Raw genomic sequence first — 60948 nt, 5'->3', positions numbered from 1 at the left:
AGTAAAAATAGCTTATATGAAATACTTTCAAAAAGCAAGGTGTAAAATTCTGCTTTCCAAAGGATAGATTTTAATTTTTTTTATCATTCCTACATAAAACATAATGACTATAAATTAAGTTTTTTTGTTTTGTTTGATTGCATTCATTTCAGTGTCTAGTTGTTAAAATACTGTTACCATAAATTTAGGAGTCCCTGTTGAAATGACAAAAATTACAAATCACACTGTTGAGTATAGACAAGCCCAAATTTAATCGGTCAAATATTGATCAGTACAATTTGTCAGTCCTGTGTAGCTCAAGGACAGACACGGGAAAAAAGTGTACAGCATTTTATAATTTAAAAAGAGTGCGCAAAGAAGTGGTGCTACAAATGCATATGATATTTAGAGCATGGTTTTGTGAAGGAGCAGATGAAAAATGTACAAATTGAAGGAGACAGTTGTAGAAAAAAGGTGCAAATACAGAACTTCTGTCAGTGTAAAAAAGAAAAGTTTGAATGAATTTAGAATATACATATTGTTTGAGTGAATTTGGCTATATTTTTTGACAAATTTTTGTTGGTAGGTTTAGTTTGAATAAACCCCCCCTTATTGAAAAAAGTAAACAAATTGTGTGGTTGTCGCTTAGATCAGGGTTTCCCAAATTGGGGGTCAGGACAAATGTCGCAATGAACCACACGTATAAATCATATTAAACAAGATTTAACTTGTTTTGTCACTTAAAATTGTTACCGATGCCAATTAGATTAATTTTTTTTTCAGTTGTATGGTTAGTTGATGTGAATCGTTACATTCAGCCCTCACTGTTAGCGGTGGCTACATGCTTGCTGCTGGGATTGCACATAGAGGAGTTCAACAGCACTACTCAGAACAAACAAAGCACATCTCTTCATTCAAAATCTCCAAACCATATTGTGCAGGGGAAAAGTCGCCATAATAATTAAAACAATTATGCATTAGAAACTCTGCTACTTTATCTAATCAGTCTTTGCTCTGAAAAGAACAGCTATAGAATTAGTTTTCAAATTGCAGTTCAGTTAAAGGTGCATTCCAAGCTAAGCTGTAACTGTTTAGCCTGCAATGTTCCACAGTATGGCATTAAACCCATCCACCTAATTAATTCTTTTGATCATACGTGTGTTTATTACCAAGAGATTCTGCTCGTCTCTATGGAGATAAATACATTTATGTTCATTTGTGGAACATTGGTGAAACAATATCTCCACTGGGAAAAGTTTCCAGACTCAACATCGGAAAATGTACATAGTGCCCTTTTAATAATTTGGACTCAATAGTGTCAGTTCTTATTTAGTTTTGTTTGGTGAAGACATAGTTCTGATGATATAGTCGGAAAGCATACATTTCTACTGCAATGTCAGTAGAAAACATTATAAATAACTAACATTTGCTTAAATTACAACCACATCCGTTTTCATAAGATCTACATATGCAGAATTAATGGGACATGCAATGTAAAATCACAATATGAAAATGGTTTGGAAGAACTTTAAGGTTCTGGGATTATGAATGTTGTAGTAAATTTTAAATAGAACTGCACTGGCTGAGATGTTCAAGAGCCCATTTTAAAACAACAAGCTTTCTGTCAATACAGCAACAGCCAAATGCAGATACATAGAAATATATAATGCACCAATAATAAGTCAATCTACAGTGCTTTCTATCACAAACAGGTGACATTTCAAAAGAACTTGCTTCACTTTGTGTTATTTTTTACAATTCTTCTAAAACAACTGACCCAATGTCATCTAAACTATACATTAGGGCTGCACAAATTGCAAATGTGAGTTACTGTGACAAAAGAACCTAACTGGTTTTAATAATTAGAGAAATGTTTGTGCCCATTTGTTGTTAATATGGACATTTGAGTCTGAAATTAAGTTGATTAAGCTGATTGATCAAAATAAAATTCAAATTAAAACATATCGGGATGTTGCTTCTTCTAACTAAAAAGAGATTTAAGCCATTTCTTTAAAGATATAAATTAAAAGTGTTGTACATATAATTCAAAAGTTGTTTTAATTTCTTAATTTAGTCCTTATTTTCCAGTGCATTTCAGCTTACTGTGTCAAACTAGTATACTTAAATATTGAACATCGTTATCAAATATATATGTATTGTGCAGCTCTAATCGACTTTTTTTTTTACATGCCTCTAGTTGTCAAAGATCTAAAAGGTTTCTTCAAAATACACAGCATAATTTGGATAATGATAATAATATGGTGAAACTATTATAGAATACGTGAGTAAACTACTTTAGTGGATTAAATGGGCAGAATTGTTCATTCTGCTCAATAGATTAAAATAACATTCACATTCATTGTTGACTTTGAGGAAAAGAACAAACCAAGCCATCATCTACAAAAGTTCCTACCACCTGCCATTTAAAAACAATAGAAATCTTAAAACAAAATACAAAGGAAAAACAAACAAACTTAAACGGGACATTCAAGATGGCCGACCACTGTAGGGGACGTTCACATTAAAACCTATGGACTTCAGTGTATTGTGGTAAATTTGATAAAATGTTCAAAATGGCAAATCAAAGACAAGCAATCACACCGTACACTGTAATAACAAAATATCTAGTAACGTAATTAGTTCAAATGACTTCTATAGACAGTTTTGAGTAGTTTTAACTAGAATTATTAACTTGGTGAAGAAAATTATTTGACTTGTTTCAATATATTGCTTCTCATTTAAAGCAAGACAATTTTTTATTTATTTATTTATTTATTTTTCCGGATATGTAGATTAATGTTGGTGTACTAAGTGACTTTTCGGCCTCTTGCTTGCCTCCATAGAGATATTATTTTGACTGGACTGTTTCACGGTATGGCATTAAACTTATTCATTTTGCTTTTTTAGTTTAATTCCAAATGAAGAAAATTGCCTTGAAAAACATCGTTGTTGTATGTGGGGTTGCCTCTTCTCAGATCTGACCTGTAACTTGGTTTTTGGGCATGCATGTCTCTTGTTTAATGCCATAAAGTACTGTGAAACATTTTAGATAAACTAATAACATCTCAATCCATGTCGCGAAGCAAGTGGCCAAAACCAGAAAAGAAAAGATCCACCTTAAGATGCTGTCCAAGAAAGCCATTTTGAACACAGTAAACCTAAAAATGCAGCTATAATTGGTCTGGTGTTCCCCTTGCAGTCCTGTTGTTATTCTACATATACGAGGGTGACAGAAAATTACATTTAAAATCCCCCCACCCTTCAGTGCAGTAGCAGAGCTTGTCTTCAGAAAAACATCCTTCTTATAGTTGTATATTTTAAAACAAACAAGACGTATTTGGTGGCACAGTCTTTCACAGTGAAGTGGTGATCTTGTCATGTTGCAACCTCTTCTTTTATTTTTCATTAAATTTTTTTCCTACATAAATTAAATAACTTTGTCGAACTTGTGTCCCATAATGTCAGGAAAGTGTGTGGCCCGTTCCCATTCGTCAGTGCAGTGTGAAGATCTAGACAAATCCTATTTCTCAAAACTTGCATCCTCAAAACCTCAACTCCTCAACTTTTAAAATGGTCTGTTATAGCATAATGTTCTATCTGTAGCCTTGTGTTTTTCAAGCAGCTTTTTCTCCCTCTGTTGTCAGCAGAGGGCGTCAAACACTTATCCAAGCATTCAGAAACATACATTGATTAATTTCTAGTGTTGAAGATAAGAAAAAAAAAAAGTCAGCTTTGATGTCAACTTAAATGAGATTTTGTACAAAATAGAATCTTTTTTCTATTCTCAGGAAAATTTAGCTTTTTTCACATCAAATCAGTATTTTTATAATAATATTTTTTGTGTGTGTGTGTGATTATATGACAGTACTCTATGTATGTATGTATGTATGTATGTATGTATGTATGTATGTATGTATATATAGTTTAAAGATGAATTAATTAACTAATGATCATGAACATCCCTGATACTGGATGCACTGTGTACCTTTTATGGTGCAGTGCCAGACACCTGTTTATCTCCATGAGACATTACATTGCCTGAAATGTTACAGTATGGCATTAAACCTATCTATCACATGGAAAGAAACAGCTAGCCCAAACAGACCAAATTAAAGGTCTGGTGGGGCTAGATCTTGCCAAATTGTGGAACATTACAGGCAAAGTAGAGGAGACAAGAAAGTAGTGTTCCCACCAATCACCAACCCACCACAAAAGTGACACAATGCACCTTTAAGCTATATAACAAGCTTAAATCTTCAAAGGCGGAATAATGTAAAATACAACTTCGTAAACGGAGAATGGAGTTGAGGTTTTGACGATCCAAGTTTTGTAGAAAATTTGACTCTCCTGGACTCTCACATGAATGGGGCCTAGGCTGCCACGTGTCCGATCAGGTAGATGTTGTCGTAGAGATGTCCCACGAAGTCATCAGAAACATTGTGTGCGGCGCGACGGGTGTTTCGGATGAACTCGCGCTTGGACATTTTGTTTTTGACGTGAGGACTGGTCAGGTCAATGGACAGCAGGATGAGACTGTAGCACAGCACGTACACCGCATCTGCACAAAGATATAAACGCATACGGTTTACTGAACTGGTCAATAAGCTGCATGAAATGGGCGTGAAGAATTGGGACTAGGGAAAGACATTCAGCTGGAATGTCTCATCAACATTATGATGCTGAGGCACAGAACCTGGGTGATATTTACGAAGGAACACAGTTATAACATGATTGAAAGCTCATTGAAATAAATTTGCACGTCTCATTTATATTGTAAAAATAAATAAATAAAAAATATTAATATATATTATTATTTTGTTTTATACAAGCATGAGAGCATAACATGTGTTCTTTAAAGGTCTTATATTACGCAGAGCATTTCTGTGAGCATTACGTCATGTTAGAATATTGCTCCCTCAAAAACATACCTGAAGTTGTGGTTTGTTTCATTCACATATGTTTGAATAGTCCTTTATTATTAGTCTACTTCAAAACTTAAAATGCTCTGTTCAACCTTGTGGTATCAAGTTAAAAGCTACCTTTTACCTTTTGTTCAGTAAACAATTCCAGGGCTGAAATTTTCCAAATGATTCTAATGAAGGTGTATGGAGCTCAAAAACACAGTGTAGCACTTCTGTTTTTTCTGGTTGAGAGAAGAGCTCTGCCTAAATATGCAGGATTTGTGTGTTAACATGTGAATGAAACAAAACACAACTCCAGGTATTTTTTGATGAAGAAACAACATTATAATAAAGATCAGAAAATTGGTCCCTTAAAGTTAGACTTCTTTTACTTCAGTATTTCCCAGATCTGTGTAACCCAAACATGCACAGTACACTAATCCTCCTGTGTCCCTGGGGTCTGCGCTGTTTTGCTTTGTTATATCTGTCTTAAATTTCACAGTTTGAATATGTGTTTAGCATGACGTCACATTCACCATTAGGGACAAACAGAAGTAGAAACTGAAGTGCAGACCATGGCCTCAGCCTGAGACCCATTACTCTAATCCACTTAATCTACAGAGTTTGTGCTTCTCTGTGGTCTGCTCACAGGACCAGAGATCTGGACAGGACTAGTCTGGGATTACTGAAATAAACCTGGATTAGCCTCTGTATTTGTCTGATCCACAAGTTAATGCACCCTAAACACAGACCTCTACTACCAAATTGGACAGAGCGGACATGTTACAGAGTACGGTCTGGAAGGATGAAATTAAACTTATTTTTGTTGTGTTTGTGTCCCCAATACATGACAGGCAGCTAACAGCATCTGAGGTTAAATAGGGATTGTAGTAAGGTTTTCACAGTCAGTTGAAGCAAATGTACTCAATGTCTAGTTTCATTTTCTACTTTTTATGTAGTTTTTATTTAATACTAATGCTAATATACAACACTTTTCCAGAGGCTCAGTCGGCTTTCAATTTTATGCATTAGGACCCTCAGACCCCACATTCATTCTAGGCAGTGTGGGTGAAGTGATGTAAGTACGTGGACGTAAGGAAGTGCTTAAGGACACAAAAACAGTATGTATTAGAGACGTGGTTCCCAACCTGTGGAGTGGGACCAACTACGTCATCAAAATTCAAATTCAAAAAAGTTTATTGTCAATTCTTCATATGAAACATATGAAGAATCAAAATTGTGTTTCTCGCTCCCAAGCGTATAAATAAATAAATAAATGATAAATGGAAAAGTCCAAGTGTTCTTTGGGGAGATGTAGATTCCTAGCTTCCTGGCACCCTGATGGTTAGAGAGGGGGTAGAGTGCAGCATCCTAATAGTGACAGCATTGTGGATGAGACGGGTGGTGTACATGTCTTGCAGGCAGTGTTGGGAAGTAACAGATTACATGTACCAGAGTTACTTAATCAGAGTACAAATTATGAGTAACTGTATTCGGCTACAGTTACTGTTTAAGTGAGTGGTAATTAGATTACACTTACTAGGTTGAAATAAATGGATTACACAGAGGTATTTTCCTGTTGTCACATTTTGGGCTAAATTCATTTTTCTTTTTTTTCCGGTAATTCCACTCATTGCCGGACACTAAATCAGGTCTAAAACCAGATCTAAACCAGGTCTAAACCCAGGTCCAAACCAGCTCTAAAACCAGCTCTAAACCAGCTCTAAAACCAGGTCTAAACTAGGTCTAAACTAGGACTAAAACCAGAACTAAAACCAGGTCTAAACCAGGTCCAAACTAGGTCTAAACCAGGTCTAAACCAGGTCTAAACCAGGTCCAGGTCTAAAACCAGGTCTAAAACCAGGTTTAAACCAGGTCTAAAACCAGGTCTAAACTATGTCTCAAACAGGACTAAACCATGCAGTGCGGACCATGTCTCCTCGTCTTCTATCAATACTATTTCTAATTTGGTTAAGTAAAGTCTGGGTTTTTTATTGTCTTTTATCAGACAAAATATCTTATGTGAAGATGTCCGAGTCTTTGCTTCTCTACAGCAAATCAAGTAATCCAAAGTATTCAGATTACATTACTCACTTTAAGTAATTTAATAGATTACGTTACAAACTACATTTTGGGGTATGTAATCTGTAATCTGTAGGGGAATACATTTTAAAAGTAACCTTCCCAACACTGCTTGCAGGGAGGGGAGTGGTGCACTAATGATCTTCCTGGCTGTGTTCACTATGCGCTGCAGGGTTCTCCTGTTGTGGTCAGTGCAGAATGTAGTCATGATGGTTGGTGAGGCACTTGCCCACCTGAGTTTTCGCAGGAAGTGGAAGAGCTGCTAGGCTTTCTTCACCAGTGATGCACTGAATTTTATGCTGCTCACTCTTTCCACAGCAGCACCATTGATGGTCAGTGGTGGGTCTTGTTGTCGACTTCCAGAGAGGAAGTAATCTTGCTGACATTCAGCTGGAGGTTCTTGTCTCTGCACCACGTGGTCAGAAGGTCTACCTCTTTCCTGTAGTGAGTCTCATCGCCCTTGGTGATGAGACCCACCAGAGTTGTGTCATCCAGGAACTTCACAAGGTGGTTAGTGCTGTAGGTTGTTGTGCAGTCAAGTGTTAGCAGGGTGAAGAGCAGAGGATAGAGCACGCAGCCTTGGGGAGTTCCTGTGCTCAGAGTGAATGGTGCTTGAGGTATTGTTGCCAGTGTGTATTGCTTGTGGTATTTGGTTGAGGAAGTCTAGCAGTCAGCTGCAGAGGGAGGTGCTGAGACCCAGCTTGTCGAGTTTGCAGATGAGAAGTGATGAAAAGTACTATATGCAATTTAAAATAAAAATAATGGCACATATTTTATTAGAAAAGGGAAGAAATTATCATTAGGAATACTTCTTATCTTTTATGTCCTTTAAAAACAAAAAAAAACAAAAAAACATCATGTACCACTGCACTAGAGCCACAGCCACACTCTCCCATCCCCATACTAACCTTACCTGACCAACCAGAACCACATGCTTTGAGAAAACTTTACAAAGATGAGTGGATCTGGAGCCTTATCCTGTCCCCCTGATTTCAGAGAGCATGATTGACAGGCAGATTAACCAATCAGAGAGACGCATGCTCTGTTCGCATCAAAAACAAACATCTACGTAAAGGACTGAGAAACTGTGCAGATTTTCACAGAATCAGCAATTGAAGCACCAAACTATTACTTATGTCGGGAAATAGAAGTTACATATTTAGATCTGAATGTTACAAGAATTTTTGAAAGGAGATGTCTTCCACATTTGAGGGTCACATGCTCAAATTAGCGGTTATGGTTGGATCATCTAAAATTTGGATGGAGTTTTTTCACGCTTTATTGTCCGATTCCAGTTTTTTCCGGATTCAGACAGAATGTAGAAGTTACTGGCTTGTCAGGCAAGTACTAACCAGGCCCAAGAGATATCAGGCATTCTCAGGTATGTCTGTGTTGAGCTTTTCTGTTTGTTGTGTGCTTATTTCAGCAGATTGTTACAAAGTCCAGTATGTTGTTTGTTTAAGCCCTCACCTGGACTGAGGCCGAGCTCACGCACCAGTCCGGGGTTACAGGTGCAGAAGCGATGACTGAATTTAGTGATGAGGGTCTCCAGGTACTCGCCCCTCTCCTCTGGGGCGTGGATGTGTCTGAAGAAGTCTCTCAGGGCGTTGGGCAGAAACTGATTACTGAAATTATGCAGTGTCACCAGCTCATCCAGGACGTCCCGCCTGTGTACATACCACTATACCAGTACTTTAAATGGTAAAACATGAGGCAATAAGTGATTGACTGATTGACTTGACTGATCATTGGAATATACTGTTACTGATGTACCTGATGTAAATATAGAAAATTTGTTTTCTATATTTACCCAATTATATTTTTTATTAATTGTATTTCTATTTAATCACCAGAGTTAGTTTTACCTCTCGTCAAGGTAAATCCGCAGCATCTTCCAGTTGAGCCTCCTGGTGTAGAAAATGAACTTGGCCAGCTCTGTGGGGTGGTCCACCAGAATGCTTTTAGATAAGAAGTAACCAATACCCTGTACATAGAGAGAGAGGGCCAGATCAAATATTATGCAAAATGTATATATAAATAACATGACTGCCACCAGAATTGAGATCCATGCATTGCAAAAGCAGAATGTTCGGACAAATATTTTAATCTGATTAAATTAAAATAGCAGGCCAAACTGAAAAATCAAACCTTCGTTAAATCCAGTTGAGAGAAAGGCCCAGACATCTTCCCTGTCCACAAATGCACAAAGTACTTCCCTGTGCACGTTTTCAAAAACAAAATGGTCTGTGTTTCAGCTAAAATAGTTTGAAGTATGTCTGTCGGCATCGCCATATTTGTTTTTGGTTTTTTAACACTCAGACATTTATTCAGAGAATTATTCTGGCCAGCTGGTTTATCTTCATAAGATATAACATTTCTTATTCTTAACAATTTTGTGGAAACGTTAATAAATAATACCTCTTGTGGGTTAGCGTTAAACGTAAGACAGCCTTCATCAAGCTGGAGGTAAAGTCTTCTATAGGAGAATCCATCGGGTAGTGTTCTGTTGTAGATAGAGCAGTGTCCCCATGTGGATTTGCACAGTCTGTATGAACAAGAAAAAAATTTTAAAGCAGTATTCTATATTCTGTGTATGTAAATTTAGTTATGGTTGATCAATAGTTAAAAAATTATTTGGTGGAAAAACACAACATTAAACTAATCTATCCCCGTAGAGACAAGCAAGTTACAGATATGTTCAAATCTAACTTTAAAGCCTACTAAAACTGCAGTTATGAGCAACAAATCCACACAGTGTAATCTGCCTCACTAGAGCACGAACAAAAAAATACTTTGCAAAACACATGCAAATCTGAGTTCACTGTTCACACTAAATGTATACAAAATACATGATTTATCCCTTTAGCTACAACCAAGTGTTCCCAACTTTTAAAAGTATGTATATATTACAAAATTAAATATGTATTCTGTAAAATATATGTCTATACATATTTTCTTCATAGTCACAACATAGATTCAATTGCATAATAATTAGTTGCTGATACTTGCTGCTACTACTGGTAACTACAATCCAACTAACTCTTTCTACTATTACACACAGGTGCATGCTATTTTACCTGGCAAATATAGAATGTCTGTATTTTAAAGAGATATGATTTTCTGGATGCCAGGAAAGCTGCTTTTACCAATACTGCATAGTAATTTCAATAAAACCCACCTATTTAATCTAGCAAATTACCATATTGCATTAGCACAGAGAAACATTAAAATCATGCTAAAATCATGGTTACTTGAAAAGCACATCTGTGACCAAAGTAAATAATGTCATTTCTTTGTGCTGATTTTGTGCTGCCTGCCGCCATGCCTATTGTCCTGAATCATTGTGGTTGACTTTTGTTGTTGTTGTCTATGGCTTTTGTGCATTGACCCCATTCAAATAAATAAATAAAAATAAAACATAGCAATATAGCAATATATTGTGCAGCCAAATAGTTACAACAATTATTAGCCTAAGCAAAGCAGTCTCACCCCTGCCACAGATACTCATCGTTGCCCAGGCCGTGCCATACACAGCTGGCCAGGCACAGGTCAGTGGCGTTCAGGTATGATAGGATGGTGATGCCCAGCTCTGGAGGTAGCATCTCCAGGTCGATGAAGCCATGCTGTTCCTTACCTGGTGGAAACACATGAAGACCTAAATCAGGACTTAAGGCAATCATGATAACATCAGACATGAGCACTACTTCATTTAAGCCAATGTAAGAAACCATCAGCCATCTTTGTCAGAACTTGGGTAGTGCAAAATTTTTGTTTTTGCAATATGTTGTTGATTCATTTTGTGTAGCCTTTTGAAAGCTAAAATATTGGGAGCGATGGGAAGCCTTAGAATATGGATAGAAATATCAATGGAAAACGTGAAAATGTATGTTTAATAGAGGCATTCAACAGTATTGTCAACACCATTGGCTGTATGTATTGTTTATACCAGGAGTCATTAACTGGCGGACCGGTGGTCCGAGTCTGGACCCAGACGCCATCCCATATGGACCCAGGCAGGGTCAGCCCGATCTTCTCCATACCACTGTTCCAATTGTGAAAGGTATCGATGCTCCCCGTTAACACCGCGAGCTGTCAAGTTATCACCATGAACTCATAAAACAGCAGCATGTAGCCTATAACTTTGTACACAACTCACCACACATCAGCCCGGATCAGAAGCACTGAGTTCAGGTAACAGCAGCAGGTAACAGCAGCAGCCAACAGCAGTAGAGGCACAGCAGCACTCACTGTAGCGCACAGTTCCTCAGGATGGGATTGAGAGTCCAGCCCTTGGTCTTGTGCAGTCCTCTGAGCGCATTGATCAGATAGGTCTGGAGGCTCTGTCATCCATGTGCTGTTTCCAGACGGGGACGAGCAAGAACAGTGCGCAATGGACTGGGTCCGAGCAGGTCTGTGCCGTCGTCTGCGCGCTGGTTCCGTGTGAGGAAAGTGAGAATGCGCTGTGGACTACAGGTCTGGGTGGGCTGCTCCTGCCCTGCGCGGCTGGTTCCGAGGTAATGCAAAGCATCCAGACAGAAGCATGAATCCCATTTGGCTCATTATATGTTGTTCTGAGCAGCCCGTCCGTAAACTTGGTTCTTCCCGGGGAAGAACCACTTCCCGCTCCAGCTCATCTGAGCCTAGCCTGAACCAGAGCTGCTCCCACTGGTTCAGGACTAGTCTGACTGTAGCATTTCTTGCACTAGGCTAAATGCAGTTCATTTTATAAGCTGAACCAATTGAATAGGGCCTATTCAGTTTACACTCTAAACTTCACACCACTGTATTAAAAAGGACAAACAAACATACAAACCAATCATGATGCTACTTAGCCAAGTCGAGATGTGAAAGCTAAAGAAAAAAGGGAAATTCGAGCTGCTATTTTTTTTATAAATTTTTTTCTGAAATTCAGCACTTTAATGATTAAGATGTACAATTTAGCTATTTTATTTATTTTCTCTAATTGATTTTAAACTGGAGCCCTATATCTAATGTAGGACTACTGTGTGTTTCAGTGTTAACAGTACATTTTGTTGAAATGTTTTTAACTTGTATTTTCATTAATTTGACAGACTATTGTTCATACATTCAGGCATTGAAAAAACTAGGCTACTATCACAATCATAATGCAAGTTAGACATTATGATGTCCCAGACCTCTGCTTGAGGAGATTTTCTTACCCTTGGTTTATACCTTGTTCATAAAGTACATTTATGGTGTGTTTTTACCTCCTCGGCGTGATCTTAGCAGATGGTAGATGTCAGGGCCGTAGCAGTGCTGAGGACCTCTCCTCTGGCCTCCATCTCTCCCTGTACACATAAACACTGTTTACATTTTCATACATGATGACATCCCAGTCACTTGGTAAACAAATAAAAATGACTTACATTGTATTCTTCTAAATTAACAGTATTCTTAATTCATTGTATTCTTCTAAAATAAGAGTGTTAAATTGATAATAATAAATTGAAGTGTAAGCGACATAGTTGTTAATGAAATTGCAAAATATATGTAAAAAAACAACTGCAATATAATTCTGAATCACTTTACAACAACATAGCAGCTGTTACATATTAAACACATTTTATTTTTATTACCGTGGTCGCTTCTTCTTCCTGCTTGCTCAGCCAAGTGGTCTACAAGCTCTTCCTGAAGGTGGTGTTGTTGTCTGGGAGGCAGCCTCCAAAGTGCTTGACCCATCTACATCAGAGAAAAACAGTAAAATGTTACATTCAATGGAATGAAATAGGAATAACATTTTATTTCATTCATGCACACTGGGTCTGAGTAATGATTTTTATTCTTTCAAATTTGACATATAGTGGAATCTAGTGAAGAGATTATTTTTGAAGAAATGTAAATCGTTAATTGTTGATGGTAGTATAAAAATCATCTTTGATCATTCTAGTTAAAGGTCCACAGTGTAACTTTTCTGGTTGACAGTCCACCACCTACTTGTCTACATAGAGATCCTTAGGTATAATGTGAATGATAGGCATTAAAGTTATATCAGTAGAGTAAAGCAGGCAACATTACCAGGCCAACTTACAGGTCAGATCTGTGGAAAGGCAACCCATGCACAAGGCATTTTGTTTTTATTTTTTTATTTGCAATAAAAAACAAAAAAACACTAGTTTTTGAACAAATGCAGACTTTACTGCCATTCTGTGTGGAAAATTTTAAAAGCAAAGTAATAACATCATACTGGAGAAAAGTAGGTGACGGATCTTGCACAGAAAAGTTACATAGAGCACCTTTAAAACATATACAGTGTGCTACTGTCACTTGTAAATAAATTGATTTCACAGGCACCAGAACAGCCCATTGATGACCGAAACTATTCTCGATACTGCCATCAAAGGCGACTATACTGGAGCAAACGTGAATACAGAGCCCTATTATAACGCCTATTGTAAACCTATGGGCACAATGGCATGAAGCGTCTTTTTAGTGACTATTAATAGATGCTACATCCTTTCCCGTTCGCGTTAGCTGGGTTGCATAAACAAATCCATTGCTCTGTTGTAAACATCAACGCTGGAAGTTCCAACATCAAGGTAGATTGACCAAAAGACCCGCCTTTTCGTAAAATACCATTGGTCCACACGCCACTAAAGCAATAAAATGTACGCCTCATTGGTTAACATAGACATCACTCCTTTTAACATCGTTACAAATCCCAGTTATCATTTTCCACAAGTTTTGGGTTTTCTAAAAGATGTAGACAGAAAACACTTCAAATAAAACTTGAAGTATTGCTTATCTAACAAAATGTATGACTTGCAATATCAGTGACAGTAACCTGCTTACCTGAGTGAAGCTATTCCTCGGGATGTGCGCGTAAGGACAACCAAAAGCGACTTATTTCTCACGAAGGATCCCAGAAGGACATTAAGGAAATAGCAGATAAAAATAACTAAAATAAATATGCTGGAGGTTGAGGGAGAGGCTTCATTTCACTGCCTTTACAGAGAGCTCGCCCATTTGTTTTGCCCCAGCGCCCCCTGTCACTACAGACCACGCCCCCTTTCCTTCTTCCTGTCTCACGTCACTTCAAAACTGAAATAATACCATTTAATTAAATATGTAAATATTTTTAGCACATATTTGAAATATGAAAAAGAATACATAAAAAAAACACATAATGTTTACATACTATATAAAGTTTTAAAACGTTTGACGTACTGCTCATGAAACGTCACTACTGGGTTGCCAGATTGGTGGTGATGTCGCCCCATAGACTGTAGTGACATCTATGAATCCGTCAATAAAGGATCCACTCATATTCTGGCAACCCTAGCACAGCGGTACAAACAAAAATCTACACGGAACACGATTGAGGAAAAAGGTAAAAAAAAATAATTAAAAATCAACAATCCTGTCAATTTAGGAACATTTTCCAGTTTAAACTAACTGGGATGTTATATGCGCCTTGCCACCTTTCCTTTCCTGATAATGTTGTTTCACTTTATGTCTATGTTTTAAACTGGTAACCAAGGGCAGCGACTCATTCATGTGTTGTTACCACAGAGTTGATCAGTGTTTGTTTTAGCATTACGTTATTGAAACAGTTTCCTTATTTTATATTACTACCATATTTTAGATAAAGATGCTTCCAACGGGAGATGTTCAAGGTGGCCTTCGTAAACTGGAATCTCTTATTCGTACAATAAAATACACGGGTCCTGTCAACTATAGCAGGTAAATGACTAATTTGTTAGTTCGAAGTCCAGTTGATAAGCACGTTTTATATTATTGAAAACGCATTTCAAAATGTAACTTAGCTTTATCTACTGATACCTCCCTGATTCTTTTTTCAACTTTTGTTACACGTATAAGTGAAGACCCTAAATTGAAGATCATTTATGGGATTATGTAAATGCGTTTTCTTATTGTTTTAAAGGCGTAATCTAGTCATAATCACATAACCCAGCTAATTTAACTAGTTGTGATTATAGACATACTAATAACCATCTATTTATATACAAATTATATATTCACAATTACTTTTTTTACAATTAGAACAGCTGTACACATTTCTTTGCTAATACTTTGGTGAAGAACGTAGAATTTGTGACTTTACTACTTTTCCAAACAGCCTCACGAGTGGAGACCCTGCAGCTTTTCTTCCCATTGTCAGCCACACACTCACTTCCTTTTCTCCCGTGGTGACTGAACAGTTGGTGTCATCTGGATTTGAACTGACCGGAAAAACTGACCTAAGATTCATAGAGACTGTCTATAAGGTAACCCCAATAGTATCTCCCCCTTAATATTTTAATACAGCTTGTGATTGTATCGTCACACATAATTAGAATTATGAGTTAGCCTATTATTAAACCCAAGGAGATTAAAGGACGTTGAATTCATTCTTGTCAAGATAAATGCTATTTACAGCATGCACAGTATATTAAAAGCAGCTAAACAAGACAACTAAATATAAGGGTACATACACTGTCACCTTTTGTCATCCAGTCTTGCACATTGTTGCATTGTTGTTGTTTTTTTTAATATTCCAGCCCAAGCTCTATAATTATAATGATTTTTATTTATAACCACTTTTCTAGACACTAAAGGACACTGTGAAAAACACACATACACGCACACACACGCACACATACACACACATACACACATATATGCAATTAAAGAAATCAACATGCTTAGCAAAAAAAGGTTCTCCTTAACATATTAATGATCCATAATCTTTTTTTTAATGCACAGGTGTTGAGAGATGTTTTCAAATATAAGCCAGTTTTAACCAAAGAGCAGTTCCTTCAGTGGGGATTCTGTCAAAGGAAGATTTCTGTTGTCTGTGATATCATCAGTCTGGTGCTGCAGAGACACAACCAACACAAGAAGGCTAAAGTAAGACCACACCTGCATTAAGTAGAGTCTCAGTAGAACATTTCTGAAAAGTAATATTTAAAATTCTTGCTGTACAGACTGCTGAAGTTAAGCTTGATCATTTTATATAAATTGCTTTTATTTCAAAAGACAAGATAAAATTGGGAAACACATTTTTATATGAGTTGAACTTAATAAACCACTTTTTTAAAGGAACCCAGACCAGGTCATACTCTCTTAGTATAAATGAGCTAAGAAGTTGGCTTAATACATGATTTAGTATGCTTGCAATAAAGGCATTTTCATAGAAACATTTTCCAAAAACATTTAAACCAGTCTACGTTAATTCTTTGAATGTAAAAATATTGGTTCACTGTTAAAAATTGCAACTTCTGTTTCATGTAACAAATTCACTATTTATAAAAAGGACAATTGAAAGAATGGAAGTGCGCTTGGGTTTATGATGCTTGATGCAAACTATTTGTAAGATAATAGAACTTCGCAATGTTGTGAAGATAAGTTACTGTCTACTTTGTCTAATCTTTTTTGTGTTGTTTTATGTGACCAGCCTAAATCCAGATTTCCTGCTTCACACAAGAATGTCAAAGTAGAAACAATTTCCTTTGCTGATCTGGAAAATGCCGTAAGTGTAAAGTAACTTGGATTAGATGTACTAATGAAACAAGAACAATACAAATATATCGTACATGTTTACCTTTTATTGTTTTGTTGGGTAACCACAGATTTAAACACCAATCCCATCTTTGTGACTGATTACTCAGGTTTTGTTTTTTGTTGCTTTTCTAGAAATATTACCTGTAAGACATGTTAATCTGCATCTCAAATGTGTGTATATATATTTTTCTAATGATCTATTTTTAGGTTCTTTCAAAGCACTGTTTATGAACAACAGCTTCTTACTATGTCCATACACCATGTTACTCTAGTGCATCTGAAGTTTGTATCATTAGTGGCATAAAGTTCAGGAATTATTTTTTGATATATGAATATATATCTTTTAGGTTCCTGCTACGCCTTATGTTGTGAACCATGTAGAATGTCCATCCACAATTCCTGTGACTTTCTCCCATAAAGAGACGTCTTCCTCAAAGATCGTGACCCATTCACGTCCAGTTGAAAGATTCATTTCTCAGTCTTCTGAACACAGGGTCATAGAGGTGACAGGGATACAGGAGGAGGAGACTGCTGACAAACAATGTGTAAGTATGACCTGAAATTGTACTGGCAATTTTATATATTATAAAACTGAAACAGTTAATATGATTAGTTGGATTAATCAGTTACTATGTCACTTTTTTGGTGGAGAGTCTGCTGCCCCTTGTCCCCTTGGAGATATTGTTTCTTTGCTTCATTAAATGTAAAAACATGCACCCTTGAGATTGCGCGCCTCTCCACAGATCTCAAACGTGCTCTGATCTGGATAAATTTAATGTCATACTGTGGAAAATCCCAGACAAAGCAATATCAACTCCATGGAGACAACCACTTGGTGAACTCTCCATAAGAAAAGTTAACATAGTGCAGCTTAAATTTATCTAAACTTAATAAGATACTGTGTTGTTGTTGTCTAAAGTAAACAATAAACAGACTTTAAAAAAGGTTTTATTACCAACACCAAGATCAGTACAGGATAACAACTCTTTAATCTACAGGTAAACGTATACTTCTACTTATTGTTTCCATTTGACAAAACAACTCAATAACTGCACATTTTTCTTTTTTTGTTCTGGTAATGTGGTTTTGTTTTGTTTTTGTTTTATAAAGCTGTTGTGGAAAAAATTATATATCTGTCTTGAAGATAAATAATGAATCAATTTGCGAAGCCCGATGAGTTTTTGGAATATAGACCAAGGTTTATTCTTGTTACAGCAGATATGGACAGGGCCTAGGCCTGTTTCGGACAAAGCCCAACAGCCTCTCACCGTGTCTCCCCCATGTCCCCTCCATCTCTCTCCCATGTCCCTCTCCAGAGCATTTGAGCTCTGAGTATTTATACAGAAATACAAGTTACATACATATCAAAGCAGAGTGACTTTGGTTTCAGAGGGTGGTACTAAATTAACATACAGTTGAGGACAACAAAGGGCTTCCTGAAGGCGGAGACAGTTGTGCCCGATGAACCTTTACACATGTTAATGACTGGTCTGGGTTTCAGGTAGAAATCACATTAATTTACACGACAGATTGAGAGAAATCTTTCCACAATCTAAATTTCTATCACAAAGTGTTTAAATGATTTGTTGCAAGAAGGTGTATTTATATGTGTTTTCAGTGTGTGGAGTTGCAGGGGAGGCTTTCAGCTCTAGAAACCCGAGTTGAGAACCTTGTTTCTGAGCTGGACCGATTTGGTGTCCTGGAGAAGCGCTTGGAGGAGCTGGAAAGACTGAACAACAAAGATAAAGTTGGTAGATTTCATTTGTTTGTCTTCTTATTTTTGTATTTGTGAAGATTTTGGATTTAATTGTTTTCATGCAGACTGACGAACAGCTTATTACCATATCCAGAGAGACATGGGAAAATCTGCTTAGTCGTGTTTTACTGTTGGAAACCAAACTGGAGCTGAGCAGTGCTAAGGTAACAGTTTTTATTATTTCTATTTGTAATATTAATCTTCGTAATATAGCAATAATCAGTCATAACATTAATATCCATCTGCATGACTAATATGCAACCCATGCAACACATAATGCATAACTGAACTGTGTAGACATCTATAACAACCAGTATTAAAAGTATAGCTCTTATCCAAAGTCAACTCTAGGAGTGAACCAACTCTAAAAAGTCTCAGAGATGCTGACCATTGCAGACCAGGAGCACCCTGCAAATATATGCTGAACCTGGACTGAACCTGGACTGAACCTGGACTGAACCTGGACTGAACCTGGACTGAACCTGGACTGAACCTGGACTAAACCTGGACTAAACCTGGACTAAACCTGGACTAAACCTGGACTAAACCTGGACTAAACCTGGACTAAACCTGGACTAAACTAGGTGTAATGCAACCTTTGAAAGATGATGACAACTGCAGACTGGGAACATGTCACCGCAGCTGTACTAAACTAGACCAGGACTAAACCAGGACTAAACCAGGAATCAGCACATCTGATACATACTGACCACTGCAGGGAAAAAAAAGACTTCCTAAATGTATTCCACCTATAAAAAATGCCACAATGAATAGATTAATTGTTAATTGCAATTACAATTATTATTCTTGATGTACATGTACATGTTTTTAGGTTAAACATTTTCTTTGTCTTTTTTTCAGGAGAATGTCCCTCCACCATACCCAGCAGCAACAACCTCTTTTGTCCCGAATGTTTCAGTTGATGTTCCACAGGTAAGAGCCATAGCAAGAGTATTTGAGTTTTTTTTTTTTTTTAAACAACACATATGGCTTAAGCACGAATATATGTAAAATTTGACTTATTCCAAATATGTCTGTCATGCCACTTAGCCCAGTGTCAAATGCTCCACCTTGAGAGAGAATGACAGAAAAGAACTGGATCAGCTCACTTTGACAGAACCAGACAATCAAGTAAGATCTGTCAGTTAGTATTTTAAAGGTGCACTATGTAATTTTTATGGATGACGGTATGCCACCAGCTGGTCTCCATGGAGATGATATGGCTGTGTTTGGAATGTTTGCACAATTATGTCAATAAATTTTATTTACCGGGAATAATACGGTCCTAATCAAAAATATTTTTAATAGTTTTTAATAATTTCCATTTTCATTTATAGAGATTTGTATTCTTTCATGATTAAGCATGTGTTACAGTACCAACAGTCTATTACTAATAAAAAAACAACATATATTTTCCTTAAGGATGATCTTAAAGAAAGACTGGAGAGGATCACCAACATGTAAGTTCAATGGGACATTTTTATTGAATTTTATGCAGTGTATGTATTGTATTTTATTGCATACTATTTTAATGTTTGTGTTTGTTTTAGGTTGAAGAGCACTTCTAGTCTATTGAAGAGCACTGACAACTACAGTTAATTATGTTGTTTCTTACTAGTGCAAACTTCAGCACATTCAACCACTCACTAGGTTCAATGACTGAAATACCACAGTCATTTAAAATTTGGTTTATTTTGTATTAAATCATAATGAATATAAACATAAATATTTTTTAGTTCATGAGATTTCATACACTGGTACTTCACTTTTTACTGCTACATTAACAATTGGTAAGATTACTAAATAACCATGAAATTAAAATGAGATGATTATAAATAATTGACCTTTCTAGTCGTTTTTGTTTGTCATCTGTTTGAGAATACTGTAAGAGAGATTACATATTGATAATATTTGTTTTAACCGTTTAGACATGTCCAATTAGCTCGAATACACAGTTAACTCACTTGTTAGAGCTTAAGTTTTTACGTTATTTATATAATTACTATTAGTTTTTATAAGGGAATGTAGGTGCGGTGTGAGTGAAGTGTCCTGCCTTCGAGTCAAAAAAATGGGCATAATACTCAAGTAAACGCGGGAAATCACTTCCTGTTTAAGTGACGCGTGTTGTGCGTGTTTGTGTGCAGTGCGTCTCTGCTGCAGCCCTCTCGGTCTGGCTTTTTAACTTTTTTAAAAGTGTTTATTAAAGACGACCTTAAAACGCAACATTTTTAAAGTAATGGAGACCGATCATCAGCAACCTAAACTTTGTCTTCTCAACGGGTAAGATCTTTTGCTTTATCAACATCGCATAAAACCAAAATAGTCATCGTAAAAGTGACAGTTTACTCCATGAAATAGTTTATATACTCAAAATTTTGCATAATACCTGTATATCGTTGGATTTAAAGTGCGCATTTTGTAAGGTATGCAGAAGTGTTCATATTTTGAAGTGACCTACTTTTAACCTCGATCATAAATACTTGCATTCTTGTAACTTCAGTAATTTCTCTCTTCAGATTCTTTTTCTCTTTTTTTCTCTTTATTAATCTAATATTTTTAACGTGTTTTAAACGTGTGTTTAATATGCTTTATTTATTTATATTTTCACCATCTGACTATGAAGAAAAAATAATTTTTGGAGTTCTAACTGAAATACATTCCTGCAGTAGTGGATAGTTGTGAAAACTAATCAGAAGGAATTCAGATCTACATTTACGTTGAATTGAAAGAAAATATTTCTTGTAATGTGCCCAACAATGCACTATCATAGGGTGACATCTAGTGGTAATATAATAATGATGTTGAAATGCTTTTCCTTTTGAGATCTGACCTGTAACATTATGCAGTAATGTATTACATATTTATAAACAATTGAACCCTTACTTGTATTTATGCTAAATGCAGTCCTAAACTCCGTGAACCAGAAATAGTTTATTCTTTTTTGCCATTGATTAAATAATACTACTGTATTTGTTAAACAAAGTATTTTTGAATGTGTTGTAGAGTCTGGAGGAAAAGAGAGATAGTTTAACACATACCATATGAATGGTAGTGGAACTTCTAGCCCTGCTGAATACACTTCTATATCAAAACGCGTAAGATGGTACACTTAATAAAGGACTTGTAATTATTGCACACAAAAGTGCCTCTGATTTTGTTCAGCTCCACTACCATTCACCTTAATTGGTTGGCAATGGCATGTGTTCAGCTATATCTCTGTTCCTCCATGACAAGTCGCCTCATCCTTGAAGAGCACCAATGTCTTACATCCTACTGTTTCATTAGAGATTCATTGAAGCACTTCCCTTATCTCCTGTTAGTGGTTTTAGAGTCCTTTTACTGTCTGTCTGTCTGTCTGTCTACCTATCTATCTATCTATCTGTTATATATAATATAATTCTATCTGATATATATAATTCTAATTTTATATATATATTATATAAATATTATATATACATTTTCCCCCCTGTAGTAGCACCCGGAAAAGGGAGGACTTCCTGGAGTGGCCTGAGTATTTCATGGCAGTGGCGTTTCTGTCAGCCCAAAGGAGCAAAGACCCAAACTCACAGGTGATAAGAGCAGTAACTCACTTTCATCAGACATCTATAGGGGACAGGGTGCATGTGATGTAACCAAAAAAGCAATTATTTATTACATGATTTGTATGAAATGGAAAATGCCATTTGTTGAAATTCATTTAATGCAATAAATGTACTTAAACTTGGACAACTTTTTTTATTATTTATTTAGCAGAAGTTTTCATTAAAAAAAAAAATCTGTCTTCTGCCTCTTATGAATCTTTTGATCTAATTCATTTATATGTTTTTTTTTTTTTTTGTTTGTTTGTTTTTTTGTTTTGTTGTTGTTTTTTTGCCAGAAGAGTAAAATAGTAAGTAAATAGTAAGTAAAAAAAAAGAGTAAAGTCAAGAATGTGCTATCAAAGGTAGCTCTAACAGGGCTTAGAGCTCTGTTTTATTACAGAGAGAAGGCACTGGGCAAGTCTTTGAAATCTTCTGTGTATTTTCTGATTCTGGGTACATACAAGGTAGCAGTGGAACTGTACGAGATTTGGGGGAGGAGGTGGTGGCCCCATCTAGAGGCTATAATTAAAGGTGTACTATGTGTAACGTTCTCTGTCTGTTACCTGCTTGCCTCCATAGTATTGCTTTGTCATGAAAAAAAGTTATAATAATAACTGCAACTTTCACCAGCTGCTGTGTGTCTTCCATGTGCAGGTGGGGGCGTGCATAGTGAACCAGGAGAATAAGATCGTCGGGATTGGGTACAACGGGATGCCCAATGGCTGCAATGATGACCTGCTGCCCTGGTCCCGGACAGCAGATGACCAACTGGACACAAAGTACCCCTACGGTGAGAGGCAGGCTGGCACGAATGATACACAAATATGAAACTATTCAATAGCACAGGGTATGCAAAACATCGTATATGTCAAACAATCTATTAAAAAGTGGTCATGTAGTGTCATCTTTCAATGCTTGGAATCAGATCTTGAATTTGCTGCCCTGGGGCTGATTGCTTCAGTACCAAGGTAACTACCGCCAGTTGTAATTATGCACAGGAACACAGGGATAAAGTGTTTGGCCCAAGAACACAAAACAGTGGGGCACCAGCTGCAAAATTGTCATTGTGTCCTTCAGCAAAACACTTCACCAGCATTGCCTGATACAAATGTGATGTGTGAGTGTTGGTGATGGTCGGAGGGGCCCATGGTACAGATTGGCAGCCTTGCTTCTGTCAGTTTGCCCCAGGGCAGTTAAGGCTCTATATGAATCCAATATTATCATTATGAATATATGAATGAAAGCTTCAGCCACAGTTTATGCACTTTGGCATGTGTCCTCTAGAGGGAGGCAAGAGATGAGTAATGACCAACTCTCTTAACTTTTATGTTTGTTTTTTTTTTCCTTTGTTTTCAAACAAATTGAGTTTTTAATAATTCCACACCGTGCATTTATTTAGTTACTGGGTTGTGTAAGGATTCTTAGACTGACAAGTAAGTCTATTTCAAAGGCTCAAAGTAAGGACACATGTTTAATCAAAGTTTTTAGTGCAATAAATACAGCCAAACTGAAAAAAACATGCTTTTATCACAGGTTCTATGCTTTTGAGGAAAAAAGTTGCATACTGAATTTTGATCCCGATTTTGAGTTGTATGTGAAAGGATCTCCAAACTCATATAATCTCATATAAGAGTTGAAACGATTTAGGGTGCACTCACTTTAGGACTTTAGAACTGTGCCCAAGCACGGATAGCCCCTAAAGACTCAGTCCCCGGGACCAAATTTGGCCTGCGAGATCATGTCAAATATGTATTAGAGCTGCCCTCCGGCTGCAGATAGACTTTAGAGACATTATTTATTTAAAATTTTCTTATTATTTTATATTATGCTTGTTCTGGATTAAATTTTGAAGCAAACCTTTATTAATTGTCTATTTTAATAAGAAAAGGTTTAACATTATGTATCTCCAAAGAAGCAAAAACATGCAGATGTTGTTGAAATTTTTCACTAAATATTTAGTTTGGCCCACGACTTAGTCACAGTTTTTAATTTTGGCCCTCTGTGAATTTGAGTTTGACACCCCTGCCCTAAAGCGTGGTACAGTGTGAGCGCAATCACACCATGCCCAGGCTTTGTCTCTGGCTGTCCTCACTCCTCCTCCTGTCCTCGTGTCTGTCCGTCCTCATGCACTGTTATTATATCCGTAACCTCACGGAGGAGGTTATCTAATCATATCTGTTGCACTATTTAATAGATATTTCTGCTGCTTATTTTCTTCACTAAAGTGTTAGCTCTGCTGTGCGACATGTAAAAAAAAAAAGAGCTCTGGTTCAGTTGTGCAGGTGTGAGTGCAAGATAGATATTTTTGTAGCCTATATTTATTTTCAATGTGAAAGTTTTGCGTAAATTATCAATACTGAAGTGTTTTGTTTTGTTTTGTTTTTTAGGGAGAGAGAAATGCTGAATAAATGCATCGTGTAAATAAAAAAATAATCGTTTGAATATCCTGGTTTCAGTATTGACCAAAATAATCGTGATAATGATTTTTTTTGGGGGGCCGGGCACGTTAACGCGTTAACTTTGCGTTAACTAATTAAGTCGTTAACGCCGACAATTATTTTAACGCCGTTAACGCAGTTTTTATTATTTATTTATTTTATTGTAAACGTCTGTTTCTCACTGTCTTATATTTTGAAAAAGTCCAACGCAAGCGTTTCTTTAAGTTTGACGTCTTTTCTTTACACTTTTTTCACTTTTTTCTGACCACGTGAGATGCAACGTGCCCGAGCCTCCGCGAGCCGCGAGTTCGGCCGCGGGCTCCGGCTCCGGCCGCGGGTTCAGCCGCGGGCACCGGCTCTGAGCTGAGCTTATTTCTTTAGTTCAGTGCTGGAGTAACTGATTTACCCAGATACCATTGGAAGAAAAAATGTGATTGGTCCATTTCCATTCCATTATATTAACCCGTCTTTGACGCCGTGGACGAACGGGACAAAAATACTTGACGCGCGGCCGTTGCCCTGGAAACAAGAGCCCGGTCCCGGTCTTTTCCCGAAACGATGTCAGACCAGACTGATAAAGTGTTTTTATGACATAAAACATCAGCGGAGGAGATCAGGTCGACGACTGGGGCGTATATATATTTATACTCCGCTAATGACACTGGATCAGTCCCGGTCTAGTCCTGGTCTAATCACGGTCTTGTCCCGGTCTAATCACGGTCTTGTCCCGGTCTAGTCGTGGTTTAATCTCGGTCTATTCAGGGTCTAGTCCTTGTTTAGTCTCGGTCTAGTCTCGGTCTAGTCTCGGTCTAGTCCCGGTCTAGTCCTGGTTTGGTCCCGGTCTAGTCTCGGTCTACTCCCGGTCTAGTCCTTATTTAGTCCCGGTCCGGTCCTGGTGTAGTCCTCCCGATCGGCTCGGTGATTGTGGTGTATATATTTAATCTCCGCTCATGTTTGTGGTTCTCATTCTGGTTCTCGGGTCTTGCTTCCTGATAATAACGTCGCTGCGTCATTGGATACTCGTCCCTGATTGGTTGACGCGGCGCGTCTGACGTGAAAAGTTCAGCATTTTCAACTTCTTGACGCTGACGCCTTGGACGCGCGTCTAGACCGCTGACGCCAAAACGCTCAAGACGCGCCACGTCGACGCCAGATTCGCGCCGCGCTGATGCCGAAAACGCGCCGCAAAAACGCAGGACGCTCTAGTCGCGCGTCCACATAGACTTTACATAGAAAGTGGACGCTTTGACGCTTTGGTGTGAACGGCCCTTAAGAAATATCAGACCAAGTTTATAACACTGATCTAGAAATTATTACTAGTGTAGTGTTCATTACTCACAGCATAAAAAATATTCAATAATTATATTAGTAGTACAAATGTCCATTCAATATTTTTTTCTTGAGCCTTCCCTGAATACCTTGAAGGCTCTGAGGGCTCCCTGTGAAAGAAATGCTGTTTGCACAACAAATGTATGGCTCTTTCATTTACATTTCCAATAAAAGAGCGCTATACTCTACTTTTTAATTCATTAATTGGTTTTGCGTATAGCATGCGATTAATCGCAATTAATTTTTATTTTTGCCCAGCCCTAATTTTTTTTTTTTCCCATAATCAAGCAGTCCTACTGTAATAAGCTTAGAGCAATCTGTGGGTTTCAGAATTAGGAAAAATCAGCAATGTTGCCATAACAATAAAAATAATAATAATAAAAAATCTTTAAAATGTTGCATAGTTATTTTGGTAAAACTTTGCTTTAGCCTTTTGAAAGTTGTGAAAATTGTTTATAAAATAAGTGTATGTAAATAATTAAATAAGATGCTTGGAATACATAAGTTAAGTTAGGAATGAAGTTGGACCACTGCAAACTGTTTAAATGAACAAATTCTCTTTGTCACAGCTAACACTGGTGATGTGTAAAAGTATAACTTGTATTTCCCCACAGTGTGCCACGCGGAGCTAAATGCCATCATGAACAAGAACAGTGCAGATGTGAAGGGCTGCACCATGTACGTGGCTCTGTTCCCCTGTAACGAGTGCGCCAAACTCATCATCCAAGCAGGTGGGTACAGCTCTGCTCAAAAGCATTTACATAAAATAACTTAATGTATGTTTAAATTGTACTACAAGAAATGGCATGTAGGGTCTTGTGATTTTACCTGCCATATGATTTTAGAGTACTGATGTCACGAAAATGCAATTTTACATTTAAGGTTTTACTAAGACTCTTAAATGCCTATACGTTTTTATTTTATTTTTTATTTTTTCATCTCTGTTAAGTTTATAATTTTACTTCCTGGTTGGACACGGGCAGCAGATGTGACATACATAGAGGTAGAGGTAAATTATTCATAAATGTTACCAAGCAATGATAATGTTAAAAAGTGCCAATTAAGTAACATCTCTTAATTGCACAATAGTTACCGTATGATTTGACAAATGAAAATAAATTACAACTTCCTTCATTTTTGTTAAATCAATGTTCAACTATCACAAAAATGCCTTTGTGTGTAAATTGTCTCTGTATTTTTGGATAAATCAATTAGTTCTTGGAATAGGTGGAGGGATTCTCTATAAGAACTTGTGGTTACTTCCCCTATTTTCCAGCTTTTGTTCTCATTTATAGCGTTCATGTCAATGTCTCATAATGGGGAAACGGCCGCTTGCATATTCACAGAAGCGCTGTACCAATACTCCAGCCCTGAGTGACTGGCAGTGATGATATTGTGACATTGGCACCCCATTATAGACGAGGAGAGAAAGAGACAATTAATTAATTCCGTGGGACATTCAAGTTTTCAAGTTTTGCTGCTGCAACAGTTACACTGCGCTTCCCAGTCCCCTTTATGTGTCAGTCAAAGGTCACAGTGCAGCATAGCAGAAGGACACAACAGGAAAGGGCTCTGGTGTCTTGGTTTGTGATGAAATGTGCCAGTCCCTCAAAGTATTTCCTCTGGAAGGTCTTCTGCCACATTTGCTACCACATGGCGTAAAAAGCCAATAGCATCTCAAAAGTTCATAGCTAGCTCCTTAGCTAGCCTCTTGCATGGTTTCCATGGGAAAAACTAACTTAATTTCACTTAATCCAGTCCCTTGCTTGTGTCCTTTGAACTGCACATTCTGCACTTCTTAGTTTTAACTGAATTTAAATACAAACACTAGAGCATTGAGCACAGGAAAGTCTTCTTTGAAACAGCCAGCCTTTTCAGTCCGTCCTGGAATCTGGTCCCCACAGAACTAAAGTAATGTGACTTCTATCTATAGCTTTAGGAGACCTGTGAAACAGTGGCTTCTGGACAATCAGACACGTGAACATAACTTGGACTCATCTGTATGTGTTTTAACATCACAAAGCAAATGTCTCCGTTGTGTTGTGTGATTGTGATTTATGTCTATTGTCTTTAATTTGTGTACTGTATTTTCTGAACTATAAGTCGCACTTTTTGGGGAAATGTATTTTATAAAATCAGAGACCAGAAACCAACATTTCATCTTGAAAGGCAATAGTAATAACAACAGAATAGAGAACAACCGGCTGAATAGGCATTAATATGTTAATGTAACATATTAACAGTTATTCAGATAATTATAGCATAAACAACAGAGCATAAGTTTACCAGACTCACGATCTCACTCCAAACCACTAAATCCATTGAATTCTTCATCCTCGGTCAGTCGGTGTCACTTCAACCTCCAGAGATAAACCATAGATCCATGATGTAAACGGAGCACCGTTTCCTCTTCTGTGTAGCTGTCGTCAGACTCAGCATCAGTTCCAGTTAGAATTATTCCGGCCTTTCTGAATTTCGACAGAATGCTTTCCGTGTCATTGAAGTTCAGGCTTTGTCAATTCATCCAGTGACTTCCAGGAAAGTTGGATGGCGCACCTGCCCGGTTACTGTGAAGCTGTGTTCTCCATCCACGCTTTCCGCGAGTCCCTCACAAGTTTCTCACTCACTCCAAACATTTCTTTCTGCTGCTCAATTACCGTTTTAGGCTTAATATTTCACTATTTGCAGCAAGACAGCAGCTTTTTCTACAGGACGCATGCACAGTAGAGTGTGAAGTGATGGTACAGGAGTAGTAGCAGTACTCGTCATGTGTGATGGACTGAATGTTATTGTGCATATGTCCTGTTTTTGTCTTGCCATCAACCTGCTAATCGACTACAGATGAAAATGTGTCTGTTTTGAAATCGCAGGGATTAAGGAAGTAGTGTATTTATCTGATAAGTACCATGACACACCTGGAATGACTGCGTCCAGGAAGCTGCTCAACATGGCAGGTGTCCAGTTCAGGTATGTCTCTGTACGTCCCTGTGCATGTATGTTCTGTTCAGATATAACAACTGGACTGGAATCATCTATTACTTATAAATAATAATAATACTTTTTGATAATGGAGTTATTCTGAATATTTCTCTCACTTGTGTGTCTCTTGATGATGTTTTGGTTGTGCTTTGGTTTTGGCAGGCAGTTCCAGCCCAAGAGGACTGAGATTGTCATTGATTTTAATTCCATCAACCACACTGGAACACGGAGCAGCAGCAGCCAGTGAAATACCTGATGTGTGGGACCACTGAGAGGAGTGGAGGGGGCTGTGATAACCTCCTTATCCCCTCCTCGTCTAAAGAAAACTCAAGGATGCCTCAACTTTGGCATCTTTGATATTTTGATTAACCCTTTGGAACGTTGTGATACTCTAATGTGCTACTTGGGTCTTAATGGTCTTCTTTTAACATTATGTTCTTGGTTTAGGAGCATTTTAAGGACTGAATGACTGGAGTTTAAAGTTTTTTGTGGAGAAAACCCCAGATTTCAGTTTTAAGGCAAAGAACAATTTTTACATTTTTGATTTGCTTGTTGTAAGCTGGTTACTGTGTTGTTTTTATCATTGATTTGCTAAGTGGCTTAAATGCCATTACAATTAATCCACATTGTTTGTACTTTTTGAAGCTTGTACTGTTATACTGGAATTATATGGGTGAAACAATATACTATTTTGGTTTATTCCAAATATACGGCTGCAAAATTAATCATAATCCAATTGACATATCAATTAAAATGAACACAACTGGCAAATTGCAACGTCTGTAATTTGTGCCTTAATTTCCTCCAAAAACAATAAATGTTCTTTCTGCATTAAAACCACTAACACACAGTAGTTAGATCTGTACACACATGTATTGAAATTAATACATGTGATTCTTCTACTAAACCAAGTTTATAGGCCTATTTCAGTTTTTTTTTTTTTTTTTCAGTCAGTCCTCCTGGATGCATTTAAAATGTGAACTTTGAACAGAATCCTATTATTCTATCATTAAAACATATAAATCAAATCAAATAAAAAATAAAAAGTTGGAAATACACCATTATTGTGAACTTTTGGTTAGAGAACACTGATTTGCTGCTGGAGCAGTAACAGAACTGCATTATTCTTTGCACATGTGAATAAAAAGGTCAATATTCAAGAGTTTTATTCACTAAAAACAAAATTACTATTGTTTTCATTGTAATGTTTATTTTATATAGCAAAATGATTTCCAAATGTGTTCTCACTGTCTTTAAATGGGCTGTAAGAATTGATACATTTTGAACAGATCCTGTGTGGACCATGTGTCCTTGTGTGTGAAAAGGCATCAGGCTCAAAAACTGTATAGTCAATAAATGTCCTGGACACATAAACCAGATTCTTTCTTTAAATAGATTTTGGTGGGGCGTGAATGTTTTCTTAATGATGTGACTGCTGACCTCCTTAACAACTGTGTTTGTGATTCTACACCCTCGTTCTTAAAGTCACACACTTACCACCTGCACCATGTTAGACCAGTGCTACCAGTTATTGAAAATTTTATACATTTACAAAACAAAACGAAACAGAAGTGCAGACCACAACAAAACAAAGTAAAATTAAATTAAATTAAAATTAAAATTCAGAGCATCCAGAGTAAACAATAGTTATCTGTCCTGACAGTATTAACATATCGAATTCAAATAATCGTTCCATTTCCTCCAATACCTATTACATTTAGCAGTAGAAAGTCTCAATGAAAATGTCAATCTTTCCATGTCATATATCTCGTTGACTACTTTGATCCAGTCAGTGAGTCCAGGTGCATCTTTACACAACCATTTCCTGGTAATGGCTTTCTTTGCTCCAGCCAGCAATATTGACAAAAGATATTTGTCTGATTTCTGTAATCCACATATAATATTATAAAAAAAGACTTCAGTAAATCCCAATGATATTGGCAGGTGTAATCTGAATATGCTTTGAATAGCTTTTATCACCATTGTCCAGTAGGATGTGATCTTAACACAGTCCCAAAATATGTGAAAATGCCCTGCTCTGACATCACCACAGTCTCTCCAACACCGAGCCTCTCTGGGTCATTACTCCGCTTACTCTTAATATAGGGTGTAACAAAAAAACGTACAGTAGTTTTCCATGTGAATTCTCTCCAAAGACCAGAGCTGGAGGTGGTCATTGCAGTTCTGCAGATATTGTACCAGTCATCCTCAGATATTGTAATATTAGAATCTTTTTCCCATGCTTCTTTAATGTATATACTAGAAATGTTCTTTGATGCTTGTAGACATTTGTAAGCAATGGTTATTTGTTTCTTAGGAGCATTACCTTTGCATGCTTCTAGAAAATAATTTACCAGATCCCCCTCTTCTGCAGGAAATTTTATTTTTCTATTGAAATAGTGTCTCAGCTGAAAGTATCTGAAAAGATCATGTTTTTCCAAATTGTACTTGTCTGAGAGTTCCAAATAGCTTTTCAGCACGCCTTTCAGTGATATAGACCAATAACCAGTAATACCATTTTGAGACCATTGTTGAAATCTGTTATCTGTTTTTGCTGGTAGAAATTCTGAGTCAAATGCTGGCCAGCGCATTATTTTGGCCCTTTGTTCAGTATTCTTGTTTTTAAGTATTTTACTCCAGATATTAATTGGTGTGTTTATCCATGGTGGCAATAGTTGTGAATTCAAATGTATTTTTATTAAAGGTTGGTCACTAAGTATAGATTGTATTGGGACATCAAAGTATGACTGGTCAATCTCTTTCCATTTAACATCACAACTTGGGTCACACCAATTTATCAATATTCGTAACTGGGCTGCTTTATAGTAACTATTTAGACAAGGTATAGCCAATCCACCTTCCTCCTTCCGTAATTGTAGAGTTTGAAATCGTATTCTTGGTTTTGTATTTCCCCAAATAAAATTTGAAATCATTCTATTCCATTCGTTGAATTGTTTGGTGGGTATTTCAACTGACAGCGCCTGAAATAGGTAAAGGAACCTTGGTAATAAATTCATTTTAACTATTTCAATCCTATTATACATATTCATTGATAGTATCCCCCATCGCTGCAGGTCAGCCTTAATATTTGTAGTGAGTGTTCCATAATTTTCCTCATATATTAAAGATAAATCCTTTGGTATTAGTATTCCTAAATATTTGATGCAATTGCTTTGCCAATTAAAATTTGTCATTTTACATATCTCGGCGGATGGGTGATAGTTAAAAGGGATAATCTGAGTCTTTTGTAAATTTAGTTTATATCCAGAATATGTGCCGAATTCACGGAGTAATATCAGAAGGTTGGGTAAACTGACTGTTGGGTTGAATAATGTCAAGAGGACGTCATCTGCATATAAACAGATTTTGTGTGTGGTTTCTCCTATTGCAATGCCTGAAATATCTTTATGTTCTCTTATAGCTTGCGCCAGTGGCTCAATAAAAAGAGCAAACAGGGTTGCGCTTAGAGGACAGCCCTGGTGACAACCCCTCTCAAGATTTACAGTTTCTGAAAGGTCCCCGTTAATTTTGATTCTGGCAGACGGTGATTCATATAGTGATCTTATACATCTGATTATATTACTGTTAAATCCAAATTTGTTTAAGGTTAAATAAAGATATTGCCAACTAACAGAATCAAATGCTTTTTCAGCATCAAGACTAACTGCTATAGATTCTATGTTTTTCATTTGATGAATAAGGTGAAGAGCACATCTAATATTGTCATGAGCCTGTCTATTACGTACAAAACCAGATTGGTCAGTGTCTGTCAGTTCTGGAACCAATACCTCGAGCCTCTTTGCTAATATTGTGGCAAATATACGATAATCAATATTTAAAACGGATATTGGACGATACGAGCCACATTGTGTTTTATCTTTACCAGGTTTATAGTGCTACCAGTTATTAAACTCCACTGTTGTTTCACTTTTGAAATGAGATCAAATATTTTGTTAGTGCTTTGTTTTGTTTTTTTGTTTTTTTCTGCAGACAAATGAATTACAGATTATTTTAATTAAACTGCTTCTTGCCAAATTTTGGTTGTGTGATATTGTTCAATTTATAAAAGAACCAAGTATTTTGTCACTTAGACCAACATCACAACAGCGGCAACAATAACAACAACAGCAACAATAACGACAACAATAACAACAACAACAGGTGAGATCAAAGAGGTCCACTGCTGCCTTGTTCAAAAGTGATTTAGCCTGCATGGCTAACTCTGGCACATTTACATGTTTTACTGACACATGTAGATTAATGTGCACTGTCCCATATTTAATAAATAAACATAAACATAAAAACACTCAGTGTTTGAGTCAGGTAGCCATTAAAGCAGCCAACCACTCGGCTGCCGTGGACACAGCGTCACTTGTCATTCAAACACCTCTTCTCCCCTCACTAAGCCAAGTTACTGCAACTTCTGTATCTCTGACCACTAGCTTTACAAATTGACCCCCCTGACCACCATTTACTCCCTCAAACACCAGTTTCATTCTAGGTAAGGCAATCTAAATTAATCTTATCCTACATAGTATATTACATACATAATACCTCAACTTTCTAAGCAAGTTACAAAGTTTTTGTTTTAAATTTGTTTTTTGCTGGAAGGAATCTTTATTAAACTAAGTACTTTCTCTGTGAATAAAGCTTAAACTATGAGACCGTTCTGAAGTATGGTTTTACCTTTATTTTTATGCTAGTTCAAGCTTCACGCAAGTAACGTGCCACCTGATTGATTTTTATTTGGTTTGTGTCTTTAACTGTACTTACGTAGGTACGGCGCCACCACTGATCTCAAAATCCACTGTACTGCAGCATTCATTCTTAACTATTTGATTCTAATTATCTCATTAAATAGGACAGCATTGTCTCCACTTAAACTACCTCCTGCTTCTGAAGAGTGTGGACGCTATCCTTGCTTGCTCCTGCTGTTTTCGCTTTTTAATCAGTTTACCTCCTCCAACAACGGATAATGTGCCTATTTTTGATAATGTGTCTATTTTTGATTTCCTTTTAAGCAAATGAATACTTTTAAACATTTTTACATTTTTTAACAAATCATCTGATGAGCCAACACGTCGGGGAGAAGAAACCAAGGGAATTCTATCTGTGAGCGCTGTCAGAACTATCAACAAGAAATTTATGAGCTGCGAGCACGGATATTTGCTTTAGAAACTGAAAAAGGACTTCATCAGACGCTACCAGTGACTTCCAGTGGTGAGCAACCTACAGTTACTTCCAGAGAAGAGGGTGGAAATTCTTTCAACTTAAACCTGAGTGATACTGTGTCTTTTCCGAAACTTGGTACAGACCAAAATGCTAAGCCAGCGCAGCGAGTGGTAAAAGACAATGCTAATATCGTTATATCACCCACAATAAAGCTAACAAACAGATTCACCACTGTCACAGACTGATGTTAACGTACAAACGGATAATGTACTGTCATCACAAAACAAGAACAATAAAGTTGGCAAAAGAGTGCAGGCATACCGGGAATCTGTGCCAAACGTCAAGGTCAGAGATACGTTGCTGCTAGGAGACGGGGCTATCAGTGGTGTGAGTCACAGAAGAATCCTAACATGCTGCTACCCGACCTACACTGTTTCTGAGATAACAAAACTCCTGCCAAAAGTTTTGTCAACACACCAAGGGGTCAAACAGCTGATTGTGCATGTGGGTGCAGTGGACATCAGAATGGAACAGAGTGAAGTCTTGAAAAGGGATTTCACAAAATTATTCGAGGAGCTTAATAAAGTGGAGGTTAAGACATTTATCAGTGGACCTCTTCCCAACATAGACCTAAGGAACAGGAACAAATTTACCCGACTGTTTCAGCTGAACACGTGGCTGCTGAATGTGTGCGCGGCCAGAGGATTGCACTACATTGAGAACTTTGATCTTTTTTGGAAACGGAAGGACCTGTTTGAGGGAAATGGCCCACACCTAAGCAGAGGTGGAGTGAGAGTGTTGACGGAAAACCTCCTCCACGCTCTGAGGCACCGGCCTGGACAGGGTCCTGTGCATCCAGTGAGAGAAAAGAGAAATGGGAGAAGCATCCCTACTGCACCAAACAGAGAACCAGCCAACAAGTCAGCACCATTGACAGCACCACCACTGCCACAACCACAACCACTTCCCCCTCCCCCCAGACAACAACTCAGCAGCATCACCACCTCCCGCTCCCCCAGAGAACAAGTCAGCAGAACCACCTCCCCCTCCCCCAGAGAACAAAACAAGTCAGCAGAACCACCTCCCCCTCCCCCAGAGAACAAGTCAGCAGAACCACCTCCCCCTTCCCCAGAGACAGAACCACCTCCCCCTCCCCCAGAGAACAAGTCAGCATCACCACCTTCCCCTCTCCCAGAGAATAAGTCAGCAGCACCACCTCCCCCAGAGAATGAGTCAGCAACACCACCACCACCTCCCCCAGCGCCACCAGCACACCCATCACCTCCGCTGCCCACAGACCAGCCTGGAGTCCCCATTGCTACATCTACTCCATCAACGGACTCTTCACTCTCCTTCTCCTCCCCACCTTCACCCATGGCACTGCCCAACCATCTAGAAAGCCTCATCAGATCGGGAATCAAGATGGTTCCTCTCACACCTAACATAGCACGGTCAAGGGTTCTGACATCAACTATGCTGAACTCTCCCCCATACAAAACTGTGCCTGTTTCACCACCAGAGACTCTCTCAGCTCTCCCCTCACCCAAACCTCCCCCTACTCCACCTCCTCGGTCCTTACCTGGCCTCTCACCCAAACCTCCCCGTATTCCACCTCCTCGGCCACCTCCTCGGCCCTCACCTGGTCCCTCACCTGGTCACTCACCCAAACTCTCCCCTGCTCGCCCTCCCCCGCCTTTCCCCAGAGCTGTTATCACCAAGAGCTAGGACACACAGGGCCTCTGCTGTCCCAGGACATACAGTCATGATAAAGGTAATATCAGGCTGGGGCCCTGCGATGGAGCTAAATCTCCAGTTACAACACGTAGACGGATTAAAAGAAGGACAGTTAGACTGTCTAATCAGAGAAATTTAGTTCACATTCCCTGTAAGAAGATAACACCCAATCCTACTGAAACTAATCAGAAACTTGCTGTGCTCAATGTCAGATCTTTATGTAACAAATCATTTCTAATTCATGATTTTATTTCTTCTTTTAATCTTGACTTTATGTTTTTAACTGAAACATGGCTTGACAAAAAACACAGGTCATGCAGTGCTAGTGGAATCAACCCCTCCCAACTTCAAATTTGAATCTGAAACACGAGCAAATAAAAAGGGTGGAGGAGTGTGTGCATTTTTTAGAGATCATTTGGTTACACACAGGTTGTCATTTGGGGTGTTTTCATCATTTGAGTATGTTTCCTTCAAAATGGAGCTAAAACAATCACCATCCATACTCTACATCGTCATATACAAACCTCTTCAGCACTGTCAAAGTTTTATTGATGATTTTACTGAGATGCTTTCAGTTGTTTGCACAGACTTTGATGGTTTAGTCATTACAGGTGATTTTAATGTACATGTGGATAATGTGTGTGACAAAAATGCCAAAGACCTTAGTGTTGTCCTTGAAACTTTTGGACTGACTCAGCATGTCAGTGAGCCCAGTCTAGAGGTGAGATCGGGCCTAAAAAATCCAGCCCGACCCGGCCCGCGGGTATTAAAACCCGACCCGGCCCGAGCCCGACCAATTAACTTGATTTGCAGGCCCGAGCCCGAAGCAAACCCGAAATGTCATATTTTATTTGTGAGGACTCGGGAGGAGGAGCAGTGCTCAGCGTCGAGGTGCCAGTCTTTTTGCTCTCGTATGAAAGCAAAGCGCCACATTGACTACATTCAGCGAAGCCAACGCAAGTTTCTGTAGCATTTTCAACAATCAATTTGAAGCTTTTCCACACCTCACTCTTACCGGTGCGTGTTTGTCTTTTCAGTTCTCCTGCCTTTAGTTTAACTTCTTGCTCCTCCATATTGGGGATACCAGGTCAAAATAGATGCAGACTTGCGGAGGGGAAGATTATTAAATTAAGAGGGGGCGTTCACGTGCGCAGAGCTCTGGCTCTGCGGATCCTGTTTAGTAGTTAAATAGCAATTACATTACATTACTTCTCTGTTTTATCCATATTATTTATTTTATAACAAGTATTCCTTAGTTTAGTATCCACACATCGTTTTAGCATACATTTTATAAACATATATTTATTTGAAGCCCGAGCCCGACCCGACCCGAAGTAATGATTGACATTTTAGACCCGACCCGACCCGAATTTAGGGTCAGATCGGGTCGGACTTGGGCTCGGTCTTAAGATCTTACCTCTAGCCCAGTCACAACAGAGGGCACACCCTGGACCTGCTCATTACAAAGGGAGTAAATATTTCAAATGTCAATGTGGTTGATGTTGCTTTGTCTGATCATTTCTGTGTCTTTTTTGACCTGTCTGTTATTCCCAAACCACCGGCTGCTCCTACAGTTGTTCGAAGACACATCAATGATAACACAGGTGCACTGTTCATGGAAATGATAAATTTTGAAATTGCCTCATGTTCTAATGTTGATGATGTGTTGAACTCTGTGACTTTGAGTGTTTTGAATGTTCTGGATGCCATCGCCCCGATAAAGGTTAAAATGGTTAAACATAGGCAAAAAGCTCCGTGGAGGAATGATGACTCAGTCAGAGGCACAGAAAAGGGAGTGCCGGAAGGCTGAGCGGAAATGGCGCAAGTCAAACCTCCAGGTTCATTATGAGATTTACAGAGGAACAATGCATATGTACAACTACACTTTGAGTAAAACAAGAGAGAAGTATTTTTCGGACATTATTGGTAATTGCAGTAACAACTCTCATGTCCTGTTTGCAACAGTGAACAGATTAACAAACCCTCCAGCTCCACTGCCACTAGAACTAATTTCCACATCTAAATGTAATGAGTTTGCAGTTTTCTTTAATGACAAAGTTCAGGGTATCAAAAATGCCATCAATTCCACAACAAAAATAACAAGCATGCAGCCACAGAGACACTTAGAGCTGAATCACTTTGCACCTGTAACTGACAAAACTGTTTTAGAGATCGTTACCAATCTGAGTTCATCTACTTGTTGCCTGGACATGTTACCCACTAGATTTCTAAAGTCTGTCCTCAACAGTTTACTTTCACCACTCACTCACATAGTTAACATGTCACTTCAATCTGGAACATTCCCAAATGCGTTGAAAACTGCGGTCATTAAGCCTCTCCTAAAGAAGAGCAGTCTTGATGCCACAGTACTGAACAATTTCCGACCCATCTCAAATCTGCCGTTTTTTGGCAAAGTCCTTGAAAAAGCTGTTTACCAACAGCTTACGAACTTTCTCCAAATGAACAACTCCTTTGATGTTTTCCAGTCAGGTTTTAGAGCCCACCACAGCACTGAGACTGCTCTTATCAAGGTGACAAATGACATCCGCCTGAACACTGATGCAGGCAAAGTCTCAGTCTTGATCCTGTTAGATCTGAGTGCTGCTTTTGACACTGTCGATCATGGGATCCTCTTACAGAGACTAGAGGACTGGGTGGGCATCTCTGGTACTGTACTAAACTGGTTAGAGTCCTATCTAGAAGACAGGAAGTATTTTGTTGAAATTGGAAACTGTGTCTCAGATGACATGGCCCTGACCTGTGGGGTGCCTCAGGGGTCAATCCTGGGCCCCCTGTTGTTCAATCTCTACATGCTGCCATTAGGCCAGTTAATAAGCAGCAATAATGTGTCCTACCACAATTATGCAGATGACACTCAGATCTATGTCTCTCTGGCAGCAGGAGACTATGGACCAGTGGACTCACTTGGTCATTGCATCCAACAGATCAGTGTGTGGATGCAAAACAACTTTCTCCAGCTAAACTCTGACAAGACTGAAGTCATAGTGTTTGGTCCACAGAAACAAAGGGACAGTGTCAGCAGTCACCTCCAGTCTCTCTCTCTAAAACCTTCAAATCAGGCAAGAAATCTAGGGGTAATAATGGACTCAGACTTGAACTTTAACAGCCACATCAAATCAATAACATCTGCAGCCTTTTACCATCTAAAAAACATAGCAAAAATCAAAGGTTTACTGTCTAAATCAGACTTGGAGAAACTTATCCATGCATTTGTCTCCAGTAGGTTAGACTACTGTAATGGTCTGGTCACTGGTCTCTCCAAACGAGCTGTGAGACGCTGCAGAACATCCAGAACGCTGCAGCTCGGGTCCTTACTCGAACTAGGAAGTACGAGCACATAAGTCCTGTGCTCAGGTCTCTGCACTGACTCCTGTGGCTCAGAGAATAGACTTTAAAGCAGCTCTGCTTGAGTACAAGTCTCTCCATGGCCGAGCACCAAAGTACATCTGTGACATGTTAGTGTCATGTGAACCATCTCGCACTCTGAGGAGCTCAGGGACCGGCCTCCTGCTGGTGCCCAGAGTCAGGACTAAACAAGGGGAGTCAGCGTTTCAGGTTCATGCAGCTAAAACCTGGAACAGTCTGAACATGTGAGACAAGCCTCTTCTGTGATGCTGTTTAAATCCAGGCTCAAAACATTTCTGTTTAACTGTGCATATAACTGAAAGGTTTTCATTCCGCACTCTTCTCTCCAATTTATGTCTCTCTTTTTTAATTTTAATCTTCATGATTATTTATGTTTTGATTTGTTTTTATTATGATTTTAATGTATTTCTTATTCTGTAAAGCACTTTGAATTACTTTGTGTACGAATTGTGCTATACAAATAAACTTGCCTTGCCTTGTCTTGCCTTAAACAATTCAAATGATGTGTGTTCTGACATAGGTTGACCTTAAACAAACCATGCTGTTTGTTACACATGTATTCTGAGAATTGAATTGGAATATTCTTTGACACGCCCACCCAAAGTTTTAACTATTTTAGTAATTATTGTGACAGGACTAAAGCAAATTTTAAAGCAAATCAAAGGAGGATGATTTCTTGTTTTCAAATGGTATGACCAGGAGGAATAAACTGGTCATTTTCCATGGTGATCCTGTGTAATATTGATCTGTTTTTAAATCACAGGGATCAAGGAAATAGTGTATTTATCTGGTAAGTACCATGACACACCTGGGATGACTGTATCCACACAACTTGGTGTGGTGTAGAAAGCTTATGTTTTTCAACTAAACACATTGCATTGAAGGCAATTATTAAGAAAAAGGTTAAAAAAAATGTAACAGAAATAAGTTTCTACTAAGCCAAAAACTGTTGTTTGAATATCGTAGGTCATTGACGACTTTTATTGTCTAAAACCGCTCTAAGTCCCACTTTCCCAAATGATTTCAGTGTGTGCAATTCCACATCCATATTACAGCACTAACATTATTACTGTTGTGTTTAACCTCATTTAGTCAGTAAGAGTGAAGTTGTTTGGTTTGCTCTGAATGGCACAAGGACATATGAGCGATACGATTTGAATGAATGAACTGATTGTTTTCTCCCAACTTTTTTTTATTAAGTTCTTGCTGTCCAGACTTTCTTTGTGTTTTACTGTTTACTGGTGGAGTTATTCTGAATATTTCTCTCAGTTGTGTGTCTCTTGATGATGTTTTGGTTGTGCTTTGGTTTTGGCAGGCAGTTCCAGCCCAAGAGGACCGAGATTGTCATTGATTTTAATTCCATCAACTAGGGGTGTCAAATTATCGCGTTAATTGCAATTAATTAATTACAGTCATATTTAGCGCGTTATGTTTTTTAATCGCGTTAATCTCATTTTTAATCTCTAACTTTAGTGTTTCTGTATGCGAGTTGCTTTATTATAAAATCTGTTTTTATGTGTTGTTGGGACAACAACACACAAAATAAAAACACATTTATAATTTTTTTAATTTCGGTAATTCCACTCATTGCCGGAAACCCACACAAAACGCGCGCAGTAAGAGCGACGTAAACGTCATATTCACGTTCGCGGCGTCAGTCGCACGATGGACGAGAAGAGCCAGTAGAACAGAGGCAGCAGTGCACAGGTTAAAACACATTCGTGTCTTGGAAATTCTTCTTCCGACGTGAAATATAAAAGTATAAAATCGCATACAACTTAAATGTCACTGGTGAAAACAACCTGCATAGGCTCATGATGTCTGCACTACTGTCCTATAGTGACCTGCCACATGAGGGGACACGCACACAAACACACACAAACACAAACACACACCTTCATCATCGTCATTAACCTGAGAACGCGTGGACCACGTTTCCTTCCGTAGTTACTGCGCAGACACCGACGTGCTCCCGTGCGCCGCGTACGTTTTCTTGCGTACGCTGCTTAAACCGCGCTTCCTCCTCTGCGCCTCTAAACCAGAACTAACACCAAGACTAAAACCAGGACTAACCCAGTCCAGGACTAAATCAGGTCTAAACCAGGACTAAACCAGGTCTAAACCAGATCTAAACCAGGTCTAACCAAGGTCTAAAACCAGGACTAAACCAGGTCTAAACCAGATCTAAACCAGGTCTAACCAAGGTCTAAAACCAGGACTAAACCAGAACTAAAACCAGGTCTAAACCAGGTCTAAACCAGGACTAAACCAGAATTAACACCAGGACTAAAACCAGGACTAACCCATTCCAGGACTAAACTAGGACTAAAGTAGGACTAAAGCAGGTCTAAACCAGGACTAAAACCAGTGATCTCATATAGAAAGCATTTCTCTATCAATAATATTTATAATATGGTTAAGGAAAGACTGGACTTTTTATTGTCTTTAAGTAGACAAAAGTTATTATGTTCAGATTTCCTCGTCTTTGCTACTTTACAGCAAACAGTTTCTTATTCATTAAGACTTGAGCTCAACAGCCAGATTGGAGAGATTTGTTAAACAATAAATGACTTTATAAAGTCACTTTTTTTAATCTATATCAGTCTTTTGATCTGCCACAATAATGTAATAATGAATTTAAATGAAAATACCTCAAATTGAAGACTTTTCTCAGCAATTTTTAGGTGAGATTAAAAATAGATTAATTAGATTAATTAATTACAGATCATAATTAATTAATCTCTCAATTTTTTTAATCGCATGACAGCGCTAATAATAATAATAATAGAATGATTAAAAAAATACACTAAATGGTAAATGGTCACATTTTTCTATAGCGCTTTTCCACCTTCAAGGCACTCAAAGCGCTTTACAACAAGGAACCACTCACCCATTCACACACACATTCACACACCAGTGTACGCAGACACTGTGGGCAAGGTGGGTTAAGTGTCTTGCCCAAGGACACAACGGCAGCATTCATCTGTTGGAGCTGGAATCACACCAGCCAACCTGTGGGTCAGTGGATCTGACCGCTCAACCTGTGATGTTTATGTTGAGAGCTGGATTCGAACCGCCAACCTTCAGATCAGTGGGCGAATGCTCTACCAACTGAGCTACTGCCGCCCGAGCTACTATTACTGATAACAGATAGAAAATAAAATAAATAAATACAATAAAATAATAATTAAAGAACATATAATAATAATAATAATAATAATAATAAAGAAGGGGTGGGTAGGTGGTTGGTTTAGACTGTTTTAAATAAGTCAATAAATGGCTGCCACTTTCTAAAAAATGTCTTTATGTTACCTTTCTTGGAATACCTAATCTTCTCTACTTTCAAAAAGGACATAACTTCATTAATCCATTGAGTGCTGGATGGGGCTTTTGTAGATTTCCCATGCAAGAGGAGACGGCGTCTTGCAACAAGAGAAGTAAATGCCAAAACTTGCAGTTGTAACACTGAATAGCTAGAGAAGTCTTCTGGAAGACCAAAGATAGCTACATACAAAGAAACATTCATTGTTTTTGACAACACCTTGGACAACGTGTCAAAGTAAACATGCCAAAAGGTTGTCAGGGCTGGGCAAAGAAAAAACATATGCGTGAGATTACAAGGTGATCCCTCACACCTGTCACAAACATCCACAACAGAGGGAAAGATCTACGTTAGTCTCGTTTTTGAGTAATGACATCTAAACAGAACTTTAAACTGTATCAAAGTCAGACAGGCACAAATGGTACTCTTATGAATAAGCTGTAATGCGGAGTTCCACCAGTGTCCATCAAAAAACCAGTGCCAGCTCACGCTCCCAGGCTTCTCTTGTTTTAGTAGTCAAATAACCATCATACGACTGAATAATGTTATAGATTTTTAAAATGAGTGACCTATGTGAGGGGTTCAACTGAAGAAGCTCAGCCCATACTTGTTCAGGTGGGAGTTGTGGAATATTAGGAAATAGAGATCTTGCACAGCTCCTCACCTGAAAATATCTAAAAAGTTGGGAAGGTGGAAGGTTGAATTCACCTGCCATGTCTGTAAATGAGTAAAACAATCCATCTTTATAGAAATCTTTGAAACATCTCAGTCCTTTATCATGCCAAGTGTTAAAAACTGGATCAGTAAATGCAGGTTTGAACATGTGATTTTTTCAGGAGTGGGGTCAGAACAATAGGATCAGAAAATTTGAATTGCTTTCTAAACTGAGACCATATCCTAAGAGTAGAAATTACCACAGGGTGGCAAGTAAGGCCAGAGGGGTTGACAGGGACCAAGCCAGTTAATAAAGCTGAAAGAGATGATGAGGAGCATGAATGTGCCTCCAACTGACACCATGGTACATTACTTGACTTTGACCAAAATGCAATTCTAGTTATGTTCACTGCCCAATAGTAAAACTGAAAATTTGGCAAGGAGAGGCCACCATCGAATTTACAATTCTGAAGTATTTTCTGCCTAACTCTAGGTGTTTTGCCATTCCACAAAAAATGTAAAATCATGGTATCAATTATTTTGAAAAAACCTTTAGATAAAAAGATAGGTAGATTCTGAAACAAAAATACAAACTTTGGTAGGACAATCATCTTAATAGTATTAATTAGGGGTGTCAAATTATCGCGTTAATTGCGATTAATTAATTACAGTCATATTTAGCGTGTTATGTTTTTTAATCGTGTTAATCTCATTTTTAATCTCTAACTTTGGTGTTTCTGTATGTGAGTTGCTTTATTATAAAACCTGTTTTTATGTGTTGTTGGGACAACAACACACACACACGCACAAACAAAAAACACATTATACATTTTTTAATTTCGGCAATTCCACTCATTGTCGGAAACCCACACAAAACGCGCGCAGTAAGAGCGACGTTTACTGCGTCAGTCGCACAATGGACGAGGTCGTAGAGCCAGTAGAACAGAGGCAGCAGTGCACAGGTAAAAACGCATTCGTGTCTTGGAAATTATTCTCCCGATGTGAAATATAAAAGAAAATAACTAATATAATATCGCCTAAACTTAAATGTCACTGGTGAAAACAACCTGCATAGGCTGATGATGTCTGCACTACTGTCCTATAGTGACCTGCCACATGAGAGGACACGCACACAAACACACACAAACATACACAAATACACACAAACACACACAAACAAAAACACACACAAACACAAACACACACCTTCATCATCGTCATTAACCTGAGAACGCGCGGACCACGTTTCCTTTCGTAGACACTGCGCGGACATCGCTGTCCTCCCGTGAGCCACGTGTGGATCGTGTTTTCTCGCGTACGCGGCGTAAACCGCGCTTCCTCCTGTGCACCTCTAAACCCCAAGACTAAAACCAGGACTAATTCAGTCCAGGACTAAATCAGGACTAAACCAGGTCTAAACCAGGACTAAACCAGGACTAAACCAGAACTAACACCAGGACTAAAACCAGGATTAATCCATTCCAGGACTAAACTAGGACTAAAGTAGGACTAAAGCAGGTCTAAACCAGGACTAAAACCAGTGATCTCATATATAAAGCATTTCTCTATCAATAATATTTTTAATATGGTTAAGGAAAGACTGGACTTTTTATTGTCTTTAAGTAGACAAAAGTTATTATGTTCAGATTTCCTCGTCTTTGCTACTTTACAGCAAACAGTTTCTTATTCATGGAGACTTGGGCTCAACAGACTTTATGAAGTCACTTTTTTTAATCTATATTAGTCTTTTGATCTGCCACAATAATGTAATAATGAATTTAAATGAAAATACCTCAAATTGAAGGCTTTTCTCAGCAATTTTTAGGTGAGATTAAAATGAGATTAATTAGATTAATTAATTACAGATCATAATTAATTAATCTCTCAATTTTTTTAATCGCATGACAGCACTAGTATTAATTCTCCCAATCAAGCTAAGAGGTAGGGAAGCCCACCTTTGAAAATCTGCCTTAATCTCAGCCAACAAAGGTGAAAAATTTGCAGACTGAAGAGACTTGTAGCCTCTGGTTAAATTGACTCCCAAATATTAAAATCCAGAGGGGCTAAATTTAAAAGGAATGTCCAATGGAGAGAGTTGCATTGCTGATTTATTAACAGGATAGCATTCACTCTTTGAAACATTAACCTTATACCCTGAAAATGAGCCAAATCTTTGAAATAATGAGAGAATTTTAGGGAGCACGACTTTACGATCTGTGACATATAGTAGCAGATCATCAGCGTAAAGCGAAAGCTTAAATTCTCTATGCAACCGCGTGATGCCTGTAAAGACTGGGGAGGACCTCAGAAGAATTGATAAAGGCTCTATTGCGATGGCAAATAAAAAGAGGTGACAAGGGACAGCCCTGTCTGCAGCCTCTATTCAGGGTGAAATAATTAGATTGAGCATTGTTTGTGGTAATATTTGCACAAGGTAATGTGTAAAGAAGTTGTATCCATGATATAAAATCCTTTTCCAAATCCAAATTTAGTTAAAACTGTAAACAAATACTGCCACTCAACTCTATCAAATGCCTTCTCTGCGTCAACTGATATCATGACTTCTGGGGTTGCTGTGGTTTCTTTAGAATAGATAATATTTAATAAAGTGCAAACGTTATAAAAAAGCTGATGTCCCTTTATAAACCCAGTCTGTTCGTTTGAGATAATGGCTGGAAGTACTTTTTCCAAACGGCGGGCCAAAGCCTTAGCCAGAATTTTGGCATCAACGTTCATTAGAGAAATAGGCCTGTACCAGGTACATAGATCAGGATCTTTATCCTTTTTAAGGAGAACACTAATAGAGGCTTGCCTCAGTGTAGAAGGGAGATAGCCACATGATAAAGATTCAACATAAACGGAATGCAATAAAGGAATGAGTTTGTTTGTGAAATGCCTTAAAGAATTCAACCGGAAATCCGTCTGGACCTGGTGCTTTGTTACATTACATACAATTTAAGGCCAAGATCAGTTCTTGGGCTGTCAGTTCTGAATCTAATTCAGTAACTGATTCCGGGCTTACGGTAGGAAAGTCGAGATCATCTAAGAAGGCAGACATGTCTGTCGCAACTGAAGAGAATTCAGAACTATATAAGGACTCATAAAAAGATGAAAAAACTGAATTAATAAGACTAGGCTCTTCCACCAGGATTCCTGATGCATCCTTAATGCGAGGTATTAACCGGGCGGATGCTTGACGACGCAGCTGATGAGCAAGTAGTCTTCCTGCTTTATCTCCATGTTCATAGTATTTGGTACGGGAATGAAGTAGTAGGCGCACTGCCTCATTGGTCGTAATAAAGTCTAACTCTGTTTGTAAAGCTACCCGACATTTTTGCTAGATTAACAGAGTGGGCCCCTGCAAGTTGTTGGTCTATAGATTTTATATCAGCTGACAGTTTCTGAATTTTAGACACTCGTGTTTTTTTCACATATGCAGAATATGAAATTATCTTGCCTCGCAAATAGACTTTTAAAGATTCCCACAAGAGTGCTTTTGAGATAGGTTCTGACTCAGACTGATTAAAAGTAATAAAGTCATCAATTGCATCTGTAATCAATTTATGAAATTTGTCATCTGATAAAAGTGAAACATTAAATCTCCATTGTGAAGAGTACCGGGGTCCTGGTAAAATTTGAATATCTAAGGACACTGGTGAATGATCCGAGACAATAATTGGGTGGGATACTACGTCCGTCACTTTATGTATAAGTGTAGAATCTATAAAGTAATAGTCTATATGGGAAAAAGTCTGATGTACATGTGTGAGTAGAAAGAATACTGCCTAGCAGTAGGATTATGAAATCTCCAAGGGTCAACATAACCTCCATTGGACATAAAAGCACTAAGGATCTTAGCCATTTGAGAGTGAGCAGATCCTGCTGTAGAACGATCTAACTGAAGATCAATGGTACAATTTAAGTCCCCACCAAAAATCAAAAAATGGTCATTGAGCGAAGGCAGATTTTCAAACAATTTATTCATGAATCCTGGATTATCAAAATTTGGCACATAAACATTAACTAGTAGGACAGGAGTGTGAAATATAGTGCCTGAGACAATCAAATATCTGCCATACCTGTCAGAAATGGTCCTGGTCAGTGTAAATGGAATCGATTTACCAATCAGAATGGCAACCCCTCTGGCCCGAGAATTAAAGCTAGAATGGAACACATCAGCAACCCAAGGACATCTCAGTCTGACCTGATCATTGGTTCTCATGTGGGTCTCCTGTAGGAAGACAATGTCAGGTTTTAAGTGTTTTAAATGGGAGAACACCTTAGATCTCTTAACAGCACTCCCCAAACCCTTAATGTTCCAGCTAATAAATCTAACATTTGAGCCTATTATGTTGGTCATATCTATCAAATATCAGAATAAAAAAGAAAATCAAATTTCCAACCACCAGCCCCAGGAGTTAAAAAACATAAAAAAATAAATAAAATAAATGTAATACAATTTAAAAAAAAGACAAAACAGACTGATCTGAACTCAAACCAATTTCCCCCAAATCCACAACCTCCCCCCATTGCACTTACCATTACCCCATCCCCAAACGATAGGATACCAGTGCAGACTCCACAAGGAGTCAAAAAACCTAAAGGAAAAACTCAGGGCTTTGGACCTGATAGTTATCTTGACATTGCTCCAAACTCAGAGGGAGCACCCGCACAGCATTAGTAAAATAAAGACTTGAATGACAGGGCAAATATATGCATGGAAAAAAAGTAAAAATCTGAATAATCCTAAATAACATTTTCAATGTGTATATTAGCACAATAACAAGTTTATAACCACATCATAGAACATTAGCACCTGTGGCAAGATATAAACTATAATAATAATACCACTATTGATAAAACACAACATTTAGCATCACTATCATTACCATCTTTGATGGGACATTTATATGATCACAAAACAGGTCTAATTAAGTGTATTCATAAAGACGTTTGCCTCTCCTGGAGATGTAAACTCTCTTGTGACACCCTTACTTGTGATCCGGAGACGAGCTGGATATACTATACCAAATCGCACATCTGGTATATCCTTGAGTTGTCGTCGAACATCGTTGAAGGCAGCGCGAGCTTTGGACGTGCGCGTAGTAAAGTCCAGAAAAACAGATATTGTTGCATCCTTAATCTTGATCCGCTGCTGAGCTCTGGCACGCCGTAGAACGTCAGCACAGTCTGAGTAATAATGTAAACGAGCCGATGGGACGGGGACACCCGCCAGACTTAGACTGTGGAGACCTGTGTACGCGATCCACAAGCGGTAGTTCATCCAGGCCGTAGTGACGGGGCCATCTTCCTCAGGTAAGCCCAAAATCCTAATGTTATTGCGGCGGGATCTCGCCTCCAAATCGTCGCATTTGTTCTCAAGAGATATAACTTGGGCTGACAACTTATCGACTCTAGTTTGGAGTGAGACCACGTCATCTGTGCAGGTTGTCAGCGAGTCCTCCATATCACGGACAGTCGCCCTTAAATCGCCCACCTCCACCTTCACAGCCGCAATGCTACCATTTAGCTCAGTTTTAACATCTTGCAACTCCGACTTTATTTTAGACAAATGATCGGACATGGCTGCCGCCAGATCGGCTCTAAAAATGCTTACCACCTTGTTCCAGAAGCTAGCGAGCAATTCAGTCTTAAAGTCTGCAGAACTCATCACCAAAGCTGGAGCCGCCGCGTCCGGAGGAGTCTGAGGGGCCGGGGCAGGGTCTCTCAAAACTGGGGACTCTGCCACGGCAGAGGGCCGTATTTGCGCCGTCGTGGAGCTACTTGTATTCTAAGGTTTTGGAGGCATGTCGGTGTGAAAAAACAGCTTAGTGTCCCAAAATGTCTTGCCTCAGTATCAGTAATGATGCCCTGATATACTTTTAATCGATTTTGCGGGAGCCCCCTGAGTCACGCGTCCTACTCCATCAGTCGCTAAACCGGAAGTCCCAAACTACCTGTAACTTTGTCTGGTTTGGTCTCCATGAAGATAGAAAGGTTTAATACCATAATGTGAAAACACTTCAGATATCTCCGTGGAGATAAGCATTTGATGGACCATCTACCAGAAAAGTTACACAATGTACCTTTAAAAAAAAAGATGAAAAAATGAGATTGTACTGTTCTTCTGTGCTTATACAGACTTCATAGATTATTATTCTCTCTGACAGTGTTATTTTCTGGAACTACAAAACAAAGGATTTTAAACATGAACCACTATATTTTTTTAACACAGATCTTTCTACGGAAGAGATGATCCTCAGAAAGAAACTATTGAAATTAAAATGGAATAAGAGAAGGCGCAAAATCTTGGATCCAAATATCGCCTGTACTGTTCATACTGATTCTATACACAGCTTTGTCTTATTAATTAAGAGCAACTTTCATGTTAATTGTGAGATGAACAGACATCTCTATTATCTTAAATGGGACATAAAAAAGGGAGCAAAATAAAAGGTTCTGTGCTTTTAACCATATTGTAACTCACGAAATGTGCTGTGTTATAGTTCAATTATTGATGCATGTTTCAGTGGGTGTAAGGAAATGATTTTATTGTGTATGTGCAGCACTTGACTTACATGTAAAAGTGCTTAATAAACATTTTCAAACAGAATCTCTGACATGTTTTCAAGTTCAGCTTAAATCACAACTAAAAACAGCACAAAGCCAACAACAATGACTGATCATTGAAACAGGGACCATGGCTTTGGGATTGGTGGGATTTCCACTTCCGACGTGATGTAGGTGACACGCTATGAACGTGTCGTGTCGTGCTCGTGTGAAACTCTCTTAAACTATTGAAGATAACTTACAAATACATACTGATGTGCCTTTTCGCAAACTGAAGGACGCTAACATGCCGACAACAGATGCAGATCACGGCTCTAACGCTAATGAACAGGTAGCGTCTCAAACTGCTGAAGACAGTTTCTCCATGTCAACACTCATGGCTGTACTAGCGAAACACCAAGACACAATGGCCATACTGATACAGGACTCTGTTAAACCTGTCCAGGTGTCTGTGGACTCCCTACATGAAAAGGTTGGTGCGTTCCAAACACGCCTCACTCAAATAGACGTCCTTGTTGGGGAAAACTTTGAAAAGATTACAGCGGCTGAAACAAAGATTCAAACCCTGGAGAAGCAAAATCAGATGCTTCTTGATAGGATAGAGGATCTGGAAAACCGATCACGAAGAGTAAATCTACGTATACTCAACATACTGGAAAAAAGTGAGCACGGTAAAGACAACACCGTCTTTATTTCCGAACTGCTAAGAGACGCCGTGGGACCAGAAGTCTTCCCTTCACCACCTCAACTGGAACGAGCACACCGTACAGGATATACCACCGGGAGAGCACCCAGACCCTTCATCGTTTGCTTTCACCGATACCAAGACAAGAAGGTATTGCGCTGGAGCAGGCAGAATCAGATTCAGTACGAGGGACAAACATTACGACTGTACCCGGACCTGAGTGCGGCTCTATCCAGAAAACGAGCCGAGTTTAAGCCAGTTAAGGCACTGCTCTATGAGAAGGGCCTGCAGTTTCGTCTGCTATATCCTGCACAGCTAAAGATTATACACAACGGAGAGAGCCACATGTTTAACTCCAGTAAGGATGCCATGGCATTCTACAAGCAGCAAATAGCCACCGACTGAAAACAGCACTAGGTATGAAACCATAAATGGTAATAGAGACATAGATAAACAAGTCTAAAAAAAGAAAAAGTAAATCCTATAAAAGGGTAAAAGGACAATGTCACGGGGCCAGGGTATACTATAAATACAGACACAGGCCCCTTCCTTAGTTAAACCCCAATAATGGCGGGTAAATGAACTTGGTTATCTTCTGTTCTGTTTATAATCATCTTAAATATCAGTTAAAAAAAAAAAAAAAAAAAAGTTTCCACTCGAGGTGCAGGAAAATCGAAAGCAAATAAGCGGGAAAGTAAAAATGGGGGGAGGTCTTGCCGGGGTGGCAGGAATACATGAGGGAGGTGGGGGGTTAAGAGGGGTTTATGGGTCATCTGTCTCCAGATTTTGATTCATTTCTTTGTTTATTTTATTATCTTTGTTATTACTCCTCTACCTTGTTTCAATTATTCAGCTACAATAAAAATGAGTAACTTGATTAGGTCGAAGTATGCACTTATTAAATTATGGGGTTGAAGCTGATTTCATGGAACATCTCAGGTTGTAACCATCCCATTAAACGGAAAAAAAATCCTCAATTACTTGAAACAAAATAAATGTGATATTGCACTGCTACAAGAGACACATCTAGATAGAAAAGAATCTGAAAAATTGAAACAAGGTTGGGTAGGTCAGGTATTTTCAAGTGTATACAACACAAGAAGCAGAGGGGTTTCTATCCTGTTACATAAAAATTCTGAACTACAAGTCATGGGGAGTTATGCAGACCTAGAGGGTCGATGGGTAGCTATAGATGTACAGCTTGATAAACAAAAATTAACTATTATGAATATTTACGCACCCAATGTTTTGTCATCTGACTTCTTCAATAACTTATGTAAAACTTTAAAAGATATAGGTAACGAGAAACATTATAATAGGAGGAGACTTTAATCAAGTCAGAAATCCCCTATTGGATAAAACAAATAATACTAAAACGGAATCATCTTGCAATGTAATAGACATAATGATAGAAGAACTCAATTTGATTGATATATGGCAACTACTTTACCCTAATGAAAGAGATTATACGTTCTTCTCTCATCCTCATAAATCATTTTCTAGAATAGATTATATACTAACATCTAAAAACCTGGTTAACCAAATTACAAACGCTTCAATTGGTAATATATCTATATCTGACCATGCACCAATAGATATAATATTTACAATGCTTGATCAAGAGGCAGAAAATATACATTGGTGCTTTAACAACTCACTATTGCAAGATGAGGATGCATGTAAGTTTATACAATTGGCAATGGATGAATACTGGACATATAACGAGGATCACCCTGACCTCAATATCTCCTGGGAGGCATTCAAAGTGGTTTTAAGGGGAAGGCTTATACAATATTGCTCAATCCTTAAAAAGAAAGAACAGGAACAACTAATACATCTTGAGAAACAATTAAAAGAATTGACATTACAATATGCTACAAAGCAAGACCCAAACATATGGAACAATCTGATATCATTAAAATATAAAATTAACTGTATTGTACAAAAAAAAAGTAGAACTGGATCTCTTTCGCTCTAAGCAAAAGTATTATGAACAAAATACTCGCTAACCGAGTAAAACAACTAGCCTCACAGAATATTATCCCATCAAATTTCAACTCAGAAAATATACTGGTTACAGGGAAAAAGGAAATTAACAATGTTTTTTATGATTTTTATAAAAAACTCTCTACACCTCAAAAGGAGAGGTGGAAGAGGATCAATACAAAGCTTTTTTCTCCTCTCTCAATATACCCAAGTTATCTGAATCACAAAGAAACTTAATGGAAAAGGAAATAACAATTGAAGAGGTTAAAAAAGCAATACATGGGTTAAGATCAGGACGCTCTCCAGGGGAGGACGGGTACTCGCCAGACTTTTTATAAAAGGTTTTGCGATACACTTTCTCCTAGACTATTAGCTGTATTCCATAATGCACTTTTCAAGGACACACTACCACCTACAATGAATAGAAATTTGATTACAGTAATACATAAAAAGGGAAGAGATCCACAGCAGTGCAGTAACTATAGACCTATCTCACTTGGAAATGTAGATGGGAAGATCCTCACAAAAATTCTTTCAAATAGATTGGAGAAAATACTTCCTACTATCATACATCCAGATCAAGTAGGCTTTGTTAAGGGGCGGTCCTCTGCAGACAATTTAAGAAGGCTCCTTCATATTATACATAAATCTAAAAATGACCCTAACCCTGTCATGGCCTTTTCCTTAGATGCGGAAAAGGCCTTCGATAGGGTTGAATGGGGCTACCTAATATACACAATGAAGAAATTTGGATTCGGACCTACATTTCTTACTTGGATTAATTTATTTCACAAAAAATATTACTGCCTCTGTTCTTAGCAACGGGATCTCTTCCCCCCACTTTCGTCTCTTCAGAGGCACAAAACAGGGTTGCCCGCTCTCTCCCCTCATGTTTGCTATCGCCTTAGAACCACTAGCTATTGCAATCAGAAATAATCCAAACATTAAAGGGATACATGCTGGGAAAGAGGAACACAAAATATTCCTTTATGCTGATGATCTTCTTTTAGTCTCACCAAATCCCACTGCTACCATCCCTCTCATAATTTCATTGATTCATATTTTTTCTAAAATTTCTGGATACAAAATCAACTGGTCTAAATCAGAGGTAATGCCAATCTCAGCAATAGCAACTCATATGTCCAGTATTCAATGGCCATTTCGATGGGTACCAAATAACATGACATATCTGGGAATTAAACTTACAAAAGATCTTGAGGAAATAATGCAACTTAACCTAGAACCAGTGATCCAGAATATTAAACTCCTCTTAAATAACTGGAATAAAATTGTTCATCTCCCCTATAGGGAGAATTAACCTGATTAAAATGATAATCATCCCTAAGATAAATTATTTAATATATATGCTGCCCCTTAATCTTCCAAAGGACTACTGAAAGAATATAACTCAACTATCGAAAAATTTGTATGGAGGGGGAAAAAACCCTTGGTTAATCGCTTTAAATTATACTCTGCTAAAGAACAAGATGGGCTCTCCTTACCCAACATGGAATGGTATCAATACTCTTTCTCACTTGCTCAATTATCTAAATGCAACCTACCTAAGAATGAAGCCCCTGTGTGGGTGAAAATCGAAAGGGAAATTTTAAACCCCTTTCGAACAGATACTTTTGTTTCACAAACAGGTAGACCAATCCCTACTCATAACCCCATACTAGATTTTACCAAACAAAGTTGGTCTAAAGCACATAGCATTACAAAAAGTAACCATATTCTAACAGCAGATAGTTCTATATGGTTCAATTCTAAAATAACTATAGGAAGGAAACCAATCTATTGGCCACGATGGGCAGAGGTAGGAATTGTCCACCTTGGAGATCTCTACCAAGATGGCTGCATGGTAGAATTTGAGCATTTGAAAGAGCACCACAAACTACCAAATCAAGACTTTTATAAATACCTGCAGCTTAGACATAGTCTCTGTTCTGCTTTGAAATCCACTCCAAATGATATAACGTGCATCCAGAAATGATTAAAAACAGCATGTTTTAAAAAAGGCAGCCCAGCAGCTTTCTATAAGATAATCAGGAGTGCCAATGCTCCTAATCTCCGTGGTCTTAGGGCTGCCTGGGAAAGAGACCTAGGTATTCCTATAGAACAAGAGCAATGGCAAAACATAATATCCAACTGGTTTCTTACATCTCAAGAAATTCAGTCACAACTAATTAATTATAAAATTTTAAATCGATGTTACTGGACTCCAAGCAGAATGGCTAGACTGAACTTAAAAGACAATGATAAATGTTGGCGATGCAATCAAGCTACTGGAACTATGATACATATGTTATATGAATGTGACAAAGTCAAGCTCCTTTGGGAGCAAATAATTGGACTTATTAATGAACTGTTAAATGTCACATGGAACACAAACCCTGGACTCTGTCTACTTGGAATCATACCCACAAAACAACTACGGCACGAACAAACTTTATGGTGTAGAATAGCTCTTATAACAGGATGCCGGATGATAACACAGGAATGGAAATCTACCAATCAATCATCTTTCAGTAAATGGTTAGAATGGATGCTTAAAACTGCAAACTATGAAAGGGTGACTTATAGAATGGGATTATAGGGACTATCGGGGTGTGCTGGGGTGGGGGAAAAAAAAAAAAAAAAAAAAAAAAGATTGTCACATTGTATTACTATTAATTATATTACTTATTTATTTTTTCTTCTACTTCTGTGGCATCTGATTTGTCTGCACACAAAAAAAAAAAAAAAAAAAAAGAAACAGGGACCATGTTAAAAAGGTGCATTGTGTAACTTTTTGGTTGGGGGTCCGTCACCTGCTTGTTTCTATGGATATGTCATTGCTCTGCCTAGAATGTTTCACAGTAAGAGATTAAAAAGCTCCACCTTACATTTAATCAATTACAGTTAGTTTTATCACTCAAACATACCTAGAACTACCTGTAACTTTGTCTTGTTTGGTCCCCATTACATTATCGAATTTTTAATGAATTAATTGGTAAATTCCTCAATAAAATAAGTATTTGGTCACCTACAAACAAGCAAGATTTATGGCTCTCACAGACCTGTAACCTCTGTCCTCCACTCGTTCCTGTATTAATGGCACCTGTTTGAACTGGTTCTACTGAGAACCAGTTCAAACACCTGGTTCAAACACAAAAGACACCTGTCCACAACCTCAAACAGTCACACTCAAAACTCTACTATGGCCAAGACCAAAGAACTGTCAAAGGACACCAGAAACTAAACTGTAGACCCGCACCAGGCTGGGAAAACTGAATCTGCAATAGGTAAGCAGCTTGGTGTGAAGAAATCAACTGTGGGAGCAATTATTAGAAAATAGAAGACATACAAGACCACTGATAATCTCCCTTGAACTGGGGCGCCACGCAAGATCTCACCCCGTGGGGTCAAAATGATCACAACAACGGTGAGCAAAAATCCCAGAACCACTCGGGGGGACCTAGTGAATGACCTACAGAGAGCTGGGATCAAAGTAACAAAGGCTACCATCAGTAACACATTATGCCGCCAGGGACTCAAATCCTGTGGTGCCAGACGTGTTCCCCTGCTTAAACCAGGACATGTCCAGGCCCATCTGAAGTTTGCTACAGAGCATTTGGATGATCCAGAAGAGGACTGTGAGAATGTCCTATGGTCAGATGAAACCAAGATAGAAGCTTTTGGTAAAAACTCAACTCATCGTGTTTGGAGGAGAAAGAATGCTGAGTTGCATCCAAAGAACACNATACAAAAAAAAGTAGAACTGGATCTCTTTCGCTCTAAGCAAAAGTATTATGAACAAGGAGAGAGGGCGAGCAAAATACTCGCTAACCGAGTAAAACAACTAGCCTCACAGAATATTATCCCATCAATTTTCAACTCAGAAAATATACTGGTTACAGGGAAAAAGGAAATTAACAATGTTTTTTATGATTTTTATAAAACTCTCTACACCTCAAAAGGAGAGGTGGAAGAGGATCAATACAAAGCTTTTTTCTCCTCTCTCAATATACCCAAGTTATCTGAATCACAAAGAAACTTAATGGAAAAGGAAATAACAATTGAAGAGGTTAAAAAAGCAATACATGGGTTAAGATCAGGACGCTCTCCAGGGGAGGACGGGTACTCGCCAGACTTTTATAAAAGGTTTTGCGATACACTTTCTCCTAGACTATTAGCTGTATTCCATAATGCACTTTTCAAGGACACACTACCACCTACAATGAATAGAAATTTGATTACAGTAATACATAAAAAGGGAAGAGATCCACAGCAGTGCAGTAACTATAGACCTATCTCACTTGGAAATGTAGATGGGAAGATCCTCACAAAAATTCTTTCAAATAGATTGGAGAAAATACTTCCTACTATCATACATCCAGATCAAGTAGGCTTTGTTAAGGGGCGGTCCTCTGCAGACAATTTAAGAAGGCTCCTTCATATTATACATAAATCTAAAAATGACCCTAACCCTGTCATGGCCTTTTCCTTAGATGCGGAAAAGGCCTTCGATAGGGTTGAATGGGGCTACTACCTAATATACACAATGAAGAAATTTGGATTCGGACCTACATTTCTTACTTGGATTAATTTATTTCACAAAAATATTACTGCCTCTGTTCTTAGCAACGGGATCTCTTCCCCCCACTTTCGTCTCTTCAGAGGCACAAAACAGGGTTGCCCGCTCTCTCCCCTCATGTTTGCTATCGCCTTAGAACCACTAGCTATTGCAATCAGAAATAATCCAAACATTAAAGGGATACATGCTGGGAAAGAGGAACACAAAATATTCCTTTATGCTGATGATCTTCTTTTAGTCTCACCAAATCCCACTGCTACCATCCCTCTCATAATTTCATTGATTCATATTTTTTTCTAAAATTTCTGGATACAAAATCAACTGGTCTAAATCAGAGGTAATGCCAATCTCAGCAATAGCAACTCATATGTCCAGTATTCAATGGCCATTTCGATGGGTACCAAATAACATGACATATCTGGGAATTAAACTTACAAAAGATCTTGAGGAAATAATGCAACTTAACCTAGAACCAGTGATCCAGAATATTAAACTCCTCTTAAATAACTGGAATAAATTGTTCATCTCCCCTATAGGGAGAATTAACCTGATTAAAATGATAATCATCCCTAAGATAAATTATTTAATATATATGCTGCCCCTTAATCTTCCAAAGGACTACTGAAAGAATATAACTCAACTATCGAAAAATTTGTATGGAGGGGGAAAAAACCCTTGGTTAATCGCTTTAAATTATACTCTGCTAAAGAACAAGATGGGCTCTCCTTACCCAACATGGAATGGTATCAATACTCTTTCTCACTTGCTCAATTATCTAAATGCAACCTACCTAAGAATGAAGCCCCTGTGTGGGTGAAAATCGAAAGGGAAATTTTAAACCCCTTTCGAACAGATACTTTTGTTTCACAAACAGGTAGACCAATCCCTACTCATAACCCCATACTAGATTTTACCAAACAAAGTTGGTCTAAAGCACATAGCATTACAAAAAGTAACCATATTCTAACAGCAGATAGTTCTATATGGTTCAATTCTAAAATAACTATAGGAAGGAAACCAATCTATTGGCCACGATGGGCAGAGGTAGGAATTGTCCACCTTGGAGATCTCTACCAAGATGGCTGCATGGTAGAATTTGAGCATTTGAAAAGAGCACCACAAACTACCAAATCAAGACTTTTATAAATACCTGCAGCTTAGACATAGTCTCTGTTCTGCTTTGAAATCCACTCCAAATGATATAACGTGCATCCAGAAATGATTAAAAACAGCATGCTTTCTATAAGATAATCAGGAATGCCAATGCTCCTAATCTCCGTGGTCTTAGGGCTGCCTGGGAAAGAGACCTAGGTATTCCTATAGAACAAGAGCAATGGCAAAACATAATATCCAACTGGTTTCTTACATCTCAAGAAATTCAGTCACAACTAATTAATTATAAAATTTTAAATCGATGTTACTGGACTCCAAGCAGAATGGCTAGACTGAACTTAAAAGACAATGATAAATGTTGGCGATGCAATCAAGCTACTGGAACTATGGTACATATGTTATATGAATGTGACAAAGTCAAGCTCCTTTGGGAGCAAATAATTGGACTTATTAATGAACTGTTAAATGTCACATGGAACACAAACCCTGGACTCTGTCTACTTGGAATCATACCCACAAAACAACTACGGCAAACAAATGATTATTAATACTTATATGTGTATATGTGTATAGTAATTTATTTTTCTCTCTTAGGGCGGGGGGCTGGGGGGAAAAAAAAAAAAAAAAAAAAAAAGATTGTCACATTGTATTACTATTAATTATATTACTTATTTATTTTTTCTTCTACTTCTGTGGCATCTGATTTGTCTGCACAAAAAAAAAAACAAAAAAAAAGAAACAGGGACCATGTTAAAAAGGTGCATTGTGTAACTTTTTGGTTGGGGGTCCGTCACCTGCTTGTTTCTATGGATATGTCATTGCTCTGCCTAGAATGTTTCACAGTAAGAGATTAAAAAGCTCCACCTTACATTTAATCAATTACAGTTAGTTTTATCACTCAAACATACCTAGAACTACCTGTAACTTTGTCTTGTTTGGTCCCCATTACATTATCGAATTTTTAATGAATTAATTGGTAAATTCCTCAATAAAATAAGTATTTGGTCACCTACAAACAAGCAAGATTTATGGCTCTCACAGACCTGTAACCTCTGTCCTCCACTCGTTCCTGTATTAATGGCACCTGTTTGAACTGGTTCTACTGAGAACCAGTTCAAACACCTGGTTCAAACACAAAAGACACCTGTCCACAACCTCAAACAGTCACACTCAAAACTCTACTATGGCCAAGACCAAAGAACTGTCAAAGGACACCAGAAACTAAACTGTAGACCCGCACCAGGCTGGGAAAACTGAATCTGCAATAGGTAAGCAGCTTGGTGTGAAGAAATCAACTGTGGGAGCAATTATTAGAAAATAGAAGACATACAAGACCACTGATAATCTCCCTTGAACTGGGGCGCCACGCAAGATCTCACCCCGTGGGGTCAAAATGATCACAACAACGGTGAGCAAAAATCCCAGAACCACTCGGGGGGACCTAGTGAATGACCTACAGAGAGCTGGGATCAAAGTAACAAAGGCTACCATCAGTAACACATTATGCCGCCAGGGACTCAAATCCTGTGGTGCCAGACGTGTTCCCCTGCTTAAACCAGGACATGTCCAGGCCCATCTGAAGTTTGCTACAGAGCATTTGGATGATCCAGAAGAGGATTGTGAGAATGTCCTATGGTCAGATGAAACCAAGATAGAAGCTTTTGGTAAAAACTCAACTCATCGTGTTTGGAGGAGAAAGAATGCTGAGTTGCATCCAAAGAACACCATACCTACCCCCTGTGAAGCAGGGGGCTGGACACATCATGCTTTGGGGCTGTTTTTCTGCAAAGGGACCAGGACGACTGATCTGTGTAAAGGAAAGAATGAATGGGGCCATGTATCGGGGGATTTTTGAGTGAAAACCTCCTTCCATCAGCAAGGACACTGAAGATGAACTGTGGCTGGGTCTTTCAGCATGACAATGATCCCAAACAAACCACCCGGGCACCCAAGGAATGGCTTTGTAAGAAGCATTTCAAGGTCCTGGAGTGGCCTAGACAGTCTCCAGATATCAACCCCATAGAAAATCTTTGGAGGGAGTTGAAACTCCCTGTTGCCCAGCGACAGCCCCAAACATCACTGCTCTAGGGGATATCTGCATGGAGAAATGGGCCAAAATATCAGCAACAGTGTGTGAAAATCTTGTGAAGACTTACAGAAAACGTTTGACCTCTGTCATTGCCAACAAAGGGTATATAACAAAGTATTGAGATTAACTTTTTTATTGACCAAATACTTATTTTCCACCATAGTTTCCACCAAAATTCTTTAAAAATCAGACAATGTGATTTTCTGGATTTTTGTTTTTCTGATTTAGTCTCTCATACTTGAGGTATACCTATGATGAAAATTACAGGCCAACAAGTTTCCATGTCCACCTGTAGATGTGATGGAAGAAAAGTAGGTGAAAAGTACATTTCACTTCAATTTGATATAATATCTGCTTTAAAATTGGTTTAATTGTTCTGATTCAGCAGAGCGTACCAGCCCAAAAGGGACAATAAAAGCAACTACTACATTTCTTGCTAAGTATAAAATTCAGGCTAGTTTTTAGTTTTTTTACCCTTTTTCAGTTGGAAATTTCAGGTCTTATCTAAATGATTCTAGTGAAGGTGCATGGAGTTTAAAATCACAGTGGAGCACTCCCTTTATTACTCCATGACATCACAAGCTGGAGCAGTATGTTTTCTGAATATGCAGTGTTTGTGTGTTAAACATGCATGAATGAAACAAAACACAACTCTGTTTTTGTTAAGGAAACAACATTATAACATAGATCAGAAAATTACATATTTAATACTGACCTTTTTATCTACAAGTGCAAAGAATGTCTGTTTGCACTTCTGACACACAGTAGCTAAATTTCCTGTGTTATTTTTCAATTATTCATGCATGTTTCAGTGGGTGATTTTAATTGTGTACGTGCAGCACTTGGCTTACATGTAAAAGTACTTCATAATAAACATTTTCAAACAGAATCAAGGTGGGAAACATCTCCAAAGGTTGTGGAGAATGACCGAACCAAGATCCTGTGGGACTTCCAGATACAGACTGACAGGATGGTGATGGTGAACCAACCACACATAGTGGTGTTGGATAAGCAACAACAAAGCTGTGGGTGTGGACATCACAATACCAAGAGATGGCAATATCGGGAAAAAGGAAAATGAAAAACTAGAGAA

The 60948-nt window shown here is 38.2% G+C and overlaps 3 protein-coding genes across 5 annotated transcripts; 2 read left to right on the top strand and 1 right to left on the bottom strand.

The window, feature by feature from the left end:
- Positions 1–227: 227 nt before the first annotated feature.
- fbxo8 (F-box protein 8) lies at positions 228–13979 on the bottom strand. Of its 2 annotated transcripts, XR_008632827.1 has the most exons (9): positions 13773–13979; positions 12560–12662; positions 12191–12271; positions 10452–10596; positions 9381–9507; positions 8828–8946; positions 8433–8629; positions 7196–7698; positions 4409–4537 (listed from the first exon to the last, which is right to left on the bottom strand). XR_008632827.1 is itself a non-coding variant. In XM_020920158.2 (8 exons), exons 2-8 carry the CDS (start codon positions 12660–12662, stop codon positions 4350–4352), a joined length of 960 nt encoding a protein of 319 aa, XP_020775817.1. In that variant the 5' UTR covers positions 13773–13979; the 3' UTR covers positions 228–4349. The 2 variants fall into 2 exon arrangements, 1 of the variants encoding a protein (XP_020775817.1); XM_020920158.2 differs by lacking the exon at positions 7196–7698 and having other exon boundaries at positions 228–4537.
- A 262-nt stretch (positions 13980–14241) lies between these two features.
- Positions 14242–20083, top strand: cep44 (centrosomal protein 44). Its single transcript, XM_020920118.2, has 12 exons — positions 14242–14310; positions 14566–14663; positions 15061–15208; positions 15687–15830; positions 16378–16452; positions 16832–17029; positions 18103–18231; positions 18306–18404; positions 19102–19173; positions 19291–19371; positions 19663–19700; positions 19791–20083. The coding sequence occupies exons 2-12, from the start codon at positions 14572–14574 to the stop codon at positions 19837–19839; spliced, it is 1125 nt and encodes a 374-aa protein (XP_020775777.1). The 5' UTR covers positions 14242–14310; positions 14566–14571; the 3' UTR covers positions 19840–20083.
- A 276-nt stretch (positions 20084–20359) lies between these two features.
- On the top strand, positions 20360–29941 carry LOC110155999 (deoxycytidylate deaminase). Of its 2 annotated transcripts, none has more exons than XM_020920179.2 (6): positions 20360–20520; positions 21716–21809; positions 22476–22611; positions 26203–26319; positions 28459–28555; positions 28730–29941. In XM_020920179.2, the coding sequence occupies exons 1-6, from the start codon at positions 20477–20479 to the stop codon at positions 28812–28814; spliced, it is 573 nt and encodes a 190-aa protein (XP_020775838.1). In that variant the 5' UTR covers positions 20360–20476; the 3' UTR covers positions 28815–29941. The 2 variants fall into 2 exon arrangements, with proteins under 2 accessions (XP_020775838.1, XP_020775837.1); XM_020920178.2 differs by having other exon boundaries at positions 21713–21809.
- Positions 29942–60948: the final 31007 nt, after the last annotated feature.

The sequence above is a fragment of the Boleophthalmus pectinirostris genome, unplaced genomic scaffold (genome assembly GCF_026225935.1).
Source record: "Boleophthalmus pectinirostris isolate CB_2022bp ecotype Guang Dong unplaced genomic scaffold, ASM2622593v1 HiC_scaffold_22, whole genome shotgun sequence".
Classification (NCBI taxonomy): domain Eukaryota; kingdom Metazoa; phylum Chordata; class Actinopteri; order Gobiiformes; family Gobiidae; genus Boleophthalmus; species Boleophthalmus pectinirostris.
The sequence above is the reverse complement of the archived record's forward strand: the minus strand, read 5'-3'. Positions and strand labels throughout refer to the sequence as shown.

Coding starts and splice junctions, on each gene's coding strand:
- fbxo8 (XM_020920158.2), bottom strand. CDS start 12,662: ATGGGTCAAGCACTTTGGAGGCTGCCTCCCAGACAACAACACCACCTT. Junction 8,947..9,380: donor TTAACGCTAACCCACAAGAG/GTATTATTTATT, acceptor CTCTATGTACAG/GGTATTGGTTACTTCTTATC. Junction 8,630..8,827: donor CGGATTTACCTTGACGAGAG/GTAAAACTAACT, acceptor GTATGTACACAG/GCGGGACGTCCTGGATGAGC.
- cep44 (XM_020920118.2), top strand. CDS start 14,572: ATGCTTCCAACGGGAGATGTTCAAGGTGGCCTTCGTAAACTGGAATCT. Junction 15,831..16,377: donor ACCAACACAAGAAGGCTAAA/GTAAGACCACAC, acceptor TTATGTGACCAG/CCTAAATCCAGATTTCCTGC. Junction 18,405..19,101: donor TGGAGCTGAGCAGTGCTAAG/GTAACAGTTTTT, acceptor TCTTTTTTTCAG/GAGAATGTCCCTCCACCATA.
- LOC110155999 (XM_020920178.2), top strand. CDS start 20,477: ATGGAGACCGATCATCAGCAACCTAAACTTTGTCTTCTCAACGG. Junction 20,521..21,712: donor AAACTTTGTCTTCTCAACGG/GTAAGATCTTTT, acceptor TCCCCCCTGTAG/TAGCACCCGGAAAAGGGAGG. Junction 28,556..28,729: donor ATGGCAGGTGTCCAGTTCAG/GTATGTCTCTGT, acceptor TGGTTTTGGCAG/GCAGTTCCAGCCCAAGAGGA.